The sequence below is a fragment of the Chenopodium quinoa genome, unplaced genomic scaffold (genome assembly GCF_001683475.1).
Source record: "Chenopodium quinoa cultivar QQ74 unplaced genomic scaffold, ASM168347v1, whole genome shotgun sequence".
Classification (NCBI taxonomy): domain Eukaryota; kingdom Viridiplantae; phylum Streptophyta; class Magnoliopsida; order Caryophyllales; family Amaranthaceae; genus Chenopodium; species Chenopodium quinoa.
The window spans coordinates 9276860-9348948 of NW_018743252.1; the positions used below are offsets into that span (position 1 = coordinate 9276860).

Consider the following 72089-nt stretch of genomic DNA (forward strand, 5'->3'; position numbering starts at 1 on the left):
GTTGATTTTATTTTACTTCGTTTGACTTTACTTTTGTCGATTGACTTTTTAAGTTGACTTGTTTTTGAATGATTTTGAAATTTAGTCTTCCGCTGTGTGTCTTTGATAGTTTCTTTCACCGTTTTCACGGTGGCGGTAATGTATTAGATATTCCTATTTAAAGTTTTAAACAGGGCAACGCAGGTATTTTAAAAGAAAGGAAATTCTAGGGTGTTACATGAGCCAAATATTTATCACCGACCATCACTTAGCAATGGAAATCTATGAATATATTTAAGTGCTAAAATCTCACAATTTGTCTCACAAAATAAAGAAACTCACTGTCTGTAGGAGTTGCTCCAAGTGCACCTACATTAGAGCATGTGTGAATATGCTAGGCACTCTTAGGAAGTGGGAATTGACTTAATACGATTAGGGACAAATAAAGTAGGGAGCCTCCAACAAGTTTTTAAGGAACTTGTAAACCGTTCACAGATGATAAAAGGCAACCACGATTAAGGGACAACGATTGACCCGTGAAGGTTACACCCCATTCATAATCCATGAGATTACTAACTCCATATGGTTCGGAACCACGAAAGGAGGATCGGGGATGATGGTACGAAGTGAGTCATGGAGTCACGTTCGCCCATATTGGCCTCTACTCGATTCTTATAGTGAAAAGTGATTCCTGCGATCTCAAAGACATGCAAATAAAATATTCAATTTGCTCCAAACTATTATTAAGCTAAATTGGTTGAATATTAATGCAACATATAATTCTAAAATATGGTGATCACTTGATTAAACAACAAGATTAAAAAGGATCCTAAACCGGTTGTCCAAATTATCTTATTAAGCGTGATTTTCAATTACATATTCCTTTTAAACATGCAATATAGTGATCATTATAACAATAGAATAAACATTAATATTGGAAGCAATTCAACAATAATATCGTTAGTCAAATAATAATCCTAATCATGAATTCATGATACTAGCAATAAGAATAATAATAAGAGTAATTAAGTGATTATTTACTCACTTTTCGCGTTTCCTTGAATTGCTACATCATGAATAAATTGTTAGTAACTTCAATAAAAATATAAATCAAATTGAAATTAAATTAAATTAAAAAGTAGAGTTGTTTTGGTCCAAACCCTCAATTATTTGTACCTTTCACACCTGGGTTTAAGGACGGAACCTCGGATTAAGTATGGACTCCTTGGAGCGCTTAGGGGAATTATTATGGAAGAATAAGGAGGCTAGAAATTAGATTAAAGAGGGAGAAGAGAATGATTTTTGGTGTAAGGTGAGAGAGAATGATTATTGGTGCCCCGAACTGTAGAGAGGAGGGTGGTATTTATAGGGAAAATGAGTAGGGAACACACGAAACACTAAAAAAATGGATAAAAACCCTAATAACCCTACCGTGACACAACAGATTTCACCGTGACACGGTAGAACCTACAGTGACGCGGGGGAAACTTGTGTGACGCGGGGGGTTTGCACGTGAAAAAATAACGTGGATAAAACACGGGAAATGCAGAACCCTAAAAAGAGGATAAAACCCTAAAAAAGGTTACTGCTACACGGTAGATTCCACCGCGACACGGCAGATTCTACCGTGTCACGGGGGAAATTAGTGTGACGCGGGACATATTTGACCTACGGGAAGTGACAATGAGTGAAAGGTTTACGCGGAAAAGACACGAGAAAATCCTGTGTCGCGGTATGTGTACCGCGACACAGCAAAGAATACCGCGACACGGAAATGCCCACCGTGACACGGAAAAGCCATCGCGGCTCGGTAAAATACACCGTGTCACGGTGGAATAAGCATGCGGAAATGGAGCGGAAAAGCACTGTGTCACGGTATGTGTACCGCGACACGGTACAGACTGCCGTGACACGGTACAAACCCCCGTGCCACATCAATCTCTCCCGCGACGCGACAATTATGTTGTTTGGGCGGTAGTTCCAGTTTTTTACCAGTTATTAAAATTATCATAACTTTTGATCCGTAACTCGGAATAAGGCATATAATATATCATTGAAAATCTTATCAATTCTAATTTTCAACCCAATTTGAATCAGGTAAAAATAATTTGTAGACTTTGATATATGGCCGTTTTAGTGGAAGGGTATCGATTTTGGGTCGAGTTTTACTACAGATTTGAATCAGGTAAAAATTATCTTTTACTAACAAAAATATACTACAGATTCAATTATTGTTAGTAAAATATAATAATAATAATAATAATAATAATAATAATAATAATAATAATAATAATAATAAGTGGGTTTGGTGAAGAAAGAAATAAAATACTACGGAGTATCTTCTTTCCATATCATGTGCAACAAATGCCTTGACACAGATTTCGAGGCAAAATGAGTGTGAAGTTGAGAGAAAAATATAGAGATGCATGTTATGAGGAGAGAAATAGCGAAAGATGTCAACTTAAAAAACACATAATATGTAGCATCTGTTTTTAAATAAATGTTGCACATAATATGAAACAAATATAAGTGGTACTTAACCAAATTTTTTTAAAAAATATAATTATTAAGAAATGAATGAACAAGGAAAATTTTGCGTTTATTATGAATGAAGGGAGTACAATTTAAGAAAATAAAGGAAAAAAAAAGTAATTACACCCATCGTTTCATAAAAATCGCAATACTTTAAGTGACACACACATGCAAATAGGGATGTCAATGGGGCGGGGGCGACATATTTGATATTGGTTTTCCCATCCCTATCCTTGCCTAACATACTCATCCCTATCCCCGCGAAGGACCCAAAATTCATCCCTATCCCTGCCCCGACGAGTTTAATTTCAAAACCATCTCCCCCCCCTCCCCCTCCCCCTCCCCAACACTTCAAACTATTTACCTTTATACTTTTTTATATGAAAATTATTTTGTAAAATAAAGTAGTAAAGTATAATGTTAAAATAAAGTAGTAAAGTATAATGTAAAATAAATTATTATTATTATTTTTTATTGTAATCTATGTTGTGTAGTATTGTTGTATTTGGAGGTCGTAAATTCTTAGCTACACACTTGTGCAGCTAAATATATGAACATATTATAGTTATAAAATAAACATATATGAACATATTTGGTAATTAAAAAATAAACATACGTTTTTTTAGCTCTTCTTTATATCTTAACCTTTTCTTCTTCTTTCTTACCTTTATTAGTTTTCTATCTCCTCGGTTTTCTTCTCAATTCGAAATTTTCTCTCTCCTATTTTTTTTCTTTTACTTAGAAGTACATTTTCTTTCTTACCTCTCTTCCTTCAATCTTTAAACTTCTTTATCCTTCTACTTTGGGTATTCTCCAATTCGTCATCTTCTTCATTGCAATTGTGATTCTGGAGCTAAATTTGTTTTTTATTTTTTTTTGTTCTATAAATATATGATTATGTGAATGTTATAAAATTGTTGAATTCTATCAATTTTGCATTTGTGATTCCTAATCTACCATGTTATAGATCGGTACTTAAAGATCCTAAAGGCTTAGCGTGGTCTGAAGAAAAAAAAGGAAGAAAGGAGTGTAAGGATTTAGGTACTTGTAGGCGTCATTCGAAATGCGCCTACGTAAGCATGTTGTGAATATGCTTCGCACTCATAGGAAGTGGGAATTGACATTATACGATTAGGGACAAGGAAAGTAGGGAGTCACCAACAAGTTTTTAAGGAACTTGTAAACTGTGTTCACGGATCATTTAAGGCAACCACGAATAAGGGACAACGATAGGCAACAACGATTGACCCGTGAAGGTTACACCCATTCATAATACATGAGCTCGAGATTACTAACTCCATATGGTTCGGAACCACAAAAAGGAGGATCAGTGATGATGGTACGAAGTGAGTCATGTAGTCACATTCGCCCGTATTGGCCTCTTCACGATTCTTATAGTGAAAAGTATTTCCTGCGATCTTAAAGGCATGAAAACAAAGATTCAATTTGCTCCAAACTATAATTATACTTAATTGGTTGAATATTAATATAACATATAACTCTAAAATATTGTGATCACTTGATTAAACAATAAGATTAAAAAAATAAACCTAAACCTAAACTGATCATCCAAATTATCTTATTAGTCTTGATATTCCAATTACATATTCCCTTTAATTTAAACATGCAATATGGTGATCAACATTGGAAGCAATTTAACAATAATATTGTTAGTCAAATCAAATAATAATAAACCTAATCATGATACTAGCAATATAAAATGAAATAAGTAATTAGTGATTAATTACTCACTTTCCGTGTTTCCTTCGATTGCTACATCATGAATAAATTGTTAGTAACTTCAATAAAAATATAAATTAAATTGAAATTAAATTAAATAATAGTAGAGTTGATTTGGGGCCAAACCCAGTCGGATCTATCTTTCACGTCTTGGTTTAAGTATAGAATTTCGAGTGTTGTATAGACTCTTTAGAGTGCTTATGGAAGGAATAGTGTAATTATGAAAATAGGTTAAGGCTTAGAATGTAAGAGAGGAAAGAGAATGATTTTTTGGTGCATAAGAGAGGAAGAGAAAAGGATTTTTGGTGCCTCGAAACTAAAACTAAGTAAATCAGGTTCGTATTTATAGAGAAAATATGATAGATGAAGCAAGGAACCCTAGAATTGAAGGCGCCGCGAAGCAAAACAATAAAAAAAACTCGTGTCACGGCATGTGTGCCGTAACACGGCGTAATTTGCCTTGTCACGATATTTCTACCGTGGCGCGGTATTTTCCAATTTTCACTTGTTTTTAAAACTGTAATAACTTTTGATCCGTATCTCATAATAAGGCATATAATATATCGTTGAAAATCTACTCGACCCAAACAAAATCAGGTCAAAATCTTTTGTAGAATTTAATATATGGCCGTTTTAATGAAAGGGTGTCGGATTTGCATTGGGTCGAGTTTAGTGCTTTTCTTATATATATATCTTTGTAGACACCTAAAAATGTCTCCCAAAAACCAAACCCGATGATGAACAACCTTTCACCGCCACTATTGGTCGGGTTCAGTATTTAATCCCGAGAGTGTTTAAAAATTCGTATTTAATTAAATTCAATTTTTGAATAGTTCATGGATCAGTCTTGATGTTTAGTCAAAGCATAGTTTTTAATTTCACCCCAAGCCCTTTTTATTTTATTGTTTTATTATTTATTTTGGCCCAAACCTTTTATTTATTTTATTTACTTAATTTCTTATTTTAGCCCAAATAATAATAATAAATCAGAAATGGCCTGAAATTATCAATTGACACTTAAAATGCTGAGCGAAATTAGGGTTAAAAATGAATTTAGACGGAAAAACGGACCACAAACTCCCGCGTCACGGGAGCTGTCCACCGTGTCACGGGAAACTATCCCGTCTGACGGTGGGATTCCCCGTGACATGGGGCACCTGCTGTGACACGGGGGTTTCTGTGTCCTTTCCGCGTTAACCCTTAACGCGTTTTCTCCCCCGTTCACTAAATATTTCCCGTGCCACGGTACACTTTGCCGTGTCGCGGTATACTTTTTTAGGGTTTTTATCTTTTTAGGGTTCCGTGTGATCCCTCAGCACATCTTTTTATATAAATACCCTCTCATTTCTGATGTACGAGACATCAATTAATTCTCTATTTTTCTCTCCTCTATGCTCTAGCCTAAACACTATCCTACCCTCCTTCTTTCAAAATTCCTTCTTCAAGCACTCCTAGGAGTTCTTACTTTACTCGTGGTTCTGTCCTTAAGCCAAGGCGTGAAAGGTAGAACTGTTTGAGGGTTTGGCCCCAAATCAACTCAACTTAATTTAATTTAATTTAATTATTGTTTTATTATTATTTCCTTGAAGTTACTAACTCGTTTATTATTTTATAATTGCAAGCAAACAGAATCATAGTAAGAATTATGTTCCTTTTATTTCTATTATTTTTCTAACGATTTTATATTGTTGGAATTATTGTTAAATTGCTTTCAATATTAATGTTTATTCTATTATTGTTATGATCACCATATTGCATGTTTAAAGGGAATATGTAATTGAAAATCACGACTAATAAGATAATTTGGACGGCCGGTTTAGGTTCCTTTTTAATCTTGTTGTTTAATCAAGAGATCACGATATTATAGAATTATATGTTGCATTAATATTCAACCAATTTAGCATAATAATAGTTCTGAGCGAATTGAATATTTTGTTTGTATGCCTTTGAGATCGCAGGAATCACTTTCCACTATAAGAATCGAGTAGAGGCCAATACGGGCGAATGTGACTCCATGACTCACTTCGTACCATCATCCCCGATCCTCCTTTCGTGGTTCCGAACCATATGGAGTTAGTAATCTCATGGATTATGAATGGGGTGTAACCTTCACGGGTCAATCGTTGTTGCCTATCGTTGTCCCTTATTCGTGGTTGCCTTTTATGATCCGTGAACGGTTTACAAGTTCCTTAAAAACTGGTTGGCGGCTCCCTACTTTCCTTGTCCCTAATCGTATTATGTCAATTCCCACTTCCTATGAGTGCCAAGCATATTCACACATGCTTTAATGTTAGCGCACATCGAGCGACGCCTACAATTTGGCGACTCCACTGGGGAGGATTCTTGGTTATTTATCGATTTGAGTAATCGGTATTTAATTAAGATGAGTGGATGAGACTTGAAAGATTCTTGAAAAATATTCCTGTGAATAATTTGGCATTGTTGCATAAGCACAGACGTTTTAACGTCGCATTTAGGTCTGTCCCGTAGGAAAAATTGAATAACTTGATTGCGTACGAAGGAAAACAGGGCACCAGTCAGATTGTCTGACTGTCGTGCCACGGCAGAATCTGCCGTGTCACGGCAGTCCTAACGGTGGCTTGTTTTATCTTCTCACAGTCAACTTCCTTCGATTTTTTCTGAAAAAAAGTGTGTGTTCTACATGCGTCTTAGCCCCGGGGGATTTAAGCTCTATTAACCCAAAAACGCTCATGGCAATAAGGGTTCATCCGAGTTATTAAATCCACCCTAACCATGGAGTTGAGTTCGATTTCATCACGAACTCACGGAGCCGCCCGTTGGCGTACACCCTCAAGGGAGGCTGCCTTGCTAACGCGTCCAAACTCTTAACCATGGTACCCTATTGACACCAAATAAACCTGACCATAGTCGAACATAGAACTTGACCTTAGGTTGCGAACTATTCGTTGCATCATTGTGCCTACGTGTTTTATGTTTGGTCGTTTTGATTCTAACCTTAACAATCTTTCTTTTTCTATGGTGGATTATTTTATGACTAACGATTGCCAATGGACCGTACTCACTTAGTAATTAGCGCAAAAAAAAAAAAATCGTGTCACGTCAGCATCCACCGTGTCACGGGAAAGTTCACTATGTCACGGCAATTTCCACCGTGGCACGGTGGATTTCCAGCAAAAAAAAATCCTGTGTCACGGTGAACTTTCCCGTGACATGTCAGCATCCCCCGTGCCACGGGAAAGTTCACCGTGTCACGGCAGTTTCCACCGTGGCATAGTGGAAACCCAGCAAAAAAAAAACCACCGCGTCACGGCAGCTTGTACCGTGACATGATACAGTTTTCCGTGCCACGGTGCCCTTGAAATAAGTCCAGTCAGCTTTTTTCTAGTCTTCCGTGTTAATTTGGTCCTCTCGTCAGTCATTTTGGTTATTGTTCACATGTCTAGCCATACGATCATACCACGAGTCTTATAACATCACTTAGTCATTCATGAGTCAAGTATAGTCCACACACTTTCTTTATGTTCCGACTCGAGTCGTGCACCAGGTCGTTTATGATCGTATATTAGGTTCATGCACCCTTTTTCGTCATAATAAAAAAATGAGTGGAGTTTTCTCACCTGTTTTCAAATGTCTATTTTTTTTCCTTCCTTTCCTATTTTGAGCAATGAGTCAAACAATTAAGTAAATTATTTTATTTCACAGTACTTGGTCAAGGAACAGGAATAGATTAATACGGTTTGAGTCATTACCGCAACAATCTCTCAGATCTAATAGGCGTTCAAAGAGAACTTTGCCATCTCCACATTACTTATCACCTTTCAATGGCCACTAAAGAAGATATTGAGAACATAAACAAATCCATCGAGGCACTGTCTGCCATGATGCAAACCCTTACCACTAGGGTCACTACCATGGAATAAAACAAGGTCACTGTTTCCACCCTTGACAAATTGAAGGAACAAATGAGTAAAATTTCTGAGGATTTCACTTATGTGGAACGGCCTCCCACTCCTTTGGATGTGAAGGACAGACTCCCTAAAAAGTTCTCCACTGCTGATATTCCAAAGTTCAAGCCTACTGACAATCCAATATTCCATTTAAAGGCGTTCTCTGCAACCATGGCTCTTAAGGGATTGGACGTAACACTCTTCCCTACGGTGTCCCCTCTCTCCTTAGAACATGCTTGCCAACAATGGTTTTATTTCCTAGATGCCAAGTGTAGACACCCATTTGTGTCTCCTCAAAACCAAACCTGGTGATGAGTACCTTTCACGTCGAATCATAATCGAATGAAGTGAAAGTGTGGAATGTCTAGTGTTGCGGATATTTTAATTTCTTTTCTTTTCTCTCTATTTTTGAAAATCTATTTTAAGAAAGTAGCCAATCCAGTTTGGTTGGTCCATGATATGGGTCCAATAGTAGTGTAGTTGGATAGGGCTTGAAAAGAGCTTTCCAACGATATATTATAAGCCCGATTCCAATGAATATTGAGGAAGTTATGGTCAAATTACTAAACTGAGCCCGGTTTGAGCATTATATGCGGCCCAATGATCTAGGGGAGGGCCTAATATGGATTTATCATTCCTAATGCAATTAGGAATGGTTTTAGTCTTCTAGATTCTTCTAGAAGGTTTTTTTCATTCCTAATTCAATTAGCATTGATAAATTGACTTTTGTTGACTTTTTAGAGTTTTAATCAGAATAAAAGAGTGTTTTTGAGGAAAATACTATTTTGTCCTCCTATACGGTTAATTTCTATCTTATTTTAGAAAACGCGTCAAAAACTTGGTTAGCGCCTAACGCCAGCATTAGCGTCTGGCGCTAACTCTGTTTTTTCATGTTAGAACTTTGGTTTGATTTTTTATTTTTTTGGCTGATTTTCTCTATAAATAGCCTCCTAAAAACTCCGTTTTCATTCATCTACAATCATCAACTCTCATCAAGAATTTCTTGATTCTCTATCTCTTTCTAAACCAACCTTTTTACAAACACAATTCCTCATACATTAGCACTAGACATACCTAGCATTGTTCGAAGTTGCCTTCTCCCTAGACGTGAAAGGTTTTAATTTCTGAGGGTTTGGTCCCAAATATCTATTCCAATTATTATTTAATTTAATTGTTTGTTTTATTATTTTCCTTGAAGTTACTAACGTGTGTATTTTGTTGTTAGAAAGAGATACGAGGCATCCAAGTAAGTGCTTTAATTGTTAAATTGATATTATGATACATAAATCATGTCTAGGTTGTTATTATAGTTCCTAGTATCATGTTAGGATGCTTGCTGTTTTGAATGACAACAATGATTCCTAGTATCATGTTTAGGGTAACAACTATAATTTCTATTATCAAATATGACAATTGTGTTTCCTGCGATGTTTCTTATTCTCTTCCTAATATTCTTGTTAGTATAATGTTAGGGTTAAATATTTGATCTTTGATGATTAGTGACATGCTAGGGTTTGTTATTAATCTTGTTAGTATCATGCTTAGGATCTTGCCATTATTATGCTTTAACATGATTATTTTAATTATGATTATCATGATTGTTATTATTATTATGATTATTGTTTTGATTATTATCATGTTGCTTGATATTTATTTTTATTGTACTTGTAATCACGCTTATATAAGGTAATTAATAATCTTGTTTAGGGTTAATTTGATTATAATTCAAGTGATCGCCAATAATAGATTTATTTGTGCATTAATATTCAACCAACATAGATTAAACAGGTTTAGGGTTAATCCTATTGATTGCATGTTAGTCAGAAAGTGCACATGAATACAATCAGAATAAAGTAGAGGCCTATTATTAGGGCAGGTTCAATCTCTTTTAGGTTGGATTTGTACCTTCATCCCCGAACTACCTGTCATGGTTCAAGACCTATTGGATTTGACAATCTTTTGGATCGTTAAGGGGTGTAACCTCCACCCTGTGAACGGTTTACAAGTTCCTAAAACTTGTTGGCGACTCTTTTGCTCTAGCTTCCTTCCCTTTGGACGCCACCGTACTTTAGTGTATGATCACAGTGGGGTTCAAGCTAGGGATAATGCTTGAAATATTCTCTACACCAAGCATACTGCGACTTGGCAAGATGTCACCGACAGTTTCATGAATCGTTACAAGTGTAACATTCAAACTAAAACTTCTGAACGTGACCTCTCCATTCTCAAACAGAAAGAGAATGAAAGCTTCACCGCTTACGTGAACAAGTGGAGGGAAACAACTTCACTCTTGGTAGATCCTCTCAAATAAAGAGAGAAAGTTCGCCTCTTTATTCAAAATCTGACTCATAAATATAGGGAACATCTCAAATTTCTTCCACTTAGCACTTTCGAAGCTGTATACTACATCGGCATCAATATCGAGGATGAGCTAATAAAGACTGCTGGTAGTAACAATAATAACACTTGGAAAAACAAGAAGAACGACCATTCTTCTTCTTCATCTTCTAAGCATGAAAATATTACCAACAATATAAGCCAAGTTGATCTCAATGAAGTGTTAGCTCTTGATGCTCCATTGCCCGAGAAGAAAAGAACTTACAATCCTTCAGGAATGACTTATGATGCGGCCTTTGATCGCCTTTACGATCAAGGCTTGATCACACCTATTGGGCCATTTCCAGAGCCAAAACCTGAAGAAAGGAGCGCCAAATGGAATCCCAATGCCCATTGCAAGTACCATCAAGGAAGGGGCCACACTACGGAGCAATGTTGGAATTTGAAGGACGTCATTCAAGACTTGGTGGATGCAAACAAACTTCTTGTCCCTCCTGGCGGCAAGAAGTAATGAACACAAGGCGCACAGCAGATCCTTCGTGCAAGATTTCATGATTTCTTTCTTTATCATTCATCTCCATTACCCCATTCATGTCTAGCATAGGTTTTCCATTTTGAATTTTTATATGTTTCATGTGTTTCGTTCACCTTTTCCATTAATAAAATGAGCAAATTTCCTTTACATCTCGATCATAGAATTTTTCATTCATTCATTCATTCTCCACAAAAACAAAAAAAAAAAAAAAAAAAAAAAAAAAAAAAAAACAATTACCGAACTAAACCCTAGGTACACCAATGACTTGAGGCACCTTTGCAACCCTGTCATTCCCTGTTAACCGTTCAATCACATTCCATTTCTTCATCGACCATTTTAAGCCTCGTCTAACATTTGGCCTTCATTTCTTCAACCCACATTTACTTAACCCTGGGATTGGAAGATGTGTAATTGTATAACATTCAAAAAGCAAGTAAAAAAAAAGCAGCAAAGCAACAATAAAACAATGTCTAAAGCCAAGTGTTCCAATGTCTTTGATATGAACACGTCTCAAATTGCGTCTCTCATCGAATGCTCGGTACCGTGCCTGAGAAACATGAATGCTAAGTAAGTGATGGACCGCATGATCTGAGATTGCCTACATTGGTTCAAAAGAATGAAAAAGAAAAAAAAATCAAAGCAAAAAAAAATATTTAAAATAAACTTGAAAAATTCAAAATTTTCAAATTCACAATTACACATCTTGGGGGCTTCTCTCGGGTCTGGGGCCTTTTACCCTTTTCTTCCTTAAACCATTAACTTAACCACATTACAACCCTTGAAAGACCTCTTTGAGGTGTACATACACTTGTGTAAAGTTCTACGTTCGGCCTGATTCCTAACGGGCCTAACGGATACGTAGGCAACCTCACATTGAGGTGCGGCCACTTTCATATTCATATCTATGCATGATCGAGTCAAAGAATATCCGCTTACTTCTATATCCCTACCCATTTAGAGCTAGACTTGGGGGCTTGAACCCACATCACATTAGCTTACCCAGCCTAAAGAGTCATCATCTTTGACTCTTCACACATATATTTCCATCACCATATCCTTTGCAGCCTCACCTTAGTATCACTTTCACACATACATATCCATATCATCTTTCCCTTAGGAACCCTTTATCATGAAATCTTGTTTCCCTACCGCGCATGCTTCATCATCTTTCAAGACAACATTCATCAGAAGAAACGTTGTATACTTGCTTAGCTTCTTGACCTGAGCAATGTTCATAATCACTTTATCAATATACGTGCTTAGCTTCCAGACCTAAGTGACGTTCAAGATCGCTTCTTTACACCATATATGATGCTTAGCTCCATGACTTAAGTTCATTCATCTATCGTGTCACATGATGTAATTGTCCTTAGCCTCCTGGCTTAAGAACATGCATCATGCATACATTATTTTCAAGACAAGCAATTCAATTCATATGATTCATTTCGTCTTGCTCAAGGAGAAAGTTCAAAACTTCTTCCCTTTTTCATTATTTTATTTTGGGGAAGTTCAAAAACTTTTTCAAAATTTTTATCGAGGGAAGTTCGAAAATAAAATTTCATTTTTCACGTCTTTCTTTTTCGAGAGAAAGTCGGTACCCTCCACTCGTCTCATGACAAAAATGATGGAAAATTTTTAATTTTGCATTTTCGGTTGCTTGTGTCTGCACACACACACTCAAACTATACACACACAATCACAAGTCATACTCATATCATGTCATGTCGTGTTAAGTCAAACTTGGTCAAGTCATTTAGTCAAGTCAATCATAGTCTATACGAGTCCCCTGGCAAATTTAATTTTGCAGGTCTCAATTACAGCCCACGTCCGACGACAAGCGGACCATCTACAGCCCACGTCCGTGGACAAGCGGACCATTTACAGCCCACGTCCGGGGACAAGCGGACCATCTATAGCCCACGTCCGGGGACAAGCGGACCATCTATAGCCCACGTCCGGGGACAAGTGGACCATTTACAGCCTACGTCTGGGGACAAGAGGACCATTTACAACCAGCCCACGTCCGGGGAAAAGCGGACCATCTACAGCCCACGTCCGGGGACAAGCGGACCATTTGCAACCAGCCCACGTCCGGGGACAAGCGGACCATCTACAGCTCACGTCCGGGGACAAGCGGGCCATTTACAGCCCACGTCCGGGGAAAAGCGGACCATCTACATCCCACGTTCAAGGATAAGCGAACCAACTACAGCCCACGTTCGGGAACAATCGAACCACCATCATTTCACGGCGCAAGGTTCTTTATACACAGAGACTTGCAATCTCATCATCTGTCGACTTTCCTCAAGCATGGAAAGTATTATCCGGTGGATTTCTTCAAGCATAGAAAACCGCCAAATTCATATGTCGGCTTTCCTCAAGCATGTAAAGTATCATCTGGTAGATTTCTTCAGGCTTAGAAAGCTACCAAATACATCTGTCGGCTTTCCTCAGGCATGGAAAGCGTTTCCAAACTCATTTATCACCGATACACTAGTGCCAGATACGTATTCTATCCTTTTACTCTTTTATATGTGGAATTAACATTTTTCTGCAAGTATCGGCGTATATAGAGTGATTTAGGATCGCAGAACGTCTTAATTCATTCTCCGTCCATATCGGCTACTTTGACTATCGTTTTCAAAACTGACGTTTCTACAAACTCAGTCAAAGTGGGGCTTCTGTAGACACCTAAAAATGTCTCCCCAAAACCAAATCCGATGATAAACAACCTTTCACCGCCACTATTGGTCGGGTTCAGTATTTAATCCCGAGAGTGCTTAATAAATCGTATTTAATTAAATTCAATTTTTGAATAGTCCATGGATCAGTCTTGATGTTTAGTCAAAGCATAGTTTTTAATTTCAGCCCAAACCCTTTTTTATTTTATTGTTTTATTATTTATTTTGGCCCAAACCTTTTATTTATATTATTTTCTTATTTTAGCCCAAATAATAATAATAAATCGAAAATGGCCCGAAATTATCAATCGGCACTTAAAATAATGCTGAGCGAAATTAGGGTTAAAAATGAATTTAGACGGAAAAATGGACCACAGACTCCCGAGTCACGGGAGCTGTCTACTGTGTCACGGGAAACTGTCCCGTCTGACGGTGGGATTCCCCGTGACACGGGCCACCTGCTGTGACACGGGGGTTTCCGTGTCCTTTCCGCGTAAACCCTTAACGCGTTTTCTCCCCCGTTCACTAAATATTTCCCGTGTCACGGTACACTTTGCCGTGTTGCGGTATACTTTTTTAGGGTTTTTATCTTTTTAGGGTTCCGTGTGATCCCTCAGCACATTTTTTTATATAAATACCCCCTCATTTCTGATGTACGGGGCATCAATTAATTCTCTATTTTTCTTTCATCTATGCTCTAGCCTAAACACCACCCTACCCTCCTTCTTTCAAAATTCCTTCTTCAAGCACTCCAAGGAGTCCGTACTTTACTCGTGGTTCCGTCCTTAAGCCAAGGCGTGAAAGGTAGAACTGTTTGAGGGTTTGGCCCCAAATCAACTCAACTTAATTTAATTTAATTTAATTATTGTTTTATTATTATTACCTTGAAGTTACTAACTCGTTTAATATTTTATAGTTGCAAGCAAACAGAATCAAAGTAAGAATTATGTTCCTTTTATTTCTATTATTTTTCTAACGATTTTATATTGTTGGAATTATTGTTAAATTGCTTTCAATATTAATGTTTATTCTATTATTGTTATGATCATCATATTTCATGTTTAAAGGGAATATGTAATTGAAAATCACGACTAATAAGATAATTTGGACGACCAGTTTAGGTTCCTTTTTAATCTTGTTTTAATCAAGTAATCACGATATTATAGAATTATATGTTGCATTAATATTCAACCAATTTAGCATAATATTAGTTTGGAGCGAGTTGAATATTTTGTTTGTATGCCTTTGAGATCGCAGGAATCACTTTTCACTATAAGAATCGAGTAGAGGCCAATACGGGCGAATGTGACTCCATGACTCACTTCGTACCATCATCCCAGATCCTCCTTTCGTGGTTCTGAACTATATGGAGTTAGTAATCTCATGGATTATGAATGGGGTGTAACCTTCACGGGTCAATCGTTGTTGCCTATCGTTGTCCCTTATTCGTGGTTGCCTTATGATCCGTGAATGGTTTACAAGTTCCTTAAAAACTTGTTGGTGGCTCCCTACTTTCCTTATCCCTAATCGTATTATGTCAATTCCCACGTCCTATGAGTGTCAAGCATATTCACACATGTTTTAACGTAAGCGCACATCGAGCGACGCCTACAATCTTCTTCATTTTAAATCGGAATTGGGCTTATGATATATATTTGGAAAGATTATTGAAAGGCCTATCCAACCAAATAATATTTGGATCAGCATTATAGGGCCACAATATCAGTTAATCTTGGTTTTGTGACGTGAACACGAAAAGTGGAAAGTAACTAAGTAAGTTATGGTTTGGGTAAATTAAACAAATAGGCTAAGAATTAGGTTGGTTTATGATATATATTGGATTAAACATGAATTTAAGAACTCTAAAGATTAAATACTTTACCTGACCAGTAATGGCGGTGAAAGGTTGTTCATCATCGAATTTGGTTTTCGGGAGACATTTTTAGGTGTCTACAGTACCATATTGCGGAATTCCACGAATCATATTCATTCGCACTTAAATAAGATCTACAAACATAACATATAAAAAATCACATAATTCATACCTTTAACGCTTGATTTTCCACAAATGATTGACTACAATGAAGGGAAAATATTAATAAGAGCTCCAAGAGTTACTCCTCTACTTAGTCCACGGGTTAGGATTGAACCTCCACTATTGCTAAATAGTCAGTCACGAAAATTGCGAACCACCTTCTACGAGAGGGGAGGAGAAAACCGGGCTACGAACAACCATGACCACCAACATGCACCATACGCACCACCACTGTATAAGGACGTGAGGGGAGAAGAGAGAGTGAGTGCGTGAGGCTTTAGGGTTTGGTTGCTTGCATATCAATTCTCGATTGACTGCTTAAGTGTTTTATGCAAACCGTAGGCAAGACCTCTATTTATATTTATACATCACATGTAAAATTAGAGTCCACACCAAGCCCAAACTAGTCCCTCTCTAATCCCATATGGCTGGTGAGTCCATGAGGACCAATAATCGGCTTCTTTATTTTGTTCAATCCATCACCTTTGTGTGACCTTGTAGGAATCATTCTATTGGGCTTTGGACTATTTGATCATTGATCACGTCTAGAATGAACTTACTATCTCCTTAATATATCTAGTAATTGCACTTGAAGAAAAAACATAAAAACTTTCAATTCAAGGAGAGCTCAGATGTAGTTGTAGTTCTAGTTCTGAGGGTCAAAAGGCCGATATTGTCTATATGATGAACCAAGATTAATTTTAAGGTGAACATTCAAATTTTGAAGAGTTAACTACAATTAAACTTTTGTATAATTTCTATTAAAAAAATGTACACAAAGTACTTTAAATTTAAACAAACTTTGTATAAAATGAACATTTTGTACACTAAAAATGAACATTTAGTACATAAATAATTAAAATATCTTAACGATTTATTTATCTTTATTTTTTGTTAATAACTATATACAATGAATTTGAACCTGAATGAATATATGAAAATCATGTTTATTTTTAATATATTAAATGTTCATATTTTTTTAACGTGTTCAATTTTTTTACGTGTTTATTCTTCTTATTCCAAATCTTCATTTTATTTACTGTGTTCATATATTTTTATGAAATTTTCATGATATTAGGTATAGTCCAGCTATTCTATGATTGTATATTTATTTTTTTAAAATATATAGTTGTGGGTATGGGATGAGGATGGGGTGAGAAGGGTCAGGCAGGGCGGGTACAACCTAGTATCCATCCCGTCCCATTACCCATGGTGGGTATGGTTTTTATCCCCATCCCTGCCCCACCACCAATAAATCGGGATCCATCCCCGCCCATTAGGGTGAGTCTCCTACTTGATCTGCCCAACTGACATCCCTACATGCTATTGTGTTAAAGGTAGGAAAAAAAAACAAGTTTAAAGGAGTATTTTCCATTTTCTTGCTTGCCTTGGCTGCCAGGGCAATTCCGACGTGGTAGGGCGGAAGAAGGTAGAAACTATTTTTCAAGAAAAATGAGAAATATCATTTGCTCAGGCAGACTGGGCAAGCTCGCCTGGTCGGGCGTGAGAAGCCACATTTGGCTGGGCTTGCTCGCACGATCGGGCGTGGTCTTGCCCAGTCCGGGCAAGTGGGATACCGAGTTCTTAAGCGTCTTTTTGCCTTCTTCTTGGATTCCTTTCTTGTTCTCTTTTGATTCCTTATAACCCTACATTTAAGAAGATGATTATGGTGATTAAATATTCATCTTAATTTTGATTTATTCACCCCTCATTGATACTTGAGATTCTTCTATGATTTTCTATGTTTTTCCATCCTTCTCTATAAATGTAAGACTTAATTTTCTTATTTACACACTTGAAAATAATAAAATACAATAGCTTAAACACATCTCTCTTTGGGCATAAGATACTAGACTCCAACCTTCCCCCCAAAATTGCCTTTGTGTGGAATTGGTATGTTAACCTTATGGAACGTGACGGCGAATACAATTGAGCGCCGCGGTTGCGCCGGTATTTCGTTTTCAAGTCAGTGATTTGCATCACGACACACTGTTTTGTTCCTTTGTTTGTAAGATCAATTTTTCGATCTTGTCATCTTTTATACTATCGCTTTAGATTTCTTCCATATTTACAACACATGCAAATGCATAACTTTGACCATTAATATTTGTAATTATATACTATTAAGAAGTCTAAATAATTAATTTAATGAAAATATACATGAAAACTAATATACAAATATTTTTCATAACAACATATGTTTTTTATACTTCGTATATTGGTAAAAAGTATGATTAAAATAAGCACATAATTATAAAACTTTAGCCAAAGATCAAAGCAATAGTTGAAAAGCTTATGATGTATGGCAATGGCACATGAAAAAAGAGGTACAAAAACTAATAATAAAGAAGTAACGAATAAAAGGAAAGAAAAAAGAACTCTCTTGTACTAGACAAAAGCCCATGAAAATGGGCCTTAATCAACCTATCAGTCCATCACTCTGCATTCATCACTTCTTTTCTCTCTCCTGCCTCATTCAACATTTATTCAATCGTACGACTCGCAACGGAGTTTGAATTCGAAAAATTACACCATTTTTACTTCCAATCAACTCTTCAAACCCTGTTATTTTTAGGGTTAGGGTTTTCCAAATGGACCCAATTGCTTCGATTGTCGATAATTTAAAATCATTTGCAAAATCCGGCCAAGATTTTATCTCCGGCGTTTCTCGCCGCCGGCAGAATAAGTCCCGTCAAAATCCGGTACTTTTTTATCAATTCAGTTTAATAATACGCCTTATTATTTTCTCCAATTTGATGCTGCAATTTTGTAAAATGCTGAATTTGGTATTGTTTCCAGCTTATATATGCGAATTTACAAATTTGTTTTGTAATTTTTCTTTGATTGTGTCAAATTTGATCTTAATTGCTTTAATTGTTCTTGTTTCGGCCAATTATACGCGGGAATCATCATCTGAGCTAGTTGACATACATATTTTTGTTTATTAATAGGCCTTATTAATTAATTTCTCCAATTTGATGCTGCAATGTTGTAAAATGCTGAATTTGATCTTGTTTCCTGCTTATGGTATGCGAACTTACAAATGTCTTTAGTTATTTTTGCTTTGATTGTGTCAATTTCGATCTTAATTGCTTGAATTGCTCTTGTTTTGGCCAATTTTATGCGGACATTATCATTTAAGCCGGTCTACGTTTATATTCTTTATTGGCTATGTTGTTGGGTGGACAATTTTGAGACATTCTTTGTTGAAAGATGTAAGTATTTGAGTATGGTAGCTTCCCTGTTGTTTGTAAGGATTTTTTTTTTTTCTGTGGTATCAATGTTTCGTGCTTATGTTAAAATTTGAATATGATCATTTAGGTCCTTGTCTAAGGGATTTGGGATGTCAATTAGGCTTTCAACGAAGTTGATGTATGTTTTTAAGCTTTGAACATAATCATTTAGACCCTTGTATTGTCCGTGGGTCGATGTGAGTAATTGGCTCTTTTTTTCAATAGATGAGTACAAACCATCTACCAAGCAACAACGATAAATGCTTTAGCATAAACTGACTGTTTTTGCCACTTATCATAGTCCTCAAAGTACCTACTAGCGTGATAATTTATCATACAAACTCTATGTATGTACAGCATTTTGTTCACTAATTAAGACAATCTTCATAAGGGTTTGTATTAAGACTTGTGTAAGGGAATAACAAGATGCCACTTTTACAAAAATAAAATAAAATGCAGGATTAGATGTTGAAGTGTAAAAAATGAAATGGATTGTTGTCAAAAAACTTATCTTCCCATTGAATGATTATATTGCTTAGGGCTATGTGACTTTTTGCCTACCATTGCCTAGTGTGGCGTCTATAAACGCTGAATGGCTTTAGATGTCATGGCGTGGAAATTGATGTTTGACAGATTTGTTGCTTTCATAGGTAACAAGCCGTCTGATGGGGCTTTACAACTCTTGCCATGATATAATTTTCAGATTGAAATCTTGAAGCGTTTGCAGCGAGAAGCATTTTCTGACTTGATGAAACTTAGAGACAGACAAGACAAAGTGGAAAGAATGCTTACTTTCTCTAGGACTTCAAAGGGGAGTCCATTTCAAGACTATGGTACCAATGTGAGGGGCGAAATTGATGTGATGGGAACTTTGTTCTTAACAGATTATCTTGACCAGGAGAATGTTGATGCAATCAAAAGGACTGGAGTTAAAACAGGAATAAAAGTGAAAATCTCCTTCGAGACCAAAGTCTGCGAGAATGATATTCTTGAGGCTCAATTCATTTCTAATCAGAGCAATCATACAGGTTCTAGCAATGCTCTAGAAGGTGCTCTTTCCCTTGCTAAAGTAAGCTACACAGCCAATATGTCTGACTGGTGTTCAATGGTCGCAATTCCTATGGGGGCTAGATGTAGAGACTTGTCAGCTTCAATGGATTTTTCTTCATATCAGGTATGCAATAACTTTGCTACGCAGAGAAAATTGCTGGGTGCTCTTTTCTATTGTAATTTTTGATCTGTACTCCTATATTCATTTTAGTTTCTTTTATCTGACAGGAGAGGGGCCTTACCGATTACTCATCTTTTGGACCACCTCTGCTGCATCAAGATCATGGATGTGCAATTGGTGTCACTGTAAAAAAATCAAATGTTGTTGCTTCTTTAGCTCAGTTAGCTGCTGATCTACCAGGTTCATTTGGCCATTGCTTCAGCACCTTTGGTCAGATCGTCTGTCAGCTCCCAAGGAGTGCAAAGCTCTCCCTCTTTGGCCTTCACCAGGTGCCAAAACCAAGACAACAGGTCAGTGCTGGAGCCTTGGCAATACCACTAGGCATATTGCGACGCCAGCAGCATTCTGAGGAACCAATGGCAGCCTCACCACCAGTTGCAGGAGACTCAGTTGCTGTGATGCTTGAATCTGAACTTGATGAAAGCACCAGAGTTCGAGGGTGGTTACAAATGAAGAACGATAGTCCAAATCATCTTCAGTGGTCAGTTAGCATGTCTGATTTTCCAGAAGATGAGATTGGATGGGGTCTAAGTTTGGGCGGGACAATCCAAGGTCCAAAAAGGTGGGACCACTTTCAGGTTGAAGCGTTTCTGAAATTCAATTTGGGTAAGAGATTGAGCTTGCAACCAGCTTTTGTTTACTTCATGGATGGGAATAAGCAAACTCCTGCCTTAATGTTGAATTCAACTTGGTCTATTTGATTTTTTGTACCATATCTTGTGATTGTGACATTTTTTTGACCAAGTTTAACCTTTTGTAGTCAGTTATTATCCTATTTTTCCATACCCAATTTTATTTGGATGCATCATCATAGTGTATCTCAAGAACTGTGAGTGAAGTTGGAAAAAGTTTGTGCTGTTGTCTGATCCTCACTACTTCTGTCGATTAGATTCTGTGGATATTTTCCAAAGAAATTTCCACATTCATTGCAATTTGGTGATAGCGGCAGTGATATTGATCATATATTACTCACTCTAATATTTGTTTTGTAACGCCTGCAGAATTTCAAAGTAAAATTTTGACAGTTATTAAGTTATTGCTCATAATGCTTAGGCAGAAAATTATGTAAAAATTTTAATGTACATGTCATGCTGAACCTAATGGTATAATTTTTACTCTGTATGATTTTGTTGACATATATATATTTTTTTTTTGAAGAAGATTTTGTTGACATATTTAAAGACACAGAGTTATCAATTATGGCTATCAGTATTCAGTATTTGTAACATTCGAGTGAGGTGAATTCCCAATGCCTGGCGTTGGAGCATTGGCTTCATAAAATTTTTGATTAGTTATTGTGCTGCTTTAGATGCAGAAGCACTTGGATGTAGGACGATCCCCTTTGGCTCGTTGCTTCTTCAGTGCTTTTTTTTTTTTTTTTTTTTTCTTTACTTTTTTCTTCACAGGTTTTCCTTCTCAATTTTAGGTCTCCATAAAGACCATGATGTTTCTCAACCTCAGGTCCTCAGCCCTCTCAAAGTTGTGTATTTCCATTGTCGTTTCCTCACAATTCCGAACCAAACGATTAAATTGTTTGATCATGGAGCTTAATCATCCTTTAGTAAGTACTTATATTTAATTTTTATCAAAGACGGGGTTTACTTTTATCCTTTCATATCATTTGGTCTCAACTCTCAAGCTTAATTAGTACTGTAGTAATCACACCAGGTCAAACTGTCAAAGTAATGCAAAAGGTGATGTTTTACATGTAAATCAATGAGATTAACCGAAGAATCTCATTTTTTCCCTGATTCTTCACGTTAATCTCCTTGATTATATAATTATGTGATATCCTTATTAAAAAAAAAAAATTTTTTTGATCTTTTTGTGTTTTCCTGGGTTGATGTAATTACACCAGGAAAAAAAAAAGCAGCTTGCAGAATATCATGCTTTTGCATCTCCATAGACAACATTTGAGATGATTTTGTCCTTCTGTATTATTTAATCAACACCATGTGACGTTGCCTTGGATATATAAATTCAGAGCATATTCTAAATAATCCAATGCACTTCCTATATATTCCGAGAGCACAATCAGTCGGAATCAGATCATATGTAGTTATATACTGGATGTCATACGAAGTTTTTAGGGAAAAAAAAAATAAAAAAAAAGAAATAAAAAAAGATAAGATGTCATACAAAGCATATAATTTGATATAATACAGCTCTTGCTACTAAACCTAATGTTATAGTGTTACTTGGAGCAGATTTTATAGTTGTTACTCTGTATGACCATACTTCCTAGTAATTGATTAGAAAAGTAAAAAATTAGTGACTGCGTAATCAATCAATTACATACTACTAAAAGCGAATCTTAAGACACACTTGTCAATGTATAATTAACAAATTTCCTGCCAAAAGTACCTTCTAAAAAAATTATTGTTACTTAAGGAAAAAAAATTATATCTAAATTATGACATAATTTGTTTTATATAAAATATAAATCATTTCCTAAAAGATTAAACTATCCATTATAAGTTTATAACTATTACATGTTTTTTAAATACAGAAAATTTTGCGTGAACTTGGTACACATCAATCAATTACATACTACTAAAAGCGAATCTTAAGACACACTTGTCAATGTATTATTAACAAATTTCCTGCCAAAAGTACCTTCTAAAAAAATTATTGTTACTTAAGGAAAAAAATATATCTAAATTATGACATAATTTGTTTTATATAAAATATAAATCTTTTCCTAAAAGATTAAACTATCCATTATAAGTTTATAACTATTACATATTTTTTTAAATATAGAAAATCTTGCATGAACTTGGTCCACAATAATATTATTGTGAACTTAAGGTTTATAAACACGTAATTGACATTATATTCAACATAGTGACCCTTAATTTTAATATAGTAACCTTATTTTTAACATAATAACCATTTTTAAAATTTGTGTGACCTTTAATGTTATTATGAACTTAAAATACGACACTATATTGAATAGTGACCTAATTTTAACATACCGATCTTTATTATTCATATTGACCATTATACTAAAAATTTCATTAAAAAAATTAACCTCTTATAGCTTTTATAATGCCATACTAACTTTTGTTTCAACATAATAACCATTTTTTAAATATAGTGACCTTAATTTTTTATTAATAAAACAATCATATTGTCTCTAATGTTAGTGGTCCACAATAAATTAGTGTGAACCAGGTTCGTTTAAGAATTTGTATTTTAAATATTTTCTCTTGCATGCTTTTATGTTTAATATACTCCATATTTTTTAATACTCAAGTCATTATATTAAAATATTTATTATAAAATTGTCAAAAATATTTTACAAACGTGCATTGCACGGGATTTTAACCTAGTTTATACACATAAGATATAACTATATAAGCTACGTATACTCCATCTATCGAAGATTTAGGTGTAAGACTTTGACTTTTATGTTTTCATATGCCTAATTCAATAATTAATATATTTTATTATAACTAAATAAAAATTATTAAAATTAACATTACGAAAAAAGTCAAACAGTAATATTTATTAAAATACGAAAAGAGTACATTAATTAAAGACACGTATCCTACAAGTCTACCACTAAACCAACGTGATAGACATAATTAATTAATTACATAAAGCATAAGCAGTTAAGCACATAACAGTTTAACAAGTGATAATAGTCTGAGTATCAGTGCTCCGTGGTGTAACATAAGACCCAAGTACGTACGCACGATTTCCAGATTTACAGATTTCCAAATAATTGTTGGCAGATCACAAACCGACACTCACAAAGTCTTCTCATGGCAAGACTACAGCAGCTTGACGAGACTGAGGTTAAAGCGAAAGAGAAGAAGAATAGAAATCATGGATCCACTAAATTCTTTGTCTTTGTAGATTATCTTTTTCTCTTCATTTTCTTCGCCTTTCTCGTCTTCATTCTCTTCAAGTTGTTCCCTTTCTAGATTTTAATCTCTTCATTTTCTGTACTCTTTCCTTTTCCAATTTCCAATGATTTGTTGGAATTAATGAATTCGATTTATTGATTTTACTTTCAGATTTACGATTGTTTGTTTTTATTATTCTCTCGTTTAATGCTCTTTTTAGGTTTGATCCCAACAAAAAAATGCAACTTTGATCTATTTACAATTGCTTTGGATTGATTTGGGCTTCAATTCGTCAAAATATTTTCTGGGGTTGTTGATTTCATGCTCTACATTGCGCAATTTATGCTTATAATAGTCTCACTTTGTTAGAATTTGTACCAAAATAGCTTGGGGTTTAGTTAGTTGGGTGTCTGCTAGGTGTTTGATAAAAGTCCTAAAAGAGTGAAAATGCCGAATTGGGATACTTTGGAAGATATTGGGAATGTTGGTCAAATAGCGGGTGTTCATGCGGTTGGGTTAATAGGGTTAATAGTAGATGCTGCAAATAGGGCTAGATTGCACAAGAAGAATTGCAAAAAGTTTGCTCATCACTTGAAATTAATTGGGAATTTGTTGGAGCAGCTTAAGATAACGGAGCTGAAAAAGTACCCTGAAACAAGTGAACCCTTAGAACAGTTAGAAGAAGCACTGAAAAGGGCTTATTTGTTAGTTCATAGTTGCCAGGATAAAAGTTATCTGTATCTCTTAGCAATGGGGTGGAGCATTGTGAACCAATTTAAGCGCATTCAAGACGAGATCGATCGCTACTTGCGGATTATGCCTTTGCTGACGCTTGTTAGCAATGCTCGCTTCAAGGTAAAGATCATTCTCTTGTTGGGTCCTTTAGCTGTGTCACGATTTTGTTGCAATGCCATATGTTTCTTAATAGTTGTTTAAGCTTTTCCTGATTGCAGATGAGGATGTTATTCTTTGATTTATTGTTGATCAATAGCTCATATGCTACAAAGTTGCAAGATATTCAGTTGCTTTATATAATTTTTCTTAAGTGTTTGTTGGGGTTTCCATTGGCATTTGTTGATGTCAATGTATTGAGGATTTGAAGTGATGTAACTTTACACGATAGTTGAGATGATCCGTAAAAAGCTTGACAGAAAAAATAACTGAATGATATGAGTTGGTGTAACTTTACATGAGTTGAGAGATAAAGATAACAGAATGGTGGGCTAACTATATCTGGGTAATACTTCGGGATGTAATATGTTTCAATTAAGGGTGTGTGTTGGGTGGGCTGTGTCCTGTGTGTCTGGTGATTCAATATATTCCTTCTTTTGATGGACAGGAAAGATTAGAACATATCCAAAATGATCAATATGACTATACATTAGAGGAAGAGGACAGAAAGATGCAAGTTGCAATTTTGAATAAGGAACCATCAATGGCTGATACCGTGCTTCTCAAGAAGACCCTATCTTGCTCATATCCAAGCATGCGATTTGAACAAGCCCTTCTAGAAGAAAATGAGAAGCTTCAGATGGAACTGCAGCGGTCGCAGTCTTCCATGAATGTCCAACATAGTCAAGTGATTGAACACTTGATTGAGGTAACAGAAGCTGCCTCTAGGCACTCCAGAAATTTGGAGGCTAGCTATTCAAAATCTCATGATGGAAAAGCATTCTCTGGCGTTGAGACCTGCCATAAGAGTATTGGTGCTTTGTCTACCGTCAGGTAATTCAAGCCCTGTCCCAAAAGATTGATTTATGCTTAAATTTGAACTCTTATTGCGTTATCTGTCCTTTTTTCTGCATAATGTATTTACGCTAGCATGTTTTCTTGCCTGGGTAACTAGTTAAGTCTATTAGATTTATCTGTTGAGGCGTGGTCTTGTGGAGCTTGACTGTGATGTCTAGGCTAAATTTTTTTGCCCATATTTGTACAATTGGGTGCAGAAACACTTCCATACCATCTCCAGAATATGAGGTGCAATATGCCAGGGGATCAGATGATATGGAGGACTGGCACACTGACCTGCTTGACTGTTGCTCCAAGCCCAAGTTGTGTATGTTTTCTCTGTTTATATTCCTGATATTACTACTTATGTGACATTTGCATACAAATATATAGCTTTTCAATTATAATAATGAATTCGGCTATTTCACCAAATGCCATTGAGTACTTTAAAAATTCACCAAATGCCATTGGACTTTTCAGAATTCACCAAATGCCACCGAGTTTTTAAAAAATTCACCGAGTGCCATTAATGACTAACGGTGGTTAACTCCAGTAGTCATTAAGGCTAATTATGCCACGTGGTATATTCTAATTGGTTCATTTTATTATTATTTTATTTATCAAAAAAATTATAATTAAAAAAAAAAAAAACTGAACCCCAACCACTCTTCCCACCGCACCACCGCCCCTACGCCAACCCAACCCCTTGCCTCCACCCCCACCGGTGACCAACATCGTCGGCGGTCACCCTTCCCCCAAACCCTATGCCCCCTACCATCTGCATCCACTCCCCCCCTAAACACCCATTCTCGACACCCTAATAAAACCCCAAAAACGAAATCTCCAAAATCGAAAATCAAATTTGGTTTTCGATTTTAAGCAAGGTGGTTCAAGGGTGGAGATGGGAGGGAAAGAGGTGGTTTGGGTTCGTCGAAGCAGGAGGGATAGAGTGGAGGGGGTTACGAATTTAGGGAAATCGATATTGGGGTTTAAGGTGTCGAAACCCTAGAATTCGATTTTTGGGGATTTTAATTTAGGGTTCCGGCGTGGTGGTTGAAAGGGTGGAGCTCGGAGGGGATGAACTGATATGGGTTCTCCGGCGTGGGGAGGGGGGCTTTGGTCGTCGACGGTGGTGAGGGGAGGGATTTTCGAGGGAGAAGGAGAGTTTGCGAATCGGCTGGGTGCGTTGTCGGCGCGAGCTGCCTACGTTGGGTCGTCGGCGGCGCAGTTGTTCAAGGCTGGGTCGCCGGCTCGATTGTTCAGGGTCGCCGCCGCGTGGGGACTGGTTGGAGGTGGGGATATAGGGGTGGCAGTGATAGACGGTGGTCGGGCTAGGTCATGGTGGGTGGGTGGGTTTTTTTTTTTTTTTTTTTTCTTTTAAAGTATTTTATTAAGTAATTAATTTACTAATTTAATAAGCAACCAATTTTAAGCCACCACGTGGCATAATTAGCCTTGTTGACTAACGGAGTTAATTGCCGTTTGTCATTAATGGCATTCGGTGAATTTTTTAAAAACTCGGTGGCATTTGGTGAATTCTGAGAAGTCCGATGGCACTTAGTGAATTTTTAAAGTGCTCAGTGGCATTTAGTGAAATAGCCGTAATGAATTAGATCTGATAAACAATATTGCAATCGAGGTTGGATTTTTTCACTTGCAATGTAGGGCATTTATTTATTGATGTTTACATTGTCAGGTTTAAAAACATTCTTCTTTCCCTGCGGAACATTTTCAAGGATTGCATCAGTGGCAAACAATAAGCACATGTGTAAGCAACACAGTTTTTGCTTTTCTATTCTCAAGTTAGGATATGATGGTATCTTAGTAATGTTAGAATATAGCTTCATAATAAATTTGGCACAGTAGGTATTATACTATCCTGTTTTTAGCAAGCTTTCCTTTGCCTGTTTAAAATGGAAATTCTGGAGATGATCACCAAAAAGCCCAATTATATTCTAGTGCTATAAATCTCGTAATCTGATATAAAATGTAAGTTTGCTGTGCCTAGAATCGTATTAGGTGTATTGTTTATTGTTATGGAAAAAAAAAATCTATAATAGGTCAAGCAAGAATTTGGGTGGAGATTCACGTTTATATACACTCGAAAGTATTTAAGATTGTTTTTGACCTCTTCCATTGTCCTTAAAATGAGTCTTGTTGTGTAATTCGGAAACAAGATCTGGCTTGAACCCTGGGTGTATTTCGAGATAGAAAAATCGCGGCTATGAAAAGGAAACTCAGACTTTGAATAATAACTTTTAACTGGCACTAAGTCTCTAAGCGATTAATTTGTTTTAAATGTGAGTCTTACCTGAAGCACCAGACCTTTCTCTGCATTCCTCATCAGTTTAGGTCGGCTACCTCAGCCTGGCTTTACAGCCTCTTCAAATTCACATGTTTCGAAATTATCCTTTGTTTTGACAATTACAATGACATTTGAAGACTATTACTTCATTCAGAGTTTCATTGCCACCTTTTTTGTTTTGGCATGTTCAAATAAAAATCATATGATTCATATCTAAAAATCAGTTTCCTTATGTATAATGGTTTCTTTCCTCTTTTTGTAATGTTTGAAAATGTAGTACAATGTTATTAGAGTTTAAGTAGAGGGACTGTTAATGAGTTTTGTCAATGATAATGGGTCATAAAATTTCTAATTTTTCCCTGACTATTCTTGTCTCTTATTGCTACAGCTTCAGGAGATGCATGCAATGAATTGACAGCATACTCGTTGGTATTGTCATGTTGTTGCTACACTTGCTGTATTAGAAAAAAGCTTCGCAAGATACTCAACGTCAAGGTCTTACTCTTTCACTAAGCCGATCAACATGTCTTTAGCCTTATGTCATAATTTCTGCTTTCTACATATTTGCTTAGCTCCAAATTGTTGTTCAGGGAGGCGCATGTGATGATTTTCTCTCACATTTATTATGTTGCTGCTGTTCTCTTGTCCAAGAATGGCGAGAAGTGGAGATTAGGGGAGTGAAAGGTGCTTTTTACTGTAGCCTAACCAGCAATAACTATGTCATTTTAGTTTTTGCGTCGCATGCTAGTAGTATTAAAATTAATCACCTCTGTTTAAACCTTGGATGTAGGTCCAATGAAGACCATGGCACACCCACCTTCAGCACAGCAGATGGAGTTCTAATGTGACTGGAAAATCCATATTAGATACTGCCTTCCAGTTACATGCTTCATGCAATATACTCCGTGAGAGCTGCTCTTTACAAAGGTTGGCTGTGCAATCATCTGAAATCCTCTTCTCTGCCACTAATCATAGAGGGGGTGGGATGGGGAGAGAGCGAGAACTTGGGCTCTTGTTTCTATTTGCACTTAGAAGTAGAAAATGAGGATATTACATGGTAGTGTTATGTAAATAGTTCAGTGCAGGAAACATAGCGCATAGTAACTATGCAAAATTGGAGTATAAACAACTCTTTTATAAGTCCAGTTTATTACTCCTCTCACTGTGATGTTTGGATTTGAATCCTTCTCTTACCCAAATTAGCATTATGTATGTAGTGCTACATCCAGGGGCAGAGAAGTAGAAGTTCCAAATTAAAAACATAAAGAATATTTGTAGTAAACCTGAGAATAGGTGTGAATTATGCTGAAAGCACAATTGCTCAACAATCTCAGGCAGTCTGTTAACTCAGCAAAACAAATCAAATCTTACAAAATTATTAAACCCATTCAACGTGGCGAGTTAATGATCGTATAGTCCATATTTGAATACACCAGAACTTCAACTATAACGGTAGAGAGGTATATACTATTGAAAAGGCTTATGAATTAGACCCTATTCAATTTACATTAGGTTAATGTATGCCTTTTACACTTTCTATTGAAAAGGCTTATGAATTAGATCTATTCACTTCACTTTAAAAAATAAGAGTAATATTCCATGAAAATAATTTAAGTTAATTAAAAATAAATCTAAAATTTAATCCAGCTTAGTAAAAATAATTTTAATTTAGTAAAAATCAGTAACAATAAAGGAGAAATATTATACACGGAGTATTGTATTTTAGATCAACAAAATAAGGTTAAGTGAACATGTTCTTAATACAAATCCTTATCTTGGCTAAGACTTATTTAAGGAATAATGATTGAAGTCATATAGGATTTTATTTTATTACCGGCATTAGTTTACTTAATTAACTTGGGATAATATTTTCCCAAAAACAAAACAAAATAACTCGTCTTTAAAAAAAAAAAAAAGAAAAAAACAGGAAAGTTTACTTGCTTGGGCACCAAGAACTTTAGATGAACTAGGATTAGGAAACGTGAAACCCTTGTTCCCGTATTTTCTATAAATACTCCAAATAATCCTTATTTTCTTTCACACTCTTTCAAAGTCTAATCATATTCTCTCATACTCCAATTCTCCAAATAATCCTTTTTTTTTTTTTTTTTTTTTCTCTCTAATATTCTAAACTTTTCAATAGCAATGGCATCAACCTCTTCTTCAATTTAGTCCAGGAAGATAATCCTTAAGAGTTCCGATGGAGAGAAGTTTGAAGTTGACGAAAACGTTGCAATGCTTTCTCAAACCATCAAACACATGATCGAAGATCTCGACGACATCAATAGCCCGATTCCGGTGTCTATTGTTCCCGGAAAAGTACTCTCTAAGGTTATTGAATATTGCAAGAAACATGCTACCGAAGATTCCGACTCTGATGAACAACTTAAGCAATGGGATAAGGAGTACGCCAATAATATGGACTTAAACACCCTCTATAATCTCCTCCTTGTAAGTATTTTTTTTTTCTTGTTCAATAAATCTTGTTTATTAATATTTAGTATATTTTTTTTATGCATTAATATGTCCGTTTCATTAAATGTGTATACTAATGAAATTATATGTGATGATATGCAGGCTTCAAACTATATGGAGATAAAAGGTTTGTTGGAGTTATTAACACAATGTGTGGCTGACATGATTAAAGGAAAATTACCGGAGGAGATTAGGGCTCATTTTAACATCAAGAACGATTTTACACCTGAAGAAGAAGCAAACATTCGAAACGAGAATTCATGGGCATTTCAAAATTAAGTTCGATACATCGATTAGAATGTTATCATCTAATGTTTAAATTGTTTGTTGATACATTGTGATGATTCTTTTAATTTTGATTTTGTGTATGAGTAATTTTTTTTGTTCATCATTTGCTACTCGGAAAAGTTTGTGTGGAATAAAATTATGGTTTATAGTTAAAAGGACTATTTTATTTTCCAATTAATTTGTTTGTTTTTAGACAAGATCGCAATAATAACATTCTTAAACAAAGAATTAAACTCTATAAAAGATCTCATCATTCACTAATGTAATGAAAAACCTGGCCTTATACCTTAAGTTAAACTCAAACGTGGATGATCGACTAGTATAGTTGATTAAAGTCTTAAAAGGTGATAATGAGATCAAATCCCGCCAACGTCACTTGTTATTGCAACGGTCTTTATAACCAAAAATAGGCTAAACTCAAATTAAAATACCAAATGACAAAACAAAATAAAACCTTATCTTTTCTAGTTTTCTTACATTTTTATCTTGATAATTTGCCTATGCTTTGCTAATGCGTGGACGGGTAAAGTGTTAAAATGTTAATGTTTTTAATTTAAAGAACTATTAATCCCATCATGTTTTACTACTGTTATCTAATCTCATTTGGTTTTGTTTACATTATTCTATTTGTAGATTAGTATATAAACACAACATAGCTCCTTATAGAGAATGGAGTTTATTAATTTTCATATAAAAATCTCTTTTTAATGTTAATTTCTTGACCACCTGAATAATTGTACAATACATATACTGGCTATCTCAACTTTATGGGTGCATTATGTTCAATTTCTAAAATTAAATTCATCACTAATGACAATATAGGTAGATCAGAGAAGTCAAAACTGATCTGACCCGAAAAAAAAATCATATGTTTCAATCGAGTTGTAACTCAAAATTTGAACTAATATGATTTTAATTAACCCGGCACTGGTTTGACCTGGCCTGAATTCAACCCAAAATCGATTAGACCCAACTTAACTCAAACAAAACCGATTTGACCTGATCTAAACTTAACTCGATCCAAAATTGACTCGACAAATACCGAATTCATTATGATTTGTTTTAACCCAAAATGATATTAACCTGTCCTGATCCGATTTTAACCCTACCTGATTTTAACCCAACATGATTTCAAATCAACCATTTTAAAACTAACCATAATTTTTATTTTTTATTTTATTTTATTTATTTTTTATTTTTTGTTTGAAAAAAAAACTAACCATAATTTTAATCCAACATGTGATTAAAATTTCAAATTAATTATAAATTTATACCCAACCTAAGAGCTCTAACTAATATCTTACACAACTTGAATTAGTAATAAAGCAAACCAACAATGCTCATAGCCTCATAAGATCGCACGGTTGAAGAGTAATAATAACCTTAAAAATGATCTATCAATCTATCACCAACTCATTACTAATCGTCTTAATACTTATGTAGGTAAGAAAAAAATCTTCGATAATTCAATTGTAATTTGGCATAAAGATAAAAAAATGGTACAAGAAGTGATCAAATGAGAAAACTAATAATTTGGCACTCTTTATATTAACGTCACAATATGAAAAATGCACATGAATGACCCAATATCGACCCAATAATAAGGCCATAACTCAATAATTACTCTTTTTTAAAATGACATAATTATTTAAATATTGAATTTAATCAACCCGACCAACATTTAGCCAAACTTGAAAAGGATTTGAATGGGAATAGACCTAATACTAATTCAACTTTATCTTAATCAAACTAAGCGTAATCGAATCGAAATCTACCAAACCGGAATCAACCCACCTTAAGTTACCTTCCCCGGAACCATAAATTTGTCAAAATTATCATAATTCTCAAAATTTGTCAAAAAAATTTGTCAAAATTTAATTTGCCTTGAACCCAATTTGAAATTATCATAATCGAATATGAACCCATTTGAAATTGATCCAACACAAATCGACCGTAGCGACCTTGACCCGAAATCAATGCGGTCCTGAGATGAATTAGAAGGGTAATCTTGACCTGAACATACCCAATCCGACCGAAACTCCATTCCATTATCCGTGACACCTCTACTTATGATGTGGCATTAAAGTTGACAGGTTTAATTAGGTGTAAAAATATAAAGTGAAATTCATTTTTATGTTTGGTGAGATAAAAGTGAAAATCATAGCTAAAATCTAACTAGTTGGTCAACAATTTATTTTAATTTTGATTTTAATTTTTTTTTTTGAAATTATTTGAAACAAGTTGGTCAACAATCAAATAAGTGGATATGGAGAGAGTGAGGGATAGCTCAAGTGGTTAGAGTTTCCCTCCCGATTTCAGGAGATCATGGGATCGATTCTCACCCCGCCCTCGTGGCTCTTTAAACACAAAAAAAAATACGTACATTTTTTCCCTTTGGTTTTTGTTTTTGTTTTTTTTTTTTTTGGAAATCAATGTAGTTAATATGAAGAGAGCACAAATAATACGAAGTAATAATCTTTTACCACAATTCTTTAAACCCTAATTATTCAATTTCTACATAACCTTTTATGTATACACCTAGGAACATTCTATATGGTTACCTCCGTTTTTTTTAGTTGACATGTATTCTTTTTAAAAAAATTTATTTTTAATTGACACGTTTTCTGTTTGGGTAAGTTTTGTACCTATAAAAAATTAAAAAAAAATTCTATTAAAAAAATAAAAATTCTCATGTCGTTGGCAGACATTAAAAAAATTAAAAATTATCTTGTTTGGCATTGTTGCGGTTTTCAGTTTTTTGGTTTTTTGTATTTTAAAAGTGTATGATATATGTAATATAATGAATAAAAAAATTAGTCAAACTTATTAAAATCATGCTAATTTTGAAAACTGGCAACAGAAAAGTGAAAACACCTTTTTCTTGTTTCCTGTTTTTGGTTTTTTGTTTTTAAAAAAACTGAAAACTCAAAACAAAAAACAATGTCAAACAAGCCCTAAAAGAAAAGGAAAGTACCCGTAAAAAAAAAAAAAAAAGAAAAGGAAAGTAAAATGTGGTACTAAAAAAAAGGGAAGTATTTAGAGCAACTATAATGGTTGGCTAATTTATTTAATAGCTTGGCGTGCCACATCAACTTCTTAAGCTACAACAATTCAAGTTATTTATTGCTACAATGGTTAAGCTAGTTGTAAATTAATTTATTTTCAAATTAATAATATTTTTTATCTAATAAATATTTGCTAAGCTAATTAGCTCTACAAAGCTAATTTGCTTGCCAAAGCTAATCAACAAGATTTGCAACAATGGTGTAGCTACTAGCTTAAGATTTTTAATATTTGCAAGCAAGTCCCTTTTTCCAACCATTGGAGTTGCTCTTATTTTCCTTTTTTGAAGGAAAAAAAAGGAAAGTATACTTCAACTAGAATTTAGTCAATGTTTTTTAAAAAAATAAATAATAAAAAAAAAAATCTATAAATACCAACGAAGTCTTCCCAAAGCCTCATCATTAATTCATATTCTTTCATACTCCCAACAAAAATTCTCTCTCTCTCTCAAATCTCTTAGCTTTTCTGAACCTTAAAACAGTCAACCTAATTACTTAATTAGCAATGGCAGCATCAACCTCTTCTTCATCTTCGAACAAGAAGGTAACCCTAAGGAGTTCCGATAAAGACACTTTCAACGTCGACGAAAAGGCAGCAATGCTTTCTCAAACCATCAAGAACATGATCGAGGACCTCGGCGACAGCACCGATCCCATCCCGCTGCATAATGTCACCTCTAAAATTCTCGCTAAGGTTATCGAGTATTGCAACAAACACGCTAATGATGATAACTCCGAATCATCTAATAATGATGAACTCAAGCAGTGGGATAAGGACTTCCTCAATGTCGACAAAGACACCCTCTTTGATCTTATTCTTGTAAGTATCTTTCTTTTACTTTGATCTATTTTCTTTATTTTTGTTGATTTGAGATTGACTTAAATTTATTTCTTTCGTTTTTCTTTTCTTTTTTTTTAAAAAATTTATTTTGTTGATTTAAGATATTATTAGGGCTAATTTTACGATTGATCGATCTTTTTAGGGCTTTAGGTTCGGATGTGTATATATGATTAATTATTTTATATTTGAAAGGGTTTGAGTTAATGTGTAAAATAATTTTTAGGGTTTAAGGGTTCGAAAGTATAATAATACGACTACCTTAATCTTTTCTTGTCTATATAAAATCTAGTTAGTCTTTAATTTTTGGGCTTGAATTAATTACAAATAAAATAAAATTGGTTAAATTATATTAAACCTTGATTTTGGGTCTGATTGGGTCGTCCATATGAATTCAATGAGCAAATAGGAGTTCTACGAGTTCTTTGGATTTTTTTTTTAAAAGGCTTTAATTAAATGTTAGCTAGTTTTTGTTTTGGGATTATATTAGTTAGTTATATAATTTTATCATATATGATTATCATAATTTTTAATAATATGATACGTAATAGTTTAACACTTTGACTTCGCAATCATCGTATTAAACATTATATTGTACCAAACTTTTTTTTGATTAGATAAACTTTTTTTTGCTTAGATGTATCATGTATGAGTTGTTTGTTAATATAATTTAAGGATTGTTACAGCTGATAAATGTAAGTGAACATGTTCTTTATAGTATATACAATTACATGGTCAATTAATAAAGCAATAACAAAATTAATTATGTGTGATGATGGTATGCAGGCTGCTAATTACATGGATATTAAGAGTTTGCTGGATTTAACTTGTCAATGTGTGGCTGATATGATCAAGGGAAAGACACCCGAGGAGATAAGGAAAACCTTCCACATCAAGAACGATTTCACACCCAAAGAAGAGGAAGAAATTCGCAGGGAGAATCAATGGGCTTTCGAGTAAAACTCAAGTAGCAATGGAAGCATAAGGAAGACATTCATACATTTGTTTGTTTAATGTTTTAGTACTCACTATGTTTACTGCTCCTTTGAAGAACTCACTATGTTTAGGATTTTTTTTTACTGCTTCATTGAATTAATTTCAAAGACCTCACTACTATTAATTGTTTACCGCTGCATTTAATCAATTTCAAGCATAAGAAGTTAGGGCTTGTTCATATTTACTTCAGTTCAGTTCAGCTCCAATCAGTTCAGTTCAGTTCAGCTCTTAATTTCCCTCTCATAAAATATTCAATTCTGCTCCAATCAGTTCAATTCAGTTCAGCTCAGTTCAGCTCAGTTTAGTAAATATGAACAGGCCCTTAATTGTATTTTTTTTATTTTTTGTGTTAAATTTATTGCTTGTGTATTTCAAGCATAAGAACTCACTATGTTTACTGCTAGACTAGGTGTCGTTTGGTTGCTATGAGAATTTACTTCCCATAGGAATTTGTATTTCATGGGAATTAAATTCCTACATCAAATTCATGGGAATTGCTTAAAATTGTTTGGTTGACATGAAGGAAGTTGCAAATCATGGGAATTTTGACTTACCTAGGGAGGGTTGGGTAATCAACTTCCCATGTTTTTTGTGGGAAGTCACAATTCCCATGAATTTACAATTCCCTCATTTTCACTTTTTAGTGTCAACCAAACAACTCACCCATTTTCAAATTCCCATGATTTTTGACTTCCTCCATTTTCTTTGTGTAACCAAACAACCCCTAAGAATAGGGTGATTGTTATACTTGTTACAAAGTGGGATATAATCAGAATAACACTCAAAATTAAGAAAACGACTAAGCTATTAAGGAATTGGTTCTCAATGTTTTTATTGAATCTTTTATGACTTTTATTTAAGGGTGTGTTCTTTTCATAATATATAAGAAACAAAGTCTTAGGTTAGGTTTAATACTTATAAAGGTTCAATCAATTATCTTGCGACAAGGTTAAATCAAGTCTAGTAGGTTTTATTCGTGTTTAATTGATTATGTGTAAATAAGTTACATTACACAAATATATATATTCTGAAATTGATACAATCAATCAAGTTACATTACACAAATTAATATTCATTCTAAAATTAATTAATAGGTTCCATTCGAGTTACTACGTATGTCTAATAGGTTCCATTTAAGTCTATATATGTTCCAAAATTGACTATTTCACCTATGTATTATAGGTTCCATTTAAGTATGATATATGTTCCAAAATCGATTATATTATTTTTCATGTCTCTAACAACTTCATTCAATACTTAAATAGTACTACAGAGTACTCGTCAAAAAAAAAAAAAAAAAAAAAACCTACAGAGAAAAAACTATATCTTAAATATTAAATTAAAATAATATGTTTGTTAAGGAGGCGAGTATATATATAACTAAACTAAATGAATCAATTATATAAATTTAGCATTTAGAACCTAAAGGTATGATAAGTTGTTTGTGTGTCCAGTGTTATTTTGCTTTTTGTTTCTCTCTCCTTCTCTTCCCTTCTCTTTCTCACTCCTATGCCCCTCCTCCTTTTTAGATCTAAATTACAATAAGATTTTCACATCAATTGCATAAACAATTATAATTTTAATCAAATTAAAATTAATGATTCGCTATGTTTCGAAATTCACTGGTAGTATCGGATGCGTGGCTGGTCGTGGCTGCGTGGTGGTCGGTGGGGGCTGCGGCAGGGGGACGAAGGAGATCGAGATTGAGCTAAGTGTGGTGGTGGTTGCGGCTGTGGCAAGGGGACGAAGGAGATCGAGATCAAGTGTGGTGGTGGGTCGGCAGGGGGTTGTGGTGGTGAGCTAAGTGTGGTGGTGGTTGTGTTGCTGATTTGTGGTGGAATGGTGGTGCCGTTTGCCTAATATGTTGCTATGGAGAGGAATTCATAATTTGATTTTTGGTTATGTTTAGGAAGAACATAATTTGATATGTTGCCATGGAGAAAGAAAATGAGGAAGAGTGGAAAAGAGGAGAGAGAGAGTGAAATATTTGTAAATAAGCTAATACAAGTATTATATCAACCAATTGATATTTCATATCAATCAACATTAAAGATTAAAGACATTAATAAAACAGTATCAGCTAATAAAAGAAACTTATTAGCCAACAAGAGATACATATAAGCCAATAAGAGGACTTATCAGCCAACAAATGATATCTATTAGCCAACAAAAGGGACATATCATCTAACAAATGAAGCATATAAGCCAACAAGAAAAGTATATATATCAGCCAACAAAAGATACATATAAGCCAACAAGAGGAGTATATCAGCCAATACATATCAGCCAACAAAAGCAACAGGTAAGCCAACAAAATAAACATATCAGCCAACAAAATGTAATATACAAGCCAACAATTAAAATATATATATATATATATCAGCCAACAAAATAAACATATAAGCCAATTGAAGAAACATGTAAACCAAATTGTGTCTAATATTAGCCAATAAAAGGCAAAAAAACAAAAAAAAAACAAAAAAACAATCATCCAACAAAAGAAATATATTAGCCAATATCAAAAATCATATCAGTCAACCTAACACATGAAACATATAAGCCAACGAGTAAAATATATCAGTCAATCCTCCAGCACCAAACAGTTCGTGCGTCCGTACGCACGCAATATCTTCTCATTGAAAAACAATGTTAAATATAAACAACTAATATTAAATATTAATAACTATAAAATGAACCGCTAATGTTAGTAGCAATTTTATTACGACCTCCGTTTCGCATTAGTTGCAACAGTAGGTTTGGCTCATAGTTTAAGAAAATTATGGAGTAGGCTTATAGACTAATAATATAGAGTATTGTTAATAAGACATAAAAATAATAATAAATAAAAAAAATAGTGTGGGTGAGGTTGGTAGGAAAGAGAAACAATAAAATATTTGTGAAAGTGGGGCTAGTTGAAGCAGTGGCGGATCCAGGAATTGTACCTAGGGGGTTCGAAATTCATCAATCACCCGATATCCGAATGTACAGATATAAATCGGGTATTCAATTATAAAATAGAGTGTTCAAATAAATACTAATACACAAGTACACAACAAAATAAGTCCAAATTTCAATAAAATTAAAAAAATAAAATGATCAGATACAATACCAGTAACACCCTACAAGTAACCCATGGCGCACCATGTGGCCTGCCGTACTGAAAAACCTCTGTTTCTGTTCATTAAAATTTATTTCATTTCAGCAAAAATAATTTATGCTTAGGGCATGTTCACATTTACGTAACTGAGCTGAACGGAACTGAAGTGAACTGATTGGAGCTGAATTGAACTGAAATGAATTGATTGGAGCTGAACTGAACTAAGCTAAAACGAATATTTTATGAGAGAGGAAAATTAGGAGCTGAACTAAATTGATTGAAGCTGAACTGAATTGAATTGATTGGAGCTGAAATGAACTAAACCGAAATTAAGTAATTGTGAACAGGTCCTTAGTATACATAATTTCAGTTCAACAAAAATAAGGTGAAGTGAATGGGTCCTAATAATTATGATAATAATAATGATAATGATGATGATAATAATAATAATAATAATAATAATAATAATAATAATAATAATAGTAGTAGTAATAATAATAATAATAATAATAATAATAGTAATAATAATAATAATAATAGTAATAATAATAATAATAATAGTAATAATAATAATAATAATTATAATAATAATAATAATAATAATAATAACAGCAGCAGCAGCAGCAACAACAACAACAACAACAACAACAACAACAACAATAATAATAATAATATTTTACCACAATTCATTAAAGGAAAAAATACACTTTAATAATCCCAACTTTGCTCAATTTACTTTAAATAATCCCAACTTTCGATTATTCTACAATGATCCCAACTTTCACATGCTTTTTTTTTTTCTTCAATCCCAAACCGGTCAACAAAGTCAATGACCTAAAATTCTAGGTCACTTGACACGTGTCAATAAGTCGTAAGTGGTCCAAAAAAGTATAATTAAAAATTAAAGAAAAAATCAATAATAATAAAAAAAACTAGCCACCACCGGCCAACCCACAACCACCAACCACCGGCGGTGGCCAATTCCATCCACAGACAACCCCGAACCACCACCTCCCTTACCCCGGCCACCAAAAACTTCCTAGAAACCGCCGTTACACCGCGAAACCGACCCCTATACCTCTCCCCACCCCCTAAACTAGCTATAGCCAAAACTCTTGCGTCGAAACCGCCGCCCGTAAAACTCAAAACAACCATAACCAAAGCCCACATCCCTGAAACTGTCCCTATCCCCTCCCCCAACCCCCGAAACCACTTGTCACACCAACCCTGACCATCGAAATCACCTCCCCTTTCCCCGAAATACAAAAACGCAACCCTTTCTCTCTCCTATAGTCGCCGGAAATCGTAATCAAAAGGAGTGACGATAAGGTTTTCGGTGAGGGGATGGTTTCCGGTAGGTCGAAAAAGTGGGGGTTTGGGTTTCGTGGATGGTCGGGGTTCGTGGGAGATCGGAGTCGTGGGTATAGGTGTTTGAGTTTTGTGGGTTGGTTGGGATTTTGGGGTTGGTGGGTTTTGTAAATGAGATCGGCATTTCGGGGGTGGTCGGGCCGGGATTCGTGGGTGGTGGGTGTTCGTGGTGGCTAGGTTTCGTAGTCGGTGGCTTGGCTATGGGTCTTGCCGGTAGGGGAAGTGTGGCCACTAGCGCAGGATGGCTGGTGGTCTTTGTTTTTTTTTTTTTTTTTAAAATCTTATTAATTTAAATTTATTTATTTATTTTTTGAACCAATTAGAAATCAACACGTGACATATAATTTTTTTTCTCTAAAATATTGACCCTTTCTTCCGGTAACCAGTAATCCGGATTGAAGAAAGAAAACACATATGAAAGTTGGGATCATTGCAGAATTATCGAAAGTAGGGATTATTTAAAGTAAATTGAGCAAAGTTGGGATTATCAAAGTGTATTCTTCTTTCATTAAACCCTAATTATTCAATTTTACAAAACCTTTTTTACAATTGTTCTTGTAGGGACACGGTCTACAATAAATTATTGTAGACAAAAAATTTGACACTTTCAAATAATATAATCACATTGTGGATGATATAATCACTTTTTTAGATGATATAATTATCTTTTTGTGAGTCATATTTTGATCTCATATTAAACCATTTAATGATATTGTATAATTATCTTTAGAATGATAAAATTTAAAAATCATTTTTGAATGATGTAATTTACTATTTGATACTTTTTATAACGATAAATTCACTTTTTGAGTGATACATATAAATAACAGTTTCAAGATGATATAATCACTTTTGTAATAATATAATCACATTTCATATGATACATCATATGATATAATCACATTTATATGGTATACTGAAAGGTTGGGTCTACAATAAGTTATTGTAGACCGGGTCTATTCTAGTCTTTATACCTTTCTTATACACCTTGTTTAATTTTTGTAATGGTCAAAAATAAATTTACCTGACTAATTTTTTTTTCCCTCAAACTGAATCCCAATATCTAAAATTATTTAACTTTCCAAATAACATTCTAGTAACAATAACGATGATAAGGTGTAAATTATCTCAAAAATAAATTTATAAATTTGGAAATTTAAGATATAAAGATCAGAGTATAATTTTTTGGTTACAAAAATACATTAGTTTCCAAAACAAAAGGATAAAGACTTCCAAAAAAAAAAAGGTCGGTTTGTGTGATTTTACTCACCTCATTGGCAAACATTATAAAAAAATTATAAAATAATCGTGTAAAAAAAAAAAGCATAATTCAACTAGAATTTAGTTAAAAAAAAATAATAATAATAAATAAATAATCTATAAATACCAACGAAGTCTTCCCAAAGCCTCATCATTAATTCATATTCTTTCATACTCCCAACAAAAATTCTCTCTCTCTCTCAAATCTCTTAGCTTTTCTGAACCTTAAAACAGTCAACCTAATTACTTAATTAGCAATGGCAGCATCAACCTCTTCTTCATCTTCGAACAAGAAGGTAACCCTAAGGAGTTCCGATAAAGACACTTTCAACGTCGACGAAAAGGCAGCAATGCTTTCTCAAACCATCAAGAACATGATCGAGGACCTCGGCGACAGCACCGATCCCATCCCGCTGCATAATGTCACCTCTAAAATTCTCGCTAAGGTTATCGAGTATTGCAACAAACACGCTAATGATGATAACTCCGAATCATCTAATAATGATGAACTCAAGCAGTGGGATAAGGACTTCCTCAATGTCGACCAAGACACCCTCTTTGATCTTATTCTTGTAAGTATTTATTTATTTTTTTCGATCTTCTTTCGTTTGTTTTATTTTTTTTAGTATAGCTGTATATTACACTTATCCATTTTTTTGGGCTTGGGATTTGGAAGTACATATAATAGTATAAGCTAAATATTATGATTAATTATTGTGAAATTTAGGGCTTTGAGTTTTAACTTTTTAGGGTTTGAATATTGAAAGTATAATAATTCGAGTACCTTAATCTTTTCTTGTCCGTATAAAAATCTAATTAGTGTTGCCAATTTTGAGCTTGAATTATTCATTTCACAAATAAAATAATTTTGATTAAATTTTGTAAGATTAAATTCTATTGAATTTTGAGTTCTGGTCTGTTTGGGTGCTCCATATGAATACGATGAGCATACGAGTTCTTTGGAATCTTTGGATTATTTTAGTTAGTTATGTAATTTTATCATATAATATGATTATAGATCTCTTTAGGACGTAATTGTATCTTATCATAATTTTTGATAATATGATAATAGTTTGACACTTGTATTTTGCAATCGCATTATACGTAATATTGCACCCAAACTTTTTTAATTAGACGTATCGTTATGTATGAATTGTTTGTTAACATGGTTCAAGGGTTGTTACAAAATCCTTATAATATACGGAGTAATCTAGTTAGTGTTTCTAATTTTTTGGGCTTAAATTCTTTTACAAAAAAATAAAATTGACTGTTAATATACATTTGCGTGGTTGATTGATCAACTATACCTAAATTAATCATGTGTGATATGATGATGTTATGCAGGCTGCTAATTACATGGATATCAAGAGTTTGCTGGATTTAACTTGTCAATGTGTGGCTGATATGATCAAGGGAAAGACACCCGAGGAGATAAGGAAGACCTTCCACATCAAGAACGATTTCACACCCGAAGAAGAGGAAGAAGTTCGCAAAGAGAATCAATGGGCTTTCAAGTAAAACTCAAGCAGCAATGGAAGCAATTAAGAACAACTCCATCTACCAAATTCCAAAATTATTGTTTCTAATTAGTTTAGTTACTCGCTATGTTTATTTACATTTGTTTACATTTGTTTGTTTAATGTTTTAGCACTATGTTTATTGTCTCATTGAAGAACTAATCACAGTGTTTAGGATTGTTTTGCTTCATTGAATTATTTTTAAGATTCATTATTTTCAATTGTTGTGTTCTCTTCATCAAGAAACAAATAAAGTTTTAGGTGTAATAGTTATAAAGGTTCAATCAACTATCCTACGATAAGGTTAAATCACACATCTAGTAGCTTATGTTTTCAAAAAAGTTACATTATACAAGTATATATTACGAAATCAATTAAATTTATAATCACAAGTTAAATTACATGAATTAGTATTAAAAAATCAATTAAAAGGTTTCATTCAATTTACAACCTATAAAGGCTATAATAGCTTAGGTTCCATTTAAGTCTAATATATATTCCAAAATCGATTATGTTTCATGTCTCTAACAACTTCAATACTTCAATACTAAAAATTGTAGTTCTATCTTAAAAACTGAATTAAACTAATATGTTTGCTAAGGAGCTGAGTATAAAACTAAAGTAAGTGAATCAATTATATAGTTTTAGCATATAGAACTCTAAAGATGTGATTAGTAGTGGAGTAGTGGACTAGCGGTTGTATACATAAAGTAGCTATCACATTTAAGAATGGATTATTGGGAAGTTGGGACAAGTGAGATTTTGAATACGCGTAAAGGTTTGAGCAATTTAATCATATAACTAATGTATAAAGCTAAACTTTTAGCCAGATCACGAGGTAGTGACGCTTGGCATTTCAACTTTCTGCCAAGTGTCGCGCCACGTTGGATAAATTTAAATAAACTTCATAAATTTAAATTCTATTTGGATATAATTTTAGAATAACATTGTTAGTACGTTTAGAGTTTTATTTTCGATAAAATACCAATATCTCAAATGAACAAATTGAATTATAATTTTATTCAAAAAAATTAATAGATTATAATTCTAAAAAATTCTCATATAAATTTAATTTTTATATCATTATATTTTTTGGAGCGAAGAAATAGTTCAAAATGTAAAACATACATTTAGATATATACTAATCAGTTAAAATAATATACTTCACAATCTAATAGGATGTTATTACTATGTAGACCTGAGTCGGATCATGAGTCATCTCGGATAGGGTCACTTCAGGTTACGAGTCAAGAAATGTTCAACCCTTGCTCAAAGTTTTAGGTTTGGGTTAACCTAATATGCTTTTGCTAATTTTTTGTTTTTTAATGTGTTAAATCGAACATTTCCACCAACATTATTATTAGTCATTACATGCTTAATAGATAGCAAATCGTCACCAAAGCACATTAATTCCCAACAAGTTTTGTATCAACGATATATTTTTGAATTTTGATATATAAATTAAAAATTTATTTTAAAATTAATTAAACAACCCGAGCATCGCACGTGCACTGTTGACTCGAACGAACAATACAAGAGGGGGGTGAATTGTATTGTAGGGGAAGTAGGGTAATTTTTGCGGAATGTATAGAGAAACTAAGCAAAAAACTTAAAGTTCACAGAGATATTTTACCTGGAAAAATTCTTGGCCCTAATCAAGAAGAAGAAGCACGACCACAAGGGGTTTTAAAACTCAACTCTTAATTATAATAGGGCAAACTGTAACACCCCCAAATCTCCCTCTACGGAAATACTAGTATAATACGTATAATTATACCATAAAGATAGACTTGGGCGTATTACCGCCGCGTGATTACGCAAGCCTACTCAAAATACTTAACTCAACTACAAAACTTGCAGCGGAAACTCAATTTTCTTTTATTAATACTTATAAAGATTGTAACATTGTTATGATTGCTCAAAAATAAAGACAAGACCAACATTCCTAAACTAGGTGAAGCAAATCCCTGGACTCCCATATGCTCATTGATGACTCCACCTGAAAATAGTCAACACTGCTTACCAGTACGGTAAATAGGGCGAACCAAAACAAATAAGAAATACAGATTAGCAAAATATGCTAAATACGATAAGTGCAAGATAGTGTAAACTCAATTTATTTGCAAACATGTTTTTAAAACCAATTCCAATAATTAATCCAATAAATTCAAAACTCATTATTCCAAAACCGATTCCAATGATTCAATATTCAAAATAATAGTTAATAAAACCAATTCCTTTATTAAGAACCAATTCCTTTTAATCCAATTCCTCACCTAAGTGTGCACACCCCCCAAGCTAGTCTCATTATATTACAAGGCTATTCTTGAGGAAAAATCCGGTCATACAAAGTCTAAGGTCTTATCAATAAACCAAATCCGCATAGTGGGATTACTAACATGCTTGTAAAACATTAATAATAATAATTCAATGGTTCAATAAATCCTTTTAATATCCAATAGTTCCTAATATTAATTAAACACGATAAGTAATCCAAACCATTCAAAACATGATTTAAAAATCAATCATTCAAATACTTTTATTAAAATAAATACCTTCAAACATATTTATTTCAAAAATTAATTTAATTCAATCACCAATCAAAATCATGCAAAACATGTTATTCAAACCAATTACTTTCAAAGATATCTAGCCACCTAAACGTACCTGATCCTTGCTAGAAAAACCACACAAAAAGAACCTCAAGAACCTTGATTGAACACTCCCTACAAATAAATATAACCTTAATCAATATAAGGTTCACAAATAATTAAATTAAAACCACCCAACTATATGTACATGAGCCTTTCGACATAAATATTATTAAAAATCTGATTTTATATGATTAAAACTACTCATAAAAATTATTTATAAATCCCCCATAATAATAATAAATAATAATAATAATAATAATAATAATAATAATAATAATAATAATAATAATAATAATAATAATAGTTGAATAAGAGAAGAGAATAAGAAAAGATAAGAAACCAAGGAAAAGAGAAGAATTGGATTTGCGTTGGAAAGAATAGGCAGAACTTGCAGAGGCTATAACTCCTTCAATATAACTCCGAATTGGGTAATTCTTGAGCCTAAACCTCAAGGATTTTTTGTGAGGAACAATTTTCTGTGAAACGTCAATACCCCAAAACTGACCAGAAGTGCCCGAAAATTGGCTTCAAAGATGAACGGGATGATTTGTGTAAAAAGAGGAGAAGAAAAGTAGAGAATTGGTGTGAATGAATGGGAAGAATTAAGGGTCTATTTATAGTGTTGAGGGTGTAGAAAGGATAGAGATTAAGGTGTGATATGATTACTAGAAAATGTGATAAGTTTTTGGGGTTGTTAAGCTAAGGTACTTGAATTAAATTAAGTCTAGATTAATAGTTGCGTTAAAAGATAAGAAAATTTAGATAGATATACATATGGTTGGGAGAAGAAAGATAGGAACAAAATGAGACAATGAATAAGAGAATTAGAGGTTAATTTAAAATTTAATAATTAACAAACTAAAGTGATAACAATCACTCTTCAAAACATGATCAAATCACGTTTCACCATTTGTTATTAATATAAAAACAAAAATAATAATAAAATAATTGAATAAATAAATATTTTAGATAATATAAAATTAGTTAAATACATAATATATATTAGATATTTCTCTTGAAATAGTTATTATAATAAAATATGGACCGACCTTAAAAAAGATAATTAAACCTATATTATTAATTTAGAAATCCGAAAATAATTAATTATTCAAATGATTAAATACTTATATTTGGTGCGAAAATTCAAATATTATTTTGGCTCCAAATAATGAATTTACTAAAATACCCTTTTTATAAAATAATTCTTAATTAATTAGAAAATACGTATGAAAATACGGGGTATTACACAAACAACCTATTACAATCTAAGACTCTAACTCAAGTTCCTCAACAAACTTGAGTTCCCCTTCAACCGATCCCTCAATCAGTTGAACGCTCAAAAACTCTCTCTTTCTCCTTGCTTCACTCAAAGCAATAAACACTCTAGAGTTCACTCAAACTCTTACCCCAAATTACAACTCAAAGAATTAAACTCTAATATAAATCACAAAGACACTTTTAGATTCAAGTGGAATAAGTAAGAATAAATATGCTAGAATGCTCAAGTGTGTTTTTGCAAACTGAAGAAAGCGTTATTTATAGAGTTAGAAATGCATCCACTCATCAGTTAGCGTGTGCCACTAACTCCATGTTCCTCAACTTGAGGAGCACGTAGAAGTGAAATACTAGTTCTGCAAGAGAACGCAACTAACCCATGATTTTTTCAAACTCTTTTATTGCTTCCTTAATTTTCTCAACTAATTTGACTAATTAAAACCCACGTAAAAATATTTTCCATAAAAAATCTTTTTCTCAAATAAAAACCAAATCAGTTAAAAGATATTTATAAAAGATATTTCCTTCAAATGATATTTTCCAAAAGATAATTATTTACTTGAATAATATCTAATAGGATTTTAGGAAAATATAATTAATAAGATAACTATTTCACTTGAATCTTACTTATGTCAATATAATTTATACATACAAGAAGCTAAAAAGATAACCTATTAACTTTTAAACTCCTTGCTTTCTCTAAGGAATCTTCGACTCTGAAGCTTCCATTCTTTAGTTCCCTCGGGGAACTAATGTCCTGCTTTCTTGATTTTAACTTCTCGCTTAGTCTTAAGTTTCCTTTGTCCTCTAGTATGCTCGTTCCTCCTCTGGTACATCATCACATACTTCAGTTTCCTCCTCGAAATCTAAGATTTACAATACTTAAAGACACTTGTTAAAATATGTAAGTTTGCTTCAGTCATCATCAAAACATATAAGGGTGAACAGGTACAAAACTAGTATATATATATATAAAGGGGAGTTTTTTTCCCGAGATTTTAGAGAGTCACGTAGAATTTAATTTTCTTAGCGCGCCATGTAAGATTATAAATTTTACTTGTAACCAATTAGATAAGAGATTATTATTTTCTTTTAAAATTAAATAATTCAAATGCCACGCAAGCAAAATTGGCGAATGATTTTTTTAAGTTTTAATTAATTAGATATAAAATATTATTTTTTGATAATAGGATTTTATCTAAATATGTAACAAATTTTAGCCCATACAAAAAAATTATTTTAAAAAATTCAAACAAGTCATGCATCGCACGGGCTTCATCTAGTTATATATGAAAATGATGTTAAATGAAAACAACTAATATTAATAACAACTTTATGAAATAAACTTCTAATAATGTCAATAGTAGTTTTATTAAATGAACCGTTAATTAATTCAATTAGCTTTTTATTTTCATTAAATCGCTTCAAATATTAGCGATTTTTAGCCTCTGAAAATTAGAAAAGTATCTATAAATATCTACTTATTATAAGAAACACTAATGATAATGATATTAGTTGTTTATTACTTTTTAAAATCGACCATTATATTTAGCAAGTTTTAGCCTCAGAAATTTTTTAAAATAGAAACTTCAATTCTGCCAATCCTACGTGGATGGTAATTAAAATGGCAAATATTTTTAAAAACAACACATATAAAGAATTAGTCTATGTTTTTAACATAAATTAAATAAATCATTCAATAAATCCTTTTTTGGTTCACAATATGTTTCACTTGAGTTATGATGATCCAAATAATTAAGATAAAAACTAACTAAAACGAGTTATCATAAGTTTTTATGTGTGTTAATAATGGTTATTCAAATTTCATATGTAATGTATGTTGGGTTTGAGAAGTGTGGAGAACAGTTCAAGGACGCTAAGGGGGTGCATAAATTAGGAGTTTAAGCTATGGGCTATTGCTTGGTGTTAAGCAATGGTGGATGACAAAGGGCTGACTTCAAAAGAGCATATCTCAAGATCTAGGAATAATATTGAGATGATTCAAGTTGGAGGTAATAGGTTGTCTAAAGAGCTTTCCAACGACTGTTCATAAGCTCAATTTGGCCAAGAAACGAGGAAGATATGACTGTTTTACGAGAAGTTGTTTATCAGGGGAAATTGGAGGAGCGCCCGCTCCTTTGAGGCTCGTTTTGTCTAATTTCTTCCAGTTTGTTAGAGCGCCCGCTCCTGTCCTTTGGAGCGCCCGCTCCACTGGGTTTCCCGGGGCTATGTTTTATCGCACTTGAGCCTCGGTTTTACGGTCTTGATTTCTTCTTTGTTAATTAGTAACTTATATTCTTAGCCCTTGGATTGTTTGCCTTGTATTTGGACTATATCACTAGTAGAAAAAACGTAATGGCAAGCGGTTCAAACCCCCTAATGGGAAGCGGTTCTGAACCGCATGGGTTTAGGGGGCTTGCCAATAGCCACGTAAATGGCAAGCGGTTCAGAATCGCTTCCCATTAGGGGGGAAAAGGGAAGCGGTTTGGTGCCAAAAACGCTTGCCATTTGCACTTGACATACTACTATGTCCAGTGCAAATGGCAAGCGGTTTTGGCGCCAAACCGCTTGCTATTTGTTAAATTTTTTTTATATTTATATTTATTATATTAATTAATAATAATAGTATTAGTGACCTATTTTGATATACACATTAATCTGTAATTTTAAAAATTATTATTATTATTAATATTCTTATTAATTAATATTAATAATTAATAATAATTAAATTAAAATATTACAAATTTAAGAATAATAATTCAATAACAATAAAATGCATAATAATAATAACATATATAAAACTCATTAATAATATATAGTACTAATTACAAATAAGTAATGTACATATTTAAAAAAAAAAGATAGTAACTAAATATTTATTGTTCATAATAACAAAAAAAAAACTCAATCTCATTATCTAACTAACACATATATATCATATATTCTACCTAGATGCCATCAAATGTCACAAAAAAAGCCCACATGTCGCGAATTTCATCAATTTCTTTCCTTGTTAAAGGGCCTTCCCTTTGAATCTTACAAACCTTTGAAAAAAAAATACCAAACATTAAACATCATTCATATATTACATAAAATTCAAACTAATAATTAAATAATAATGTATATGTTAAATATTTCAAACATCATTCGTATTCATATTACATCATTGTATTAGGTGTCTAAGGTTTGAAATCACATCAAAAGAGAGTTTTGTAATTTATAGGACGGTTCGTTTTTATCGAAAATCTCCCAAATAAGCCCTATATGACTTCTACTTTGCCCGATTTCTACATTTCTTATCTAATGAACTATTTCTTTATCATAACATGTCAATTATAACTATTCTTAGGTGTCTAACGTTTGAAACCATAGCAAATTAGCATTCTACTAAGTTTTAGGACGGCTTTTACCCAAAATCGCCTATTTCACTTCTACTTTGCCCGATTTCTACATTTCTTATCTAATGAACTATTTCTTTATCATAACATGTCAATTACAACTAGTCTTAGGTATCTAACGTTTGAAACCATAGCAAATTAGCATTCTACTAAGTTTTAGGACGGCTTTTACCCGAAATCGCCTATTTCACTTCTACTTTGCCCGATTTCTACATTTCTTATCTAATGAACTATTTCTTTATCATAACATGTCAATTATAACTAGTCTTAGGTGTCTAATGTTTGAAACCATAGCAAATTAGCATTCTACTAAGTTTTAGGACGACTTTTACCCAAAATCGCCTATTTCACTTCTACTTTGCCCGATTTCTACATTTCTTATCTAATGAACTATTTCAATGTCATGACATGTGTAGGGAATAATTTCAAGCATTAACCCCCTAGCTTGAACCCCACTGTGATCGTACACTAAAGTACGGTGGCGTCCAAAAGGGAAGAAGATAGAGCAAAAGAGTCGCCAACAAGTTTTAGGAACTTGTAAACCGTTCACAGGTTGAAGGTTACACCCCTTAACGATCCAAGAGATCGTCAACTCCATAAGGTCTTGAACCAAATAAGGGTTCGGGGATGAAGGTACAAATCCAACCTAAAAGAGATTGAACCTGCCCTAATAATAGGCCTCTACTTTATTCTGATCGTATTCATGTGCGCTTTCTGACTAACATGCAATCAATAGGTTTAACCCTAAACCTGTTTATCTATGTTGGTTGAATTTAATGCACAAATAAATCTATTATTGGCGATCACTTGAATTATAATCATATTAACCCTAACAAGATTATTAACTATCTTATTAAGCGTGATTACAAGTACAAATTCCCTTTAAACATGCATAAAAGGCGTGATCAAGCAATAACAATAAATATAATATATCATCAAGCAACATAATAATAATAATAAATAACAATCATCATAATAACAATCATAATCATAAATATAATCATAATCAAAACAATTATAAAAATAATCATGAATCATGTTAAAGCATAATAATAGCATGATCCTAGGCATGATACTAACAAGATTAATAACAAACCCTAGCATATCACTAAGCAATAAAAATCAAAGCTTTAACCCCAACATGATACTAGCTAACAATCATAAATATTAGGAAGAACATAAAAGGCATCATAACAATCATGCTTGATATTAAAGTTACCCTAGACATGATACTAGGAATCAAAATAACAACCTAAGCATGAACTCTATATCATAACATCAATTAAACCATTAAAGTACTTACTTTGATGCCTCGTACCTCTTTCTAATAACAAAATACACACGTTAGTAACTTCAAGGAAAATAATAAACAAAACAACTAAATTAAATAATGGAAATAGAGATTTGGGACCAAACCCTCAGAAATTAAACCTTTTACGTCTAGGGCGAAGGCAACTTCGAATATGGCTAGGTGTATCTAAATCTAATGAATTCGGAATTTTGTATTTGAAGGGCTAGTTTAAAAAAGAGAGAGAAATCAAGAGAATCTTGATGAGAGTTGGTGAATGATTATAGATGAAAACTGGTTAAAACTGGTTGAAATTGGTTGTTGATGAATGTAGATGAAAACTGATTATCGAAAATGGAGTTTTTAGCACTATTTATAGAGAAAATCATCCAAAAAGATAAAATATCAAAACAGACACTACTAGAAAATAGCTCGTTTCCGACGGAAAAATTCTGTCGGAAACACCCCAAAATTGGTCGGAAATGCCATTTCCGACGGAATTTCGTCGGAACCGGTTGTCGGAAAAGCTTTTGTAGGAAAAATGGCATTTTCCGACGGAAATTCCGTCGGAAACCTTTCTCCGACGAACTTTCCGACGGAATTTCGGTGTCGGAACAGATTTTCTGGCTCCGAAAAAGTTTGTCGCAACTTCCGACCGAATTGTGTCCGTCGGAAAGTTGCGACGGAATTTCCGTCCAAAAATACTTCATTTACAATAAAAAAAACGCCGCACCACCAGGGCACAGCGTGTCACCACCCTATCCCCAACTGCAGACCACCAACACCACTACCCCCATATCAGCCTTACCCTAACCACACCACCACTATCCTCACCCTTACTTGAACCACACCACCACTCACCCTAACCCAAACCAGACCCACCCCCTAACCCGATCCAGACCCACCCCGACCCTAACCTTAAACGACCATTTCCACCACCCTAACCCACCGAAATCAATATCTACCACCAAAACAAACCCAGATCTACAACAAATCTGGCCATACCACCACCACAAAAAGCCACAACCGCCAAAATCCACGAATTTCAACAAAAAAAACAAAAAAACCCACGAAATTCAACCAAAAAAAAACCCACAAAATTCAACCAATAAAAAAAAAACCCACATATTTCAACCAAAAAAACAAAAAAAAAAGTACGAATTTCGTCCTACAACCAAAAAAAAAAATTATAACCAGAAAACATACTTTAACAACCGAAGCTTCCAATTTCAACCCGAATTTGGTTTAATACAGCTAAATTCGACCCTGAAACCTCTAGATCTAGAGATTTCATGGTCGAATTCGACCGTATAAACCATTAATATGAAACAGCAAGAGAACCATTAATATGAAATAGCAAGAAATATGGTCGAATTCAGAAAGAGGAGGAGGAAAGAAGATAAGGAGAAAATAAAAAAAAAACAAAAGAAAAGAAAAAAGGGAGAGAGGAGACCATGAGAAGTGAGGAAGAGAAGCAGAAACTCAGAGAAGATAAGAGGAAAAGAGGAGAAGAGAGCAGAGGAGAGAAGAAATAGAAGAGAGGCGGAGTGAGAAGAGAGGAGAGAGAAAGAGAAATTAGAATCTGTTTTAAAAGAGAGGAGAGAGGCGAAGTGAGAAAGAGGAGAGGAGAGGAGAGGAGTGAGAAGAGAGAACAGAGGGGCGCCGTTTTTAATTAGGGTTTGGGGGTTTGTTTCTTTTTTTTTTTTTTTTTAAAAAAAAATCCGTCGGAAACTTATAATATTCCGTTGTAAATTTATGACGGAAATAATATTCCGTCGTAAATTAAGTGATTTCCGACCGAATATTCCGTTGGAAATTTCCTACGGAGTAAAATCCGTCGAAAATCACTTAATTTACGACGGAATATTATTTCCGTCGTAAATTTCCGACGGAAATTCCAAAGTCGTCGCAAATTTCCTACGAAAAATAAATCCATCGGAAATTAAGTGTTTGGCGCACGTAAAACTGAACCAGCGCCAACGCTGGCTATTGGCGCCAGGCGCCAATGCTAGCGCCAGGCGCTACAGCTGGCGTTTGGCGTTGATTCAGAAAATCACACGTTTTCTTAAAATCAGATAAAAATTGTCGTACAGGAGGATAAAATCGTATTTCCCTCAAAAATACTCTTTGATTTTAATTAAAACTATGAAAAGTCAATTTATCAATACTAATTGAATTAGGAATGAAAAGAACCTTCTAGAATAATCTAGAAGACTAAAACCATTCCTAATTGCATTAGGAATGATAAATCTGATTAGGCCCTCCTCTAGATCATTGGGCCGCACATAAGGCTCAAACCAGGCCCAGTTTAGTAAATTGGCCATAACTTCCTCAATATTCATCGAAATTGGGCTTATATTATATCGTTGGAAAGCTCTTTTCAAGCTCCATCCAACTACATTACTATTGGACCCATATCATGGACCAACCAAACTGGATTGGCTGTTTTCTTAAAATAAGTTTTCAAAAACAGTGAGAAGAGAAAAGAAATTAAAACTATCCGCAACACTAAACTTTCCACACTTTCGCTTAATTCGATCATGATTCGACGCGAAAGGTACTCATCACTGGGTTTGGTTTTGGGGAGACACAAAGTCTACAGAAGCCCCCACTTTGACTGAGTTTAAAGAAACGCAAGTTTCGAAAAACGAAAGTCAAAGTAGCGATAGGGACGGAGAATGATTAAGAACGTTCTGCGATCCTAAATCAATCTTATAACGCCGATACCTGCAAAACTAGCATTAGTTAAACAGATAAAAGAGTTAAGAAACGCGTATCTTGCACCGTCGAGCACACGTCTCTGAAAGTAACCGATTGTTGTTGTTGCTGTTGTTTTGATGACCTCCTGCAAGCTAGAGAATGCCATCCTGCTTGAAAACCGCTACGCCTTGTAACTGCTTCCAAATTAGAAGATTGCTTTGCCTGAAACTATCCTCTTCCGCTTTGATAATATTCCACGTAGGGAATACTATCGAAGATTGCTTCGCTTGAAACAATCCCCATCCGCATTGATAATATTCCACGTCCAAGGGAATACTATCGAAGATTGCTTCGCTTGAAACAATTCCCATCAGCATTGATAATATTCCACGTCCAAGGGAATACTATCGAAGATAACTTCGCTTGAAATCACCTTTAGTTGCTTTTTGACAACTTTCCACCATCTATGGAACGCCATCTTGCTGTTTCGATGTTCACTCGTCTCTGAACAAAGAGCTTCTTTGAATGATATGCCCACGCGTCTTTGGAGCAAAAGAGCTTGATGATATGTCCACGCGTCTCTGAACAAAGAGCTTTTTATTGAAATGCCTCCAACTTCCACTGTGTTAGTCTTCGAAAAGATCATTGCTTGTTGATCCTTAATGCTGCTATGCCAGCACATCGACGCTTTGCTGCTTGTGAACCAGTATGTCGACAATCCTCTTTTATTTGGGAATAGTTGCCAACACAACTCTTGTATGATGTATGACAATCCGATTTAGGGAAAGTTGTCAATGCCACGTAACAATCCATCCTTGGAAATGTTGCCACGATGAAGCGACAATCCGTATCTCGGAAAATTTGCCAAAATCCAATTTTGGGAAAAAGTTGCCAATGCCCCGTAACAATCTTTCATAAGAGCTTTGCTACGATTGACAATCCACATCTTGGAATATAACTCTTGAAAGCAATCCACCTTGGAAATTTGCCAATGCTATGCGACAATCCTTTTAGGAAAATATTGCCACAATTGACAATCCGCGTCTTGGAACATTTGCAAAAAAGAGTCGATCGATAATCCACTTCGGGAAAATTTGCCACTTACTGAAACGAATGACAATCCACGTCGAGGAACCTTTTCCGAAATTTATGATGAATAGAGATCTACAACAAACCTTTGGGAAATTTTTCCATAGGGAACTGGGTGTATGACAATCCAATCTTGGAAAACTTGCCAGTGATGACAATCCGAACTTGGAAAAAATTTCCAAACAGAGAAGGAGCACGACAATCCACGCTTGGAAACTTTGCCAGAGATGACAATCCGATCTTGGAAAAATTGTCGTTGAAGAAGATGCACGACAATCCATTTTTGGAAATATTGTCAGTTGGGAATGACAATCCAATTTTGGAAATGTTTTCGTTTAAAAAGAATGCGCAATAATCCATATTTGGAAATATTGTCGTTGCTTTTAAACCGATACGTTGTTGCTTGTTTTAGGCGCTTAAGCTAAGTGAGACGATTTTTTGTCAGGTCAATCACTTACTACGATTGTAATCGAGTTGACTACTAATCATGTCAATTTGCTTATAGGGGCTAACTGGCGCACCAAGGAACTTGAAATTGCTGTATGAGGTCGAAATCACCTTTCTGAGAGGCTTCGAGCTCTGTCGCTGCTGAAATATCTCCGGCGCCAAGAATTGACTCTTTCGCCAGACGATGAGATCTAGCGCCAGGCACTGAAATCTATTGCCAGACGCGTTTTTGTCCGGCGCTGGAGTAGGGTCTTCCCTATTCTGCTGCACTTGTATTTATTTTTGACCATAGAACTTTGCTAATCTCTTTAATTATCTTAGGGTTGACCTAAGGTTAAACGTCGCTTGACTCATTGATTTGACACGACTCAAGGTATAAACTTGACTCGCTATGATTGACTGACTCGAGGTTGACTCGACTCGAAGTGAAATGACACGTGTGACTCATGACCCGTTGTAGACACCTAAAAATGTCTCCCCAAAACCAAACCCGATGAGGAATAACCTTTCACCGCCATTATTGGTCGGGTTGAGTATTAAATCTTGGAGTGCTTAAATCCATATCTCCATTTCATAAACCAACCCAATTCCTAGCCCATTTCCCCAAACCATAACTTATTTTCCTCGTTTCGTGCCTTTAAACCCAAAATAAATCATTTCGTTTCCTTTAAAATCATTCATTTCATGTCCTTTTTATAAAAACGTTTAATCCAATTTATTTTGGTCCATACTCTGGGTCCAATGATTAAATATTTGGATGGGGATTTAAAAGAGCTTTCCAACGATATATTATTAGCCCAAATCCGAGTTATAACGAATAAGGTATGACCAAAATATTAAACTGAGCCCAAACCGAACCTAAGCCCACCTTACCTACGACCCAATGATCATGTGGAGGGTCCAAATTATTTAATCCCATTCCTAAACCAATTAGGATTAATTAGAAGCTTCTATAAGTTTCTAAAAGATCTTAATTATCCTTTTTGAAAAGATAAAATTAAAGAGTTTGAAATTGAATAAAACTCCTTTTTTTGAAAGTCCTAATTCTATCCGAATTGAAAGACATTCAAAGATAGACAGATATTATTTTCGTGCCTCATAGTTTTTATCCAAACTTTATAAGGTTGGATAGATCTTGAAATTATCTTTCCAATGATATATTATAATATCGATTCCGAGCCATAACGGAAAAGATATGAATAAAATGTCAAACTCTATCCAAAACTGACACCGTCCCACTATTTCGGCTATATCGTTTTTTCTACAAAATATTTTAATCTGATTCTAATTTTGTAAGAAATTAGACTTCTAGAGCTTTCCAACCATATCTTATTCATTTTATTCCAATTTCTGGATCAAAAGATATGATAAAAACAAAAACTATAAAAACTGCAATCTATCGAGTTTTATTCCGATTTAATTCGGATCTGATCTTAATTTTTCGACCCCTTTTTTTTCTCTATAAATAGAGGTCATATCACCCCTTTTCCAATGATCAACAATATTGATCATCAAATGATTCTCTTCTCCCTCTTTAGCCTAAACACTAGCCTCCCCATTCTTTCACTATTTCTTCCTTTAAGCACTCCAAGGAGTCCATACAATACCTGAAGTTTATACTTTAACCAAGGAGTGATAGGTAGAATTAACTGAGGGTTTGGACCAAATCAACTCTACTTTTAATTTAATTTAATTTCTTTTTACTTTATATTTTTATTGAAGTTACTAATAGTTTATTCGTGATGTAGCAATTTAAAGGAACGCGAAGAATGTGAGTAATTAATTAATTTAATTACTCTTATTTTATTTTTATATTGCTAGTATCATGATTAGGTTATTTTATATTTTATCTGACTCACATTATTATTGTTAAATTGCTTCCAATATTAATGTTTATTCTTTTATTATTATGATCACCATATTGCATGTTTAAAGGGAATATGTAATTGAAAATCACTCCTAATAAGATAATTTGAACAACCGGTTTAGGTTCCTCTTAATCTTGTTATTTAATCAAGTGATCACAAATATTTTAGAATTACATGTTGCATTAATATTTAACCAATTTATCCTAATAATAGTTTGGAGCAAATTGAATCTCTGTTTGTATGCCTTTGAGATCGCATGAATCACTTTTCACTATAAGAATCGAGTAGAGACCAATAGGGGTGAATATGACTCCATGACTCACTTCGTACCATCATCCCCGATCCTCCTTTTGTGGTTCCGAACCATATGGAGTTAGTAATCTCATGGATTATGAATGGGGTGTAACCTTCACGGGTCAATCGTTGTTGCCTATCGTTGTCCCTTATTCATGGTTGCTGTAGACACCCATTTGTGTCCCCCCAAAACCAAACCTAGTGATGAGTACCTTTCACGTCGAATCATAATCGAATGAAACGAAAGTGTGGAAAGGTCTAGTGTTGCGGAAAGTTTTATTTCTTATCTTTTCTTTTCTCTTCTCTCTGTTTTTGAAAACTTTATTTTAAGAAAACAGCCAATCCAGTTTGGTTGGTCCATGATATGGGTCCAATAGTGGTGTAGTTGGATGGGGCTTGCAAAGACCTTTCCAACGATATATTATAAGCCCAATTCCGATGAATATTGAGGAATTTATGGCCAATTTACTAAACTGGGCCCGGTTTGAGTTTTAAGTACGGCCCAATGATCTAGGGGAGGGCCTAATATGATTTATCATTCCTAATGTAATTAGGAATGGTTTTGGTCTTCTAGAACATTCTAGAAGGTCTTATCATTCTTAATTCAATTAGGATTCTTCAGAGTTTTAATCAAGATCAAATAGCATTTTCGACTGAAATTATATTATTTTATCTTCCAGTATGGGAAATTTATCAGATTTCGAAAACGCGTTAAAAGTCGGTCTGGCGTCCAACCCAAGGCCTTGGCGCCTGGAATCAGGATTGGCGCCAGACGCCAGCCATTGGCGCCTGGCACTAGCTACTGGTCCTGGCGCCAAGTTAGTTTTTTGATCTTTAGACTCTGTTTTGATAAATTATTTTTTTTGGATGATTTTCTCTATAAATATCGTATCAAAAATTCTGTTTTCATACACCAATTCTCTTTAATCTTAAGTTTTAAAAAAACTCCGTTTCATCAATCATCAACTCTCTTTATTCATTAATTAATCTTCAACTCTCTTCATTCATCTTCATCATTCATTCATCAATTTTCAATAGCATTAATCTTTTAGCATTCTTTTCTATACCTTGCTTATTCATAAAAAATTCCGCATTCACAAGATCTAGAAACACCTAGCCATATTCTAAGTTGCCTTCGCCCTAGACGTGAAAGGTTTTAATTTCTGAGTGTTTGGTCCCAAATCTCTATTTCAATTATTTAATTTAATTGCTTTGATTTATTATTTTTCCTTGAAGTTTCTAACGTGTGTATTTTGTAATTAGAAAGAGGTACGAGGCATCCAAGTAAGTACTTTAATGGTTTAATTGATTTCATGGTGTAGAAATCATGCTTAGATTGTTATTTTGATGATTCCTAGTATCATGTCTAGGGTATCTTTAATATTAAGTATGCTTAAAAGTACGATGCTTCCTATGTTCTTCCTATTATTTATGATTATGATTATGATTATGATTATTTATTATGTTGCTTTATATTCATATTATTTTATATTGTTATTGCTTGATCACCTTTTATTGCAGGTTAAAGGGAATTGGTATTTGCAATCACGCTTGATAAGATAATTTAATAATCTTGTTTAGGGTTAATTGTGATTATAATTTAAGTGATCGCCAATAATAGATTTGTTTGTGCATTAATGTTCAACCAACATAGATAAACAGGTTTAGGGTTAAATCTATTGATTGTATGTTAGTCAGAAAGCGCACATGAATACGAGCAGAATAAAGTAGAGGCCTATTATTAGGGCAGGTTCAATCTCTTTTAGGTTGGATTTGTACCATCATCCCCGAACCCTTATTTGGTTCATGACCTTATGGAGTTGACGATCTCTTGGATTGTTAAGGGGTGTAACCTTCATCCTATGAACGGTTTACAAGTTCCTTATAAACTTGTTGGCGACTCTTTTGCTCTATCTTCTTCCCTTTTTGACGCCACCGTACTTTAGTGTATGATCACAGTGGGGTTCAAGCTAGTGGGATTGTAAAAGCTTGAAACTATTCCCTAGAGTTTTTGGCGACTCCACTGGGGAGGATTTCTATTTTAATTCCTGAATTTGTTTCGGCAATGATTTAGAATGAGTGGATGAGACTCGAAAAGTTCTAAGTATTTCATGTGCGTAATTTTGATTAACATTATTGTCATATGCATAAAAAGGTTATCGTTGGAAAGACCATCCATAATGAGTCAAAAATATAGGATTTTACACGTAGGAAATTTGAGAAATGTCTTTCACAACTAGGACTGAAATAACACCACGCGAAAGTGGAAGATTTTATCGAGCACAGAAAGCTGCTGAGGCATGTGAGAAGTAGCGTCAGGGGCCAGAGCTTGGCGCCACACTTTTAGTCGTAGCGCCAGACGCCAGTATTGGCGCCAGGCGCTACAGTTAAAAGTTGGCGCCAGTCTCTATTTGCTGGCGCCAATTTCCCCCAATACCGAGCCAGAAATATGCGTTCTAATTTCGACCGATTTTTCGTATTGTTTGCTTGATCCTACTTCCTGATTGAATTTTTTCTCATTTTTCTGAAACCCATATGTGTTCTACATATGGACATAACCCTCTGGGAATTCATGCTCTATCTACCCGATTGAACGCTCCTGGCAACAAAGGTTGAATTCACCAAACCATGGAAGCGAGTTTTTTCTAAACACTCGCGGTGTTCTATCCACACGCGTTAACCCTTCACTGTTAGGCTTCTACGCGGTGAATCTGGACAATTAACCATGGACCCTGTTTGACTAAACCATATCCCGAACTTTAGAGAACTAGAGCCATGGTTAGGTTGCGAACTCATTGCATCATATTGTGCTTACTTGCCTAATTGTGCATTATTTGTTGTGCATATATATTCTATGCTCCTCCTAACCGTTTGTTGATTTGTGTTGAGATTATAATTAATGACTTAAAGAACTTTGCCTAATTAATTAATTAATTAATTAATTCGAGTCAATAAAGTTTTTTCTTCTTTTAATTGGAATTGACCTATTACGACTTTAGGCATACCCCAGTTGACTAATAATATCGAAAACAGTCCCAGACCGAGGCTCCAATATTGGTGCCAAAATCTAAGCTGTAGCGCCACTGTATGGTGTGTAGCGCCAGACATTTACTAAAAAGTCTGGCGCCAACCACCATATTGTGACGCCAGTCCTGTCGCTTGGCCGACAGTTCAGATTATTTGTCGAGTCATCACCTAATGTCTAATTAATCAGTTTCCTGTTTAATTCGGTTAATTTTGCCGGCAATAATGCTTAATTGAATCAATATTCGAGTTTAGGCACTAAGTCCCATGGTCTTACATAAGAGTCCAAGCATGTCACTTACACTCAATACACACACTAATACACATCTCTTGACCATGATTAAGGGAGTCTTGTGTGCGCGCGTTATTTTTCGTCATTTTTTTAGGGGGGTAAGTCGGATATTAATCCTCCAATAAATAATAGTACTTAAGTTCCCTAAACACATGTACATTATTGCTCCCTAAAAATATGCATACTTTTTTAGTTCCCTAAACACATGTACATTATTTCTCCCTAAAAATATGCATACTTTTTTTAAAATAAAAGCCATAAAGTCAAACTGATTCGAGTTAAGTAATTAAAACGCAAACTGGCTTAATTTACAGCGCGTGGTCAAGAAAGGAAGGACGATTAATCAAAGATAACCTCTTCGTACAAGTCCAACTTTTTGACAAACCTATAGCTCGCAAGAGGAAAGCAAGAGTTATAATGGCAACTCAGGAAGAAGTTAATGATCTCAAGAACCAACTGGCTACTGTAACTGAGACACTAAAGCTTCTTGCACTTGAGATCGAGGATCCCGCGAAGCAACAACAAATGGACCTCATGCAAGAAAGCCTAAGCAAGTTGTCCAGCGACTACAAGTTTCAAGAACTCACATCCCAAGGGGTCTCGGTGGATAAAGATCTTCTTTCGCAAAAGTTCAGTGCCAACGACATCCCAAAGTTTAGGGCAATCGACAACCCCTACTTCCATCTAAGGGCATTTGAAACAATAATGAATATTAAGGGTATCGATAAGAAAGTTTTCCCTTCTTTGTTCTCGCTATCTCTCGAGACCATTTGCCAACAATGGTTCTTTTCTCTTGAAAAAGAAAAGACCTCTACCTGGGAATCCATAGCAAACGCTTTCGTCGATAGGTAAAAGTGCAACGTTCAAGTCGAAACTGACCATAGAGAACTTGAAATTCTCAAGCAGAAGGAGAATGAAGGCTTCACATCTTTCTTTAACAAGTGGAGAGAAACCTTAGCTAAAATGATTGAGGTACCAAGTGAAAGAGTCTGTGAGATTGTTCATTAAAAATCTCCAAGAAAAATATTCAAAACATCTTAAATATCAAAATAACCTTCATATTTTTAAGGCTGTTTATGATATTGGGATTAATATTGAAGATGACTTAGCTAAATCTAAAGCTTCCAACAATAACTCCAACAGTGGCTGGAAAGGAAAGAAGAACGACAATCCTTCTTCTTCCAAAACCGGCCACTCAAATAATGTTAGCACCTTTAATCTGGGAGAAGTCCTCGCCATGAACAACCAAGGACAAAAGAAACCGTTTAGGAGAAACTTCACTCCTATTGGCATGAGTTATGACACCGCATTTGATCGGCTAAATGCAAAAGGTCTTATAACTCCCATTGGACCATTTGGAGATCCACCAGTCGAGAAGAGGTCGCCTAATTGGAACCCCAATGCACATTGCAAATATCATCAAGGTAGGGGCCATTCTACTAAAAGCTGTTGGAAGCTTAAGGAAGCTATACAAGACCTAATTGACAATAATAAGCTGCCATTGCCTCCTGCCAGTAAGAAACCGAGTATTGACAATGCACCTCTAGCTCACACATTGGCTATCTCCGATGAAGAAGGTGAAGTTGACCCCTCATCTCTCATTAAGCCTGTCAAAGTAATCAACGTCGAAGAGGAAGAAGATGAGATCTTTTTCGATGTCAAAGATAATCTTCCAGAACCAGTAAAAGAGGTAGAGATACGAATACTCACACTGTATCTGAGGGAGACATTGCAACTGTTACATGAAACTCTCAAAATTTTGAATGAACTTCGCAAGGAATATGATGAAGAACCTAAGAGAGAATTCACACCAGTAAAAACGACTTATGAGGCAAAATACTTTCCCTTACAAGTCACCGAAATACCCAAGAAGAGTAATAAAGTTTATACTCCAATTGGGATCCCGTATGCACAAATGTCTAAAATTCTCTCCGAGAGTGGCAAGGTCAAACCTCTCAAACCGAGACCATTTGAATCATTAAAAAGGACAGATAGATATTACTGTCAATACCATCTGTCAGGAGGTCACACCATAGAAAACTTCTTCAAATTCAAGGATTTGGTGCAGAAAATGATTGATAGAAAGGAATTAGTCCAGGAAGAGGACATAACTGTTAATGGATTATGGGACAGTGATGAAGAAGATGTCTATCTAAAAGACATAGTAGGACCTTCACCTTCTGTATCATACACCACGGACGACGTTTGGGCTGAAGAAGATTCATCAATAGACGTCCTCACAAGATCCGGGAGAATACAACCTCCTGTTTCAACACAACCCATGTCTACCGTACAACAAGTTCCCATACCTATCATCGAAGACAATGACATCGTTTAACAATTCAAGAAGACAAAAGTTGAGATGAATGTATGGAAGCTTTTAGCAACATCTCGAGAACATAGGTTGGCTGTGATGAATGCCTTGGATAAAATCGGGATAGATTCTGACACCACTCCTGAGGGACTAGCTAACTTCCTCACGAGTGATCTCCCTAGTCCAATTAATCTAATCACCTTCTCTGATAAAGATTTACCCCCGGAAGGTGACAAGCACTACAAAGCGTTAAACCTTACGGTAGTCTGCAAAAAAATGAATGTTCCCATGACTCTTGTAGACAATGGATCGGCTATTAATGTCTGTCCACTTAGGACTGCGAGGATGATCGGTATAAAGGATGAGGATTTAACTCCGTCCACACAAGGAATAAGAGCTTACGATAATACTCGACGTCAAGCTCTTGGCAAAATAACCCTAAATGTGACGGCAGGAGCAATAGAACATGCTACTACTTTTCAAGTGGTAGATATCAAAGCCTTATTCAATCTGTTGTTAGGACGCCCTTGGCTCCACGATCTAAAGGTCGTCCCTTCATCTCTCCACCAACAAGTGAAAGCTATAGTTGGAGGATCCCCATCACTATTGATGCTTCGCCAATGAGGATCAAGTCAATAGAGAATCAATCATCAACGTGGAGCACGACGAAGATGATGAAGACCTATGGGGCTTTAACGAAGAAGTCTCCTTAATCCAAGAGGATGAAAGGACATCTCTTTGCCACGACCCCCATTCCAACATGATTATCAACACTATGCTAAAGAAACAAGGACACTTCCCCGGGATGACCTTAGGAAAGAAGAAGGGGATAGAAAAATCGATAGAGTTACCTGGCCTCCCTAAGCTAGATACTTTCGGACTTGGTTTCGAACCGACTCGGAAAGATCTCAAGCGAGCCCAGGATAAATTGAAAGCACGTAGGGACGCTCGTATTCAAAAGAAAGCAATTCCAATGGATGAGTACCCTCTTACGCTTAATGGTCAGTTTATAAAAGAAGGAGAGGACTATCCATGCCATGAATTTCCCAAACCATTTGTCGTAAATGGCATACGACAACCAGGATTCGAGATTTTCTTGGATTGCTACTTCATTGACGAAATCCCAACTCCTGTCCATAAGGAGAAAGAACCCCCATGCTTTGACTTTAACGTCATGGGATTACTGTTTGGGCGAGAAAAGAATGAGCCAGTTTATGAGGAAGATAACTCCTCACTCATTCAAATGGTCCTACAAAGCGAAAACTTCGACCCCTCAAAACTAATTACTCCAGCTGAAGGATTATTGCAAGGGTGGCGCAAGACTATCAAGGTGACTACTCCGAGTGGAAGGAAGATATCAATCACGACAGGACAAGGGCCGATGTTTGAAGAATCGTCAGAGTCAGGGTCAGAGTCTGAGTCAGAGCCTTCCCCTTTAGAATCTTCTAAGTCTTTAGCTATAACGCCTTCCCTTCCTATTTCTTCTCCTAGGATAGTTAGTGATCCAGTCCCTGAGGACATATCACTCTTTGATGTAATGATCTCAGAGTATAATAATATCGCTCATTCTCCTTACTTCTCGTGTTCTTCCCTAACCAAAGATGACGAACATTGCTTAGCTAACGATGAAAAAGATAAAGAATTTATTAAAGCAATGGAAACACTTGAAAAGAAAACACCAGTAATTGAAGAGACTGAAACAGTTAACATTTCAAATGATTCAACTCATAAAAGAGAAGTTAAAATCGGACTAACATTGAATAAACAAGAAAGAACCGATTTAATTAACTTGCTTAAAGAATTTATCGATGTATTTGCTTGGTCATACGAAGATATGCCAGGCATTAACAGAGAAATAGCTCAACACACTATACCATTAATTCCAGGAATGAAACCTGTAAAACAAAAGTTACGTCGAATGAAACCCGACGTAGCACTTAAGATAAAAGAAGAAGTTCAAAAACAAATAACTGCAGGTTTCATCAAGGTATCCAAATACCCCGAATGGGTCGCCAACGTCGTCCCAGTTCCAAAGAAAGACGAAAGGGTAAGGATGTGTGTCGACTATCGAGATCTAAATAAGGCAAGTCCAAAGGACGATTTCCCTTTGCCACACATGATATTCTGGTAGACAACACAGCAAATCACGCGCTTCTCTCATTCATGGACGGATACGCTGGGTACAATCAGATTCTCATGGCGGAAGAAGACATGGAGAAGACAACTTTCATCACACCATGGGGCACTTACTGTTACACAGTAATGCCATTTGGGTTGAAAAACGCAGGTTAAATCCATCAAAATGTGCTTTTGGAGTCACCTCAAGCAAGCTCTTGGGGTACGTCATAAGCTCTAGAGGAATAGAGATAGATCCAACCAAGATTAAAGCAATCATGTCAATGCCTCCGCCCAAGACCGAGAAACAGATTCGAGGATTCATTGGCCGGTTGCAATACATAAGTAGGTTCATATCAAAACTAACAACGATATGCGAACCAATCTTCAAAAAGCTCAAGAAGTATATACCAGTAATATGGGATGACGAGTGTCAAAAAGCCTTTGACCGGATCAAAGCCTATCTCGCAAATCCTCCCGTATTAGCGCCAGCACTTCCCGGAATACCTCTCAGGTTATATTTTACGGTTACCAAAGAGACAATGGGAGCCATGCTAGCACAAGAGGTAGAAAACAAAGAGAATGCAATCTATTACTTAAGTAAGAAGATGCTCGAATACGAAACACGCTATACACCACTCGAGAAATTGTGCCTCGCTTTGGTGTGGGCCACAACTAAGTTGAGACATTACATGTTGGTGCATACCGTTTTCGTAGTATCTCGATTAGATCCACTCAAATACTTGTTCGAGAAATCAACGCTCAATGGACGTATTTCAAGATGGATAGTCAACTTAGCCCAGTTCGATGTGCGGTTTATGCCACAAAAAGCTATCAAAGGATCCGTGGTGTCGGACTTTCTGGCAGATTTTCCAATAGAAGACTCGACACCAATACAGGACGATGAATTTCCAGATGTGAAAATTTGATGGTCACCGAAGATGATACTTGGACTTTGTATTTTGACGGAGCCTCAAACCAAAAGGGATGTGGTGTCGGAGTGCTACTAGTATCACCTAAAGAAGAACACGTCCCAATCTCAATAAAGCTTGATTTCGACGTTACCAACAATGCTGCTAAATATGAGCATGTGTGGTAGGCCTTGAAACAGCCCTGGCATTGGGAGTAAAGAAGTTAAGGATATTCGGAGATTCCTCTCTAATCATCAATCAAATATCTAAAAGGTGGAAATTAAGGAGCGAAAGCCTAGCCCCTTACCAAACTTATCTGGAAACTCTTACCGATCAGTTAGAGAAGGTAGAATACACATATCTACCTAGAGAAGAAAATCAATTTGCTGATGCCTTGGCAAGATTAGCCTCAATGGTTAGGATTCCCACGGATATCGAGCAAATGCCTTTAACTATCGAAAAAAGGCACAAACCGACATATATACAGGCTATAGAAGATGACGACCCAGTCCAAGACGAAGATGAAGAACAAGAAGAAGAACCATGGTATACAGACATTCTCAACTATGTCACCAATGGAGAATACCCTCCTCATGCTGACAAAAGAGCTAAAAGAGCCTTGAGACTTTTTGCTTCTCAATATGTACTCATAAACAACGAGCTACATAAAAGGGTACCTAAAGGTCGAGCCCTCCTATGCGTAGGGAAGGTAGATGCACAAAGAATAATGAGAATGGTCCACGAAGGAATCTGTGGAACTCATATAAATGGCAAAATGTTAGTCCAGAAAATAATGCGAGAAGGGTATTATTGGACTACCATGAATAGGGACTGCCATCAATATGTAAAAAGATGCCCTAAGTGTCAAATTTATGCCAATTTACAGCACGTTCCTCCATCTTTTCTCTACACCTACACATCACCATGGTCATTCTCTACATGGGGAATTGACATAATTGGCAAGATCGCTCCTCCAGGGACAGGAGGCCATGAATTTATTCTAGTAGCAATTGATTACTTTACGAAGTGGGTTGAAGCACAATCATATGCTAAACTCACCGCAAAACATGTAGCACTCTTTATCGAGAGAAATATCATTTGTTGATATGGAGTCCCACATGAAATGATAAGTGACAATGGAACTCACTTTCAAGCCGAATGTGAAGAATTGCTACATAAATATGGTATCCAACATCATCATTCGTCCCCTTATAGACCTCAAGCAAACGGAGCAGTCGAGGCAGCTAATAAGAATTTAAAGACTATCATCGAGAAAATGACAGAAAATTATAAGGATTGGCCTGACAAGCTTCACTTTGCATTGTGGGGTTATCGCACGTCAATCCGTACATCAACAGGAAATACACCATTTTCTTTGGTATATGGAATGGATGTCGTACAACCTGTCGAACTAGAAATACCATCTCTACGTATTGCGCTAGAGAGTAAACTCGATGAAGTCGAATGGACTAGGGCACGATATGAAGAATTGATCCTACTCGATGAAAAACGACTAGAAGCTCTACACCACACTCAATGCTATCAAACTCGTATGGCTAGACATTTTAATAAGAAGGTCAAGACAAGAAATATCAAAATAGGAGATTTGGTATTAAAAGCGCTAAGAAAAAGTGTTTTAGATCCAAGGGGAAAGTTTAGACCTAATTGGTCTGGCCCCTACATTGTCAAAACAATCCTGTCAGGTGGTGCAGCAAAATTAACTGACATGGATGGCAATGAATTCTCAAACATGACCAATCTTGATCAACTTAAAAAATACTACCCATAATTACTTGAGTAGGACACTTAAGAGAGCTACGTTCGGCCTGATTCCTTAAGAAAAGATACGTAGGCAACCCATTACGGGTGTGGCCACTTTATTTATCGACATCTCCGCGTTCCAGAATCAACAAAAAGTCAACAAAAGTCGGAAAAGCAACTAGCGTCACAGAACAGAGTCTGGCGCCAGCCAAAAGCCATTAGCGCCAGACGGTGGAATTGGCGCCTGGCGCCAGACCTCAATATCTGGCGCCAATCTGCAATTACTGACGCCAATTCAGTCATAAAATTTGGGCGAATTTCGATGTTTTTCGGAAAATTTTCGACTTCCGTACTCAAAAGGTTTCCGAAAATTAATTTTTTTTCGGTTTTTCATTGCTTTAATAAAATAAATTTAAAGTAACAATTTAATTGAAAGCTGAAATTTCATTAATGAAATAAAATTGCATTGTTAATGAAATTTAAACTAGGCTGAAATAAATTAACTTTAAATAAAAATTAGGAATCTAATAAATCTAAATCTAAGCAATGGTCTAGTCTTTCTTCTCCTTCTTTGCTCTTTTCCAATTCTTTTCTGCCTCCTCCTCTTCATCCATTACTTTAGCTAGTAGGCATCCTTTAGAGGACCTACATTCAATCTTAGAATAGATTGTTTCTCCTTCAGCTAGCACCCCATGCTTCTTTTCCACCCAAGCCTTCTTGTCTATAACTTTCCTTTTCCCCTTGTCTTTAGTAGTATTCTTCTTCTTAGGCATTATAGGTGTCTTGAACTCAATTCTTGCACCAAAGCGTTCCTTGGCCGGTGTCACCCTGTCACCTAGACGATTCTTCACATTGGTTCTACCCTGATCAATTGAAGACTTCTTCAACAACCACTTCTTTACATCATTAGGTAAAGAAGGGGGAACCTTTTGGGTAATCACTTCCCATAAAGGTCTAGCGCTCTAGTAAGTGTCAAATTTATCTACTTCTTGAGATATGGGATACTCGTAGGGAGGACGAAGATCCCCGGAAGGAATATTTTGAAGCAAGCCATATTGTCTCTTTACTCTGCAAGGGTAATAATATGTCATGCGAGACAAGCTTGGAAGACGGCAGAAAGGTTTCTTGTTAACACCAACCATCCTTTTTATTTTCCACCATGGGATGACCCACTTGATAGTGAAATCACGTGATTCAAAGACTTTTTTCACCCATGGCGCCCAATTTTAGGGATGCGCTTCTTTCTTCTCACAAAGCAAGTGGGCGTATAACTTTCAATGTCGTCCGGAGGGCTAATTAATCCTAGCCTTTCCATTAGCCACATCTGAAAAAATAATTCCAATGCAAATAAATTAATATTACAATACAAAAATATATTTTTTGATTTCTGTAATTAAAAATATTATTTTTCTACCTGTAATAAAATTGGAGAACCGCGAAGAGGTGCTTTTGGGTCCCTTTTCAACTCATCTAGACTAATCATAGTCTCTCCAACTATTAAAGGCATTGGATTTCTCCCTGATTCAATTTGTTCAAGCACAGTGGTTATAATTGATTGACCCTCATTAATTTTACCACTACTAAGACAATAATGATTAAGCATGCAGAATAAGAACGCCTTTCTTCTATATATGTGAAAAGATTCAGAAAGCGGTTTATCAAAATAATAGCGTGCGAATTCTTTTAAATTCATCACATTGCCATCTACTATTTTTGATAAATCCCTTTCCTTCAAGTTAAAAAAGCGCTCAAAATCCTTATAGTAATATGCATCTACTCTAGGGATTACTACCAAGTCTATTGCAGGGAAGCCTAACATAGCACCAAATTCCTCTGGCAAAGGGCTAATTTCATCATACCCTATTCTAAAACAATGTGTATCAATGTTCCAATATTCTAAAGCGGTATGTATGAAGTCTATTTCTAGATCTACCCCTTTAATGCCATATATTCCCCCCAAGTGAAATAAATCCAATTCTTTTCTTTCTCTAGCATTAAGAGATCGACACCATTCATGAGAATATTGGGTGAAGATTTTAGTGGCTAAAGACATGGTTATTATTTTTTCTAAAGAGAAGAATATTTTTTTTTTCGCTGGAATTATGTGAAGAATCGGCTGAGCAGGGGGCTATTTATGCACAAATCGCGAGGAATTTCAATCTGGATAAAATACGGAGTCAGCGTCGATTGGCGTCAAAACCCCGATATTGGCGTCACACAACAGCTTTTGGCGCCACACGCTAGCAATAGCGTCTGGCGCCACGCGCCACAGGCTGGCGCCAGCTGGCGCCAAGTCAACAGGACAGCCGCGCGTGCTCAGTTTGCGTTCTGATTTTAAATTGGAGTCAGTTAATGACTTTCTGGACCCTTTTTAATTTCTTCTAAATATCTTTCTATCCTTTTCTTAATTAATTAAATATAGCAATTATTTTTAGTTAATTTTTTTGATTTTATATTAAAATTCAAAAATTAGCCTTCTCTCCGTTTTATTTTTCCTTTTGGGGGAGAAAGTCGGATAATACCCTCCATCAATAATGAAAATGACGGAATTTTTGCGCAAAATTGTTATCACATCTGCACACACTAACATACACTAACATAATAATAGATTTACAAAACAAAGTGTCTAAATAAAAAGTCAAAGGCAAAGTTCTATAAAAAGTCAAAATAAAATACATATACAGAAATGAACTACCACGCCGGAGGACGTAGGCCCATCATGCCATAAAACTGCGCCGTCAGAGGAGTCACCTCTCCACCAGCTCCGGCCTCAGCACCAACTCCAGTCTCCGTAGGAGGAGGGAAACTCAAAACAGGACCGCTCCAGCCAAGGTCAACCTGAGGCTGAGACCGCGGAGGCTGCTGCGATGACGAGCCAACCTTGTACATCCCACCACCTCTGAAAGCCGAGGTAGCCTCTCCTAACGGTGCAGTAGGAGCACCCTGAGAAGAAGACCCTGAGCCCTCAGCAACGTCGGCTCGAGAAGCCTCGGAACGGCCACCTCTACCTCCTGACGAAGTGCGACGACGTCTCGAGCTAGACCTCGCCGGCTCTCTCCGCCCCTCAGGCCTCGTACGGGTGTGAGAAGCAATCGGCTGACCCTGCAAAAAGAATTAAATCATAAACAAGGTAAAAACTGAAGCATAGTGTAGAAACAATAAGTAAAGAAAAGTTACCTCTCGGACATCGTCGCCTCGACGACAGGTAGCCGCGTTCCTCATCCGGACGAGTTGGCTCCGGAAGGCATCTATGCATTGTGCCATAGCCAAAACCACCTCGTGTGAGAACTGTCAAGGAAAGTTAAGTCAGTAAAAATGCACGATAACTGAATACAAGATTCTGAATTAGAACTAGACTTACCCTGGTCTGGTGACGAGGAATCGACCGCTCCACGAAGCGCTCGCCCTCAGGAGCCGGAGAAATCATCTCCTCGATCGGCCCGTACATCCCCTGGTAGTGGATGGACATACGGGGTGGCACAAACTCAGTGGGACCATCCTGATGAAACAGAAAGAAATCAGTAAGGTATTACTTGGGGGCTACTCAGCGAAAAACAAAAAGTTAAGAATCTTACCCTCACATCCTCGGCCGGCACAGGGGCTAGAGCTAACAAAGGAAGCAGCTCCTCAGCATAACTCCGC

General features: G+C 35.2%; 4 protein-coding genes and 1 pseudogene across 5 annotated transcripts; all 5 read left to right on the forward strand.

Moving 5' to 3' along the window:
* The first annotated feature begins 17995 nt into the window (after positions 1–17995).
* Positions 17996–21098, forward strand: LOC110735189. Of its 2 annotated transcripts, none has more exons than XM_021915360.1 (3): positions 17996–18470; positions 19705–20175; positions 20280–21098. In XM_021915360.1, the coding sequence occupies exons 1-3, from the start codon at positions 18360–18362 to the stop codon at positions 20931–20933; spliced, it is 1236 nt and encodes a 411-aa protein (XP_021771052.1). In that variant the 5' UTR covers positions 17996–18359; the 3' UTR covers positions 20934–21098. The 2 variants fall into 2 exon arrangements, with proteins under 2 accessions (XP_021771052.1, XP_021771053.1); XM_021915361.1 differs by having other exon boundaries at positions 18342–18470; positions 19652–20175.
* A 2777-nt stretch (positions 21099–23875) lies between these two features.
* LOC110735190 (protein MID1-COMPLEMENTING ACTIVITY 1-like) lies at positions 23876–29398 on the forward strand. The gene is made up of 7 exons (XM_021915362.1): positions 23876–24938; positions 25423–25808; positions 26030–26139; positions 27508–27579; positions 28505–28611; positions 28707–28800; positions 28907–29398. Exons 1-7 carry the CDS (start codon positions 24531–24533, stop codon positions 28957–28959), a joined length of 1230 nt encoding a protein of 409 aa, XP_021771054.1. The 5' UTR covers positions 23876–24530; the 3' UTR covers positions 28960–29398.
* Positions 29399–29801: 403 nt separating this feature from the next.
* LOC110735192 lies at positions 29802–30982 on the forward strand (annotated as a pseudogene).
* A 2880-nt stretch (positions 30983–33862) lies between these two features.
* On the forward strand, positions 33863–35953 carry LOC110735193 (SKP1-like protein 1A). Its single transcript, XM_021915363.1, has 2 exons — positions 33863–34761; positions 35566–35953. Exons 1-2 carry the CDS (start codon positions 34447–34449, stop codon positions 35737–35739), a joined length of 489 nt encoding a protein of 162 aa, XP_021771055.1. The 5' UTR covers positions 33863–34446; the 3' UTR covers positions 35740–35953.
* Positions 35954–41197: 5244 nt separating this feature from the next.
* On the forward strand, positions 41198–43196 carry LOC110734861 (SKP1-like protein 1A). The gene is made up of 2 exons (XM_021914996.1): positions 41198–42072; positions 42845–43196. Exons 1-2 carry the CDS (start codon positions 41758–41760, stop codon positions 43016–43018), a joined length of 489 nt encoding a protein of 162 aa, XP_021770688.1. The 5' UTR covers positions 41198–41757; the 3' UTR covers positions 43019–43196.
* The last annotated feature ends 28893 nt before the right edge of the window (positions 43197–72089 follow it).

Coding starts and splice junctions, on each gene's coding strand:
- LOC110735189 (XM_021915360.1), top strand. CDS start 18,360: ATGGACCCAATTGCTTCGATTGTCGATAATTTAAAATCATTTGCAAAA. Junction 18,471..19,704: donor ATAAGTCCCGTCAAAATCCG/GTACTTTTTTAT, acceptor TATAATTTTCAG/ATTGAAATCTTGAAGCGTTT. Junction 20,176..20,279: donor TGGATTTTTCTTCATATCAG/GTATGCAATAAC, acceptor TTTATCTGACAG/GAGAGGGGCCTTACCGATTA.
- LOC110735190 (XM_021915362.1), top strand. CDS start 24,531: ATGCCGAATTGGGATACTTTGGAAGATATTGGGAATGTTGGTCAAATA. Junction 27,580..28,504: donor GGCAAACAATAAGCACATGT/GTAAGCAACACA, acceptor TTATTGCTACAG/CTTCAGGAGATGCATGCAAT. Junction 28,612..28,706: donor GCAAGATACTCAACGTCAAG/GTCTTACTCTTT, acceptor ATTGTTGTTCAG/GGAGGCGCATGTGATGATTT.
- LOC110735193 (XM_021915363.1), top strand. CDS start 34,447: ATGGCAGCATCAACCTCTTCTTCATCTTCGAACAAGAAGGTAACCCTA. Junction 34,762..35,565: donor CCCTCTTTGATCTTATTCTT/GTAAGTATCTTT, acceptor GATGGTATGCAG/GCTGCTAATTACATGGATAT.
- LOC110734861 (XM_021914996.1), top strand. CDS start 41,758: ATGGCAGCATCAACCTCTTCTTCATCTTCGAACAAGAAGGTAACCCTA. Junction 42,073..42,844: donor CCCTCTTTGATCTTATTCTT/GTAAGTATTTAT, acceptor GATGTTATGCAG/GCTGCTAATTACATGGATAT.